The 60,948-nt window shown below is 44.3% G+C and overlaps 1 protein-coding gene and 1 long non-coding RNA gene across 4 annotated transcripts; one reads left to right on the top strand and one right to left on the bottom strand.

Annotated features, from left to right (window-relative positions):
• Positions 1-3,534: 3,534 nt before the first annotated feature.
• On the bottom strand, positions 3,535-36,235 carry eif2ak3 (eukaryotic translation initiation factor 2 alpha kinase 3). 3 transcript variants are annotated; one of them, XM_031895291.1, is made up of 18 exons: positions 35,596-36,234; positions 26,422-26,554; positions 21,929-22,123; positions 19,819-19,949; positions 18,563-18,797; positions 17,496-17,658; positions 17,239-17,379; positions 16,863-16,985; positions 15,098-15,205; positions 13,722-13,945; positions 13,419-13,528; positions 11,594-11,716; positions 10,754-10,903; positions 9,622-10,393; positions 8,151-8,318; positions 7,702-7,803; positions 5,991-6,053; positions 3,535-5,484 (listed from the first exon to the last, which is right to left on the bottom strand). In XM_031895291.1, exons 1-18 carry the CDS (start codon positions 35,877-35,879, stop codon positions 5,308-5,310), a joined length of 3,402 nt encoding a protein of 1,133 aa, XP_031751151.1. In that variant the 5' UTR covers positions 35,880-36,234; the 3' UTR covers positions 3,535-5,307. The 3 variants fall into 3 exon arrangements, with proteins under 3 accessions (XP_031751151.1, XP_031751152.1, XP_031751153.1); XM_031895292.1 differs by having other exon boundaries at positions 26,422-26,551; XM_031895293.1 differs by lacking the exon at positions 15,098-15,205 and having other exon boundaries at positions 35,596-36,235.
• Positions 36,236-36,283: 48 nt separating this feature from the next.
• Positions 36,284-53,480, top strand: LOC116408431. Its single transcript, XR_004220921.1, has 3 exons — positions 36,284-37,096; positions 41,930-42,027; positions 52,409-53,480. It is a non-coding gene; the product is annotated as an uncharacterized LOC116408431 (long non-coding RNA).
• The last annotated feature ends 7,468 nt before the right edge of the window (positions 53,481-60,948 follow it).

Here is a 60,948-nt window from a genome sequence, read left to right as displayed (position 1 = left end):
CCCTCACTTGTACTGAGAGCTATCTCCCATACCCCTGTATTCCCTCACTTGTACTGAGAGCTATCCCCCCTACCCCTGTATTCCCTCACTTGTACTGAGAGCTATCCCCCCTACCCCTGTATTCCCTCACTTGTACTGAGAGCTATCCCCCCTACCCCTGTATTCCCTCACTTGTACTGAGAGCTATCCCCCCTACCCCTGTATTCCCTCACTTGTACTGAGAGCTATCTCCCCTACCCCTGTATTCCCTCACTTGTACTGAGAGCTATCTCCCCTACCCCTGTATTCCCTCACTTGTACTGAGAGCTATCTCCCCTACCCCTGTATTCCCTCACTTGTACTGAGAGCTATCTCCCCTACCCCTGTATTCCCTCACTTGTACTGAGAGCTATCTCCCCTACCCCTGTATTCCCTCACTTGTACTGAGAGCTATCTCCCCTACCCCTGTATTCCCTCACTTGTACTGAGAGCTATCTCCCCTACCCCTGTATTCCCTCACTTGTACTGAGAGCTATCTCCCCTACCCCTGTATTCCCTCACTTGTACTGAGAGCTATCTCCCCTACCCCTGTATTCCCTCACTTGTACTGAGAGCTATCCCCCCTACCCCTGTATTCCCTCACTTGTACTGAGAGCTATCTCCCCTACCCCTGTATTCCCTCACTTGTACTGAGAGCTATCTCCCCTACCCCTGTATTCCCTCACTTGTACTGAGAGCTATCTCCCCTACCCCTGTATTCCCTCACTTGTACTGAGAGCTATCTCCCCTACCCCTGTATTCCCTGTGCTATCTCTCAGTACTGTACAGGTTGCGGTTCCCGCGGCAGAAGGAAGACGCAGCATTGTGGGCTCCTATATATGAGGCTAAAGTTTCCTGTTGCTACTAAAAAGCAGATCATACATAAAATTTCAGTCCATTTCTTGTATTTCTTGCTTGACTTGATATTTCAATTACCATTTTTTGCTCTGTAGCCGTCGCGCTCCTTCATTTAGTTAAAAGCATGAATAATTGAGAGACTCCTCATTAGAAAGTCCAGAGCGGTCCCTGACTAACAGTCTCTGCACTCCTTCCCCACATAATCCCAGGCCGGGGGCTTCTCCCTGCAGTTACAAGATGAGCAGTGAATAGAGAGAGGCCGGAGCGGCTCCTCACTAACAGTCTCCTTCCCCACATAATCCCAGGCCGGGGGCTTCTCCCTGCAGTTACAAGATGAGCAGTGAATAGAGAGAGGCCGGAGCGGCTCCTCACTAACAGTCTCCTTCCCCACATAATCCCAGGCCGGGGGCTTCTCCCTGCAGTTACAAGATGAGCAGTGAATAGAGAGGCCGGAGCGGCTCCTCACTAACAGTCTCCTTCCCCACATAATCCCAGGCCGGGGGCTTCTCCCTGCAGTTACAAGATGAGCAGTGAATAGAGAGGCCGGAGCGGCTCCTCACTAACAGTCTCCTTCCCCACATAATCCCAGGCCGGGGGCTTCTCCCTGCAGTTACAAGATGAGCAGTGAATAGAGAGAGGCCGGAGCGGCTCCTCACTAACAGTCTCCTTCCCCACATAATCCCAGGCCGGGGGCTTCTCCCTGCAGTTACAAGATGAGCAGTGAATAGAGAGGCCGGAGCGGCTCCTCACTAACAGTCTCCTTCCCCACATAATCCCAGGCCGGGGGCTTCTCCCTGCAGTTACAAGATGAGCAGTGAATAGAGAGAGGCCGGAGCGGCTCCTCACTAACAGTCTCCTTCCCCACATAATCCCAGGCCGGGGGCTTCTCCCTGCAGTTACAAGATGAGCAGTGAATAGAGAGGCCGGAGCGGCTCCTCACTAACAGTCTCCTTCCCCACATAATCCCAGGCCGGGGGCTTCTCCCTGCAGTTACAAGATGAGCAGTGAATAGAGAGAGGCCGGAGCGGCTCCTCACTAACAGTCTCCTTCCCCACATAATCCCAGGCCGGGGGCTTCTCCCTGCAGTTACAAGATGAGCAGTGAATAGAGAGGCCGGAGCGGCTCCTCACTAACAGTCTCCTTCCCCACATAATCCCAGGCCGGGGGCTTCTCCCTGCAGTTACAAGATGAGCAGTGAATAGAGAGGCCGGAGCGGCTCCTCACTAACAGTCTCCTTCCCCACATAATCCCAGGCCGGGGGCTTCTCCCTGCAGTTACAAGATGAGCAGTGAATAGAGAGAGGCCGGAGCGGCTCCTCACTAACAGTCTCCTTCCCCACATAATCCCAGGCCGGGGGCTTCTCCCTGCAGTTACAAGATGAGCAGTGAATAGAGAGGCCGGAGCGGCTCCTCACTAACAGTCTCCTTCCCCACATAATCCCAGGCCGGGGGCTTCTCCCTGCAGTTACAAGATGAGCAGTGAATAGAGAGAGGCCGGAGCGGCTCCTCACTAACAGTCTCCTTCCCCACATAATCCCAGGCCGGGGGCTTCTCCCTGCAGTTACAAGATGAGCAGTGAATAGAGAGGCCGGAGCGGCTCCTCACTAACAGTCTCCTTCCCCACATAATCCCAGGCCGGGGGCTTCTCCCTGCAGTTACAAGATGAGCAGTGAATAAAGGGAGTCCAGAGCCGGCGGAGCAGGACAAACACCCGCAAACCAGCATATGCCATTTATTCAAAGAACATAATAGAGCGCCGGGGGCAACAAGCGTTTTTTACAAGGTTAAATTGGAATCAAACAAGCAGAACTTAAACCAGTAACCAGGAGATAAACAGCTCAGCATTGGCCCCAATGGTACAGGGCTCATTAACTCTCTGCCCAGCATCCCCAATGTGAATAAGAGCTTATCTGGGAACTCTGGGGGCTCGGTCGGAATAGTTCTTGGTCAGACATCAAGGCTAACGCACACATGGCGTATTTAAACGTGAAATGTCCCATGGGGCTAGCCATATTCTTCATTTCCCAGGGTGCCACAGCCATCTGACCTGTGCTCTGATAAACTTCAGGCACACTTTACTGCTGCGCTGCAAGTTGGAGTGATATCCCCCCCCTCCCCCCCAGCAGCCGATCAGCAGAACAATGGGAAGGGAGAAAGATAGCAGCTCCCAGTAGGTATCAGAATAGCACTCAATAGTAAGAAATCCAAGTCCGGCTTGGGACTCCTCCAGTTACATGGGAGTAGGAGAAACAATAGGTTAGCTGAAAGCAGTTCTAATGTGTAGCGCTGGCTGAAAGTGCCCCGAGAAATGGCCCCTATGCTGGGCATTATGGCAGACATACAGATATATGCAATATATAAAATAATCTACGACACTAACTGGCCAACTATCCAATGTATACAACACTTTGGTTATCCTAGCGCCACACCCGGTTGACTGTCGGAATGCATAGAAACTCAGGCTGAGTGTCCGCTGGACACATGGAGCAGATTTTGGCACACGTAAATATGCATTTTTCGAGCCAAAATCTGCATCTGTGTGTCTGGGTGCAACACACCATAATACAGATCGGAGCAGAGCCCACCTACCTGCACAAACACCCCCCAAGTCACTGAGCCGTTGAACTGTTTGAAATAAAACAAAAATAAACACAAGCAGAAAAATAAATAAAAACCGTTTATTAAATCATTCAGACTTGAAAAAAGTCAACATTATCGAATGCACTTAAATGTTCTCATTTTGTAACAAGTGTTCTGTACAGCAACAACCCCAAACGGATTGACTTTACATAAATAAAAGAGGGAGGGGGGAAACGGACGCACAACGGAAAAAAAAACAAACATATTTACACGAGACGCGCAGTTAAACGCAGAAACCCAATAACTGATTTCCAAGCCGGGGGAGACGTGGAAGTCGGCGTCAACGCAAAGTCGACAAGAGACACAGCAGCAACAGACACAGATACACAGTAAAAAGAATGAATGTGGTACGGGTTGGCGAAACAATCCTCCTGCGAATAAGCCCCCTGAGGGGGGGGGAACTACTACATGGGAGTATTTAAAGAGACAGTGACGAGGGCAGAACCGTCAGCCCCCTGCAGGCTTTCATGAGTGCATATATAGAGATATATCAAACATGGAGATGGTTGCAGTGAAAAACCGCAAAAAAAAACGGCCGCAGTCTTAGCGTAACTATCGCCATGGAGACACGGCATTAACTGCATTGGATAGGAAATACTAGATTTTTTACATTTGACTTACTGTTTAATTATATTGCTTTAATAGATTATTCTTGCACAATGGACATACAGACGGTATGCACCAGCTTCCCCTTGATTGTGCGGCCTTACCAGAGGCTCCAATGGAGGAATCGTTTCTTTCCAGGTCACATGATTAAACCGGAAGTGCAAATGACAAGCCTTTTGGAAATAAAACTTCATGGTCATTTCTTTGAAAAGGGTTCGGAAATGCGTGATCAGCAGCAAACTGTGCCATAAGCCAAGTCTTTCCTTAAACGACACGGAAACACCATAAACGTTTTTCCCTTCAGGATGGGTGCAATGCTGGGAAGGAGTGTTACATCACCAGATTCAAGATGGCGGCTACAGAGGATGATGTAAAAATGTAGCTCTTGGGAAGGGGATACGTGTAGGTCTATTAAATGGGGATCTTCTGGCTCTTTCTGATGCAAGTTCATTCACTTGGCTCAGATGGTGTTTATGTACCTTTCCCCCTTTAAGACCAATTGCAATTCTGAATACCAGAAGCCCGTCCCTAACAGAAAGCAGACAAAAAACTTATGACGGAATGAGCAGCTGTGCGACTGCATGGGAGATCCGAGAAGGTCGGCAGTAATGCTCATACCGTCTAGCCCTCCATCTGCAAGTAAAACTACAACTCCCAGCAGCTAAGCAGGAATGATATCTGGGAAATGACATCAGCGGTACATTTTTTCGCTTTTGCTCCCTTAAAACAAGATGGCGGGTAACGCTAAAACACCACAAAAAGTAAGAAATTCCTTTTGCTGACTTAAAACAATAAAACTGGATAGCTAGGACGTATCATGTGATCCTTGGCTCACAGATCGGACATTCAATTACAGTCAAAGCACGACGCTTTCCTTACTTACCATTGGCTCTAGAAAAATATTTGTTCTATTTACAAATTCAACATTTTTTCTTTCCTTTTGCTTTGTACTTCGAAGGCTTGTGCTTTCCATCAAGTAAAAATATAAATATAAAAAAGGCAAGGAGCCGTTGCTAGTCAGTCTCCTGGGGAAACGTAACCGGGCCAAAGTGCGCACTACGCTAAGCCAATCATATTGGACATACAGTGATGCAGCACTATTCCCGCCTCATGTTCGTCATACGGTTTGCAGGTGAAATGTCAGCCCACTGAAGAAGGAGGAGCTAGAACGAGGGACATGTTGCAGTCACTTGCTGGACTGCCTGAAAGTCTTTATGCCAGAAGCGCTTAAGGTGCGAGACCTCTGCCTGAGGGCCAGTTTCCCATGAAGGTCGATGCTGTCGAACAAAGGGTTCTCTATGATCTCTTCAGCCTCCGGCCTTTCGTTTGGGTTGTGAGAGATCATGTGCAGGACCATGTTTTGCTGCAAATAAAGACAAAGAAATAGACTATTAAACCCACAGTTAAAGCCCAATAAAACCCCAACAAAAACACTATTTTAAACTGAAAGTCTAGGACTGGAGTGCCAGCAATATATAGTGAATTATGTACCCACTTTAAGATATAAGGATATTATAAGTCCCCGAAGAGTTCCATGACCATATAAAAGCACAAGGCCGAAGGTCATGGAACTCCGAGGTGACTTCTATTATCCTTATCCTTATATTTTACAACTGGGGGTACATTATTATAATACATAAGTTTCAGTGAGTCATTGGCAGAAATTACATCACTATATAATTTACAGGATATTTATGGCCTGTTTATTATAAAGTTATAATAAAATTATATTATATATAATAGGGCCCACATTGTGCCTCATGTTATGCCTGGCTTTCTGAAAAATACATTCTGAACCACATAGGAGTGTATTTCTAAATTCATTTTGCAGATATCACCATTTGGTTAAAATAAATAATAGGAACCAACCTCTGTGGAATATCGCTCTGTAAACAGTTGTGGGAACTTCAAGTCACGCAATTCTGTTAATACCTTGCAAAAAAAGAAGGAAAAAGCGTTAACAGGGAGTTGCCAATTAGAAAAAAAGCAAGAAAATGGAAGGCTTGTTAAGTGGTTAGCAACACCTTTCTACGTATTAGGTGAAGACACACTGAGCTACTAGTAGCAGCTACTTTTCATGGCTACTAAACACCAGAAAATTCCCTCCCATAGACAATATGGAGAATTGCCTCTTCTAAAACACACAGACAGTTATCAGTAAATGATCAGCATTGTCTATTTCTGTAGCCGTGACAAGTAGCTGCTACAAGTAGCTCTGTGCATCTTCACCCTTACTATCTGCCGCCCATGCATGGGGAGAGGCTAAAGGAAATCCCTTCTGAATCGGATAAGCCCCACTGAGTGAGTAGCAGAGCATCACAATACAATAGTTCTGCAATGCATCTTTTATAATGGTTCCTTTCAGCTGTCTGTGCTTTTACATTGCCCTTTTTGAGCAGTTCAATAATCCAATAGTAAGAGTAACAGAGTCAGCGTTATGCACAGCTCTTAATTTGCTTGGGTGAAACTGCTGCAAAATACGGCTCCAGCAAAAAACATCATATTATGAAGACTAAAGACTCATAACGGAAAAAGAAATCTAATAATGAAATAAAAACATCCATGTAGGCACTGTAAAAACCATCATCTTTCTTCTTTCCTATAGGTATAGGTTGGTTTAGCAGTAATCTTAGGCCCTCTAGTGGAAAGAAGCGTGTATTGCACATTGTTTTAACTTTATTGAGAACTATACCCCCAGAATGAATACTTCAACAAGTAAAAAACTAAAAAAAAAAAAGTAGAAAGACAGAACTCTGTCCATTCATTGGCTGATGGGGCATAGCATGTATGTGTGCCTTGGCTTGTTTGTGTGCACTGTGAATCCTATGATCCCAGGGGGTGGCCCTTAATTCTTAAAATGCCAATTTTCTATTTAGGATTACCCAATGGCACATACTACTAAAATAGTATATTTTTATCAAAATGGTTTATTTAGATGAAGCAGGGTTTCACATATGAGCTGTTTATGCAATATATTTATTACCCCAAACAATGTGGGTCAGTTTTCCTTTAAAGTGAAACTTACATCCCCAAAAAAATGATTTTATTTATTAACAGAAGAAAATATTGGGTAATGTTTATTGGTCAATTAAAAGTAGCTTAGGCCAAATTCAGTGAAAGCACAGATACATACATACATACATGCACACAATTAGACCGAGTACTAATTGTACTAAATGAAATAACTTTGCTATATCAGTGGTTAGTATTGATATTTCCTGTGTACATGCACTATACTATACTATACCTTAGTATACTATACTATAATGAAAGTGGCCCAAGCATTGCACATTACACTTACTGGTTCTCCATCCTATTACTAAAACACACCATGCTTAAAGGGCACCTATCACTATGAAATTGCTATTAAAAAAACCCTATTGTTTCCCCCAGAGTGTTGACGATTAGCCCAGCAATTTCAGGGTGATAGGTGCCTTTTAAAGGTTCTTCCCAACAGAGCACAGATGGAAGCTGATAAAATGATATAAAATCTCCTCCTCGGTAATCCACTATGGCAATGGTCTGGGTATTCTACCAAGTCCAAACCCAATGATAACTCCATGATAAGCCATGTACTTACTCTGACCCGCTCCATCTGTGTGCTAAATGGGTATAAAAGCTCAAACAAGATCAGCCCCAGGGAGAAGATATCCACTTTGTGGGAATAGCTTTGCCCAAAGATCTAGGAAACAAAAAACAGGTATCAATAAGGCAGCGCTTTTTTCTGAAACTCACACTAGTGAGCACAATAATAAACAGGGTGCAGTATGAATGAGAACAGATACAGCAGGTGTAAGTAAGGATACTAAGGGGCTAAGGATAGGTGCTGGAGAAGGGCAGCCTAGGGGACATAAGTGGGAAATAAGTGCTAAGTTGCACCGGTGCAATGGCCCATAGCAACCAATCACAGATTATGTTTGCTGATCCATTGCCACTAGTAACTAGACTGGGGCACTTTTGCAGGGGAACGAACAAATAAGGCTGAAGGGTAAGAGCTGGGTTCACATACTGTAAGATCAGTTTCTTTACCTGCTCGGGGCTCATATACAGTTTTGTTCCCACTTGGCCTGTATGACGGGCATATGCTGGCATTGGTGTTAGAACGGCTTCTTCATCTTCTTCTTGGTCCATTGCAGTAACCAGCCCAAAGTCTCCCACTTTAACTACATCATCTAGTGTAAAAAATATATTGGAAGGCTGGAGAGGGGAGGAACAAAAAGTAGAATATGTTATATATTGCACCATTAACTGACTGGCGTATTGAGTGCAGGAAATATGCCAAACATAAGGCGGCTGTATCTTACACAGGCCTTAGTTATAAATGATAGGTGTGAGGGTAAGTCCCATCATTGATTCAATAGGTAATGAATTGCAGGTCCCAGAATCCTTAACTTCAACATGAAAAAAAAAAATTGAGGGAGGGGTTGCATAAGAGCCAGTATGAACGAGAGAGGGGGTAAAGGGGTCATCCACATTAACATTTAGGGGTATATTTATCATGCTGTGTAGAAAGTGAAGTAAAACATTACTGGGGATGTGGCTCATAGCAGCCAATCAGATGCTTTGCTTTGGTTCTCGAACTGTTGAAATCTAATTGCTGATTGGTTGCCCTGGGCAACCTCACCGGTAGTGCTTTACTCCACTTTCTACACAGCATGATAAATATTTCCCATAGTGGGATGCAGACAGTGACACTGACCAGTTCCAATCAGTACAGACCCCCTTTTTGTATTTGTTCAGTGGTTTCAATGACAGTCTAGAATATGAACTGAAAGATCAGTAGAAATAAATCGGTCTTTGTCTGCCAGGGATCAGTGAGCCCTATTTGAGAGCGAGACAGAGGCTGCTTAGGAAGGCAAATTATAAAACTATTAAAAAAAAATTTAAAAAGTTGCTAAGAACAGGAAAATCTATAACACAGGGCAGATTTACCAAAACGCCATAAATTCTATTTTTATTTTTTAAATTTAACTAAGAGTTGTGTCTCTTTCAAGCTATCGAATGCTTTGTAAGGCTAAAATTTTATTGTTAATGTCATTTTTTTATTACTTATCTTGTTTTCTTTTAAAACCCCTCTTCTATTCATATAATTATTCAACCATTGCCTGGTTGCTAGGGTAATTTGGATCCTAGCAATCCGATAGCTGCTGAAATTCCAAACTGGAGAGCAGCTGAACAAAAATCTAAAATATTTTTTTTTAAAAACCACAAATAAAAAATTAAGACCAACTGCAAATTGCCTTAGAATATGACTATTACCACACCATACTAAACGTTAAAGGCAAACAACCCCTTTAATGCAACCAATGAAGGGCTGGTAATTCCCCTTGATAATGAGTGCGACTGTCCTCTTTTATAAGTGCTCTTTAATGCAAAATAAATCAGATGCTTGTAACTGCAAAATGAAAACAAACATGAAAGCAGAGCCTTGGGCTTACTGGCTGGACAAGGCAAGGCGCAAAGCACCAATTCTAAATAACAAACCCTTATATGTACAAACCTTGAGATCTCTGTGCATAAGCCCCTTGCTGTGTAAAAACTGAACGGCCTCTGCAATCTGCAAGAACACATGAAGGCTCTCAGTCTGCGGCCGCTCCTCAAGGGTGCACCGTGCGCTCATCCAGTCTTTAAGGTTCTCTTTGCGGCACAGCTGCATCTGGATGTAGAGGTACACTTTGGGCGAGGTGGGCTTTATACTTTCAGCAGTGTTTTTGGATAGGTCCAGGCATAAGGATTTGGGCCTGGGAGGTGATTCGGATAAAGTGCTTATGGAGGTGGGTTTGCTTTCATTAGAGTCTTTGGTTCCGCTCTCTCGTTCTGAAAACTCACTATTCATGACAAGGACGGAAACCTCGGCCTTGTCCACGTGGTTGGAAGAGTTGTCGCAACCGGAATCCTCAAAAACAATAGAAGATGATGTTCTTTCATGTACCCCTATGTCTGCCGCCGTACGGGGGCAATGTTCATACCAGATTCCATGGTTGTCATCATCATCTGAGCTGTGGTCTAACTCACAGTCTGACAGGCAGCTGTCCTGCAGGTTTACTAGAGCGTCTGAAGACTCGTTCAAAGTGTGTGAGGCTCTGGACTGCCTGCGAGAGGACGCCTGCTCACCAATTCCTGGCACAGCAACAAATGCTGCAGAAAGGGAGCTGTAGCTCTCCGATGGGGTGATTACTTCTACTTGCTCTTTCATAGAGTACGGATCAACGCTCCGGACCTTCACTGACAGACCATCCAGAGGGGTGGGAGAGCTTAGTGGCCAATCGGTGCTGAAAGAAAATACAAAAGAAGCAATACTTAAAGGAGGTAGGTGATTTTTGATAGCCCCCTACTGTACATGTGCACAGGGTTGGACTGAAGCATTAGGGGCCCACCACCCCAGTCGCAAACCTCCCACCCCACCGCCTGTTGCATCACTCTTATTTACGCCCACAATCGTGCGGAGCACCTGGGTCACAGAGCAAGTGGGGAGCAGGACTGGGTCAGCAGGGCCCACTGTTTTTTTTTTTTTTTTTTGCCACCCCAGTCTGACCCTGCCTGTGCAACTTTCGGCTATCAGCTTGTAACATAGAATTCTGTGCATTTTTCACTGCACATCTCACCAATTTGCTGGAGCTTTTATTTATTACCTTCCATCTTTTAACAAGAGTTCATCCATCTTTTCCTGCCACAATTCTGGGGGTGCTTCCAGCCATGCGTTGAAGTATCGCACGATGCCGGGGTGCTCCAGTTTAGCCAATGCCTTTACCTCACGCATCACCTTCTCTCGAGCAAGTTCCCTGAAAATACAAGTGTTCTGTTATTGAATATACATGTTAAATGATGCGTTCTAAAGGGACTTATGCACCCCCTATTATAAATAACGATATAATAAAAATCACTTTTTTTACCATATAAATAGCTCAAGGATGAAGGTTGAGGGCTTATTGAACTGCAAAATTACTTCTAAAATGCTGGAATTTTACAACAGGGGGTACATCCTTTGCTATAATACAGAAGTCATGTGACTATTTACTGTATGCAGGGAACATCCCTTCACTGTGTATTTGCATCTATACATTTCTATACATTAACCAAAACTCTAAATACTGAATCCAGTACAAAAGTACCCCCAGACGGTGCAGCTTTGTAGATATCCACTAAATGCAAATATAGCAGCTTCCACTAATTTATCCACCATAAATAGGGAGATGATGGATGCTTTGTGCACACAATTAGCTACTCCTTCATATCAAACTCCATGTTCTCAGAAATGAAACACTGAGCACCATCAATGTGAACGATGGACGAATGTAAATTAGTGTAGTAGCACTTTTGGTGGATATTTTAAATATTTTGTCTAAAAGTTATTGGAAATGGAATGGAACACACAAAAGGCAGTTAAGTGTCCCTTTACTGGACCCTATTAAAAAAATGAAGAACACAAAAATAAATAAAAAACAACTACATAACACACAAGGGCCATTTACCTATTGGGAAGGCGGATTCTCTTGATTGCGTAGTTACAGTCATCGACTTTGTTCCTGGCTTCAAATACTACTCCAAACCCTCCGCGGCCAAGGCACTGAATGGGCTCAAAATCTGTAAGGTACCTGATTATAATGGGATAGAAAAAGAAACCTGTTAACAGAAGGCATTCTGAAGAGATTCCTATAGGTAACTTTCATTGCATTTGACCAGGCAAAATGTTCCTTGTTCCTTCTCTTACCAGCTGAAAGGAGAAGGAAAGTCATTTTGGCATTTTACTGCCAATAGATTTGTCACATTAGTGCCACCAATAACAATATATTTAATTTGCAGAAACCATTAACATACATGAGTAACAGTTTTAGAAGCTTTCTCCCATTGATTAAGATTGCAGCTGCCATTTTAGGTAGCTTCCTGCCTGCAGTCTAGCCATTATAGCTCAGATCACACATTCCTAAGGGAGGGGGGAGGGAGTTCTAAGCATTCTGGTAGGAGGGTGGAGCAGGAGATGGGAGAGAACTGTGCAGATGCTGGCCATGGGAATTAAGGATGTTTCTGAGAGAGGAATTTAGACACTGGAACATCAGGTTTACAAAACAAGACACAAGAAATCCTGTGTTTCTTTTGATAAAGGACTCTGTGCAGCATTACTGTAAGTGCTTACAGCTGTATTTACATAGACCTTTCTTATAAAGCTTATTTAGTTTTTACCTTTCCTTCTCCTTTAATATTACTGAGCCTATAAAGTTCTACGCCGGATTTCCAGTAATATACAGTGGGTACAAATAACATTCATGTGTTTTATAAAGTGCCAACCCACTCCACTGTGCTTTACACTTCAAACATACAGATTACATACACACAATCTAAGGGCTCTGGCACACGGGGGAGATTAGTCGCCCGCGATTAACTCCCTGTTCGCGGGCGACTAATCTCCCCGAGTTGCCTACCCCTGCCATCCCACCGGCGAACATGTAAGTCGCCGGCGGGATGGCAGACGCGGCGGGGCAATTTCCGGAAATCGCCGAAAAAGACTTGCGAGTCTTTTTCGGCGATTTAAGCGAAATCGCGCCGCCGCGTCTGCCATCCCGCCGGCGACTTACATGTTCGCCGGTGGGATGGCAGGGGTAGGCAACTCGGGGAGATTAGTCGCCCGCGAACAGGGAGTTTTGCCGCGGGCGACTAATCTCCCCGTGTGCCAGAGCCCTAAGAGTCAGGACTGAGAACTTGCCCCAGGGTAGCAAACAAGATTAAAAACAAAATAAAATCAGGCATCTAAGGTGAGCTCAGCTAACACTGCAATGTGTCATGACCAAACATAAGGAGATAATGTGGCGGTTGTGTTAAGCTTCACACATCTAGGGAAAACCCTTCTGGACAAGGAGTTCTATCTTTGTGGCTCACCAGCATTTGGAATTAACTCTACTTTATGCTTTCTCTTGTTGTATCAGTTTGAAAATGAGCCCTTACTAAGCAGTGATGGATTGTGCTACCAAGGGCCCACCAGAGAACCAGAAATCCAGGGACCCAATTTCATAACCAATAAATACTAGATATTATTGGTGTCCTATAGGCACATGATTGAAAGGAAGAATTGATGGGAATTACCCTAGGCTGCGGCCTATTTAGGGCTTGGCCAGTTTAAAAAACTTCTGGTTTTCTGGCAAGCCAGTCCAACCCAGTTACCAAGGATCGATGAAGCAGACTTCACTTTATCAAAGATCAACAGATCTTTAAAAATCTGTTACAGGCTAGCATTTTAATCACAATAAGGAGGACAGTTATTTGCTACAGAGTTACATGCAGGCATAAAGAGTGCACCCATACCGTGACACGTAGCCAAAAGTCTGGTAGTCACTAAAGTTGTCTTTCAGATCTCCATTTATAGCGTCATATTTACTGTCAGTTTGACACTGCGTCTCAGACTCTTTCCTCTTCTGATTGAAAAAAAGAAATAAGAAGAACATTTTAGCTGCAATTAAATGTAACTAACAAGAATCTGTACAAGGAAGTCAGTAATAGCTACACTCAGGATTATGAAGCATTGAGGTCACATTGCACATGTGTTTTTCATAAGTAACGCCCCCCCTTTGTTGCTTTATTACCCTATAAATAAGTGCTATTACGTACCCTGGCATTGGTTAGATTTGGCTGGAACAGCTTGCGCACAATATAGGTGGTTGCAGTGATACAGAACAGGATTGTGCCCACAATCTCCTTCCACCAGTGCAGGAGGAGAACCGGATCCTTCTTCCGAATGTTCTTGTAGTTTGGATTCTCCAAGATGCCAACGGTGATCTGAGTGCCTCGCTTGTTGCGCTCTCTCTTGTAGTAGGGCAAATAATAACCGTTATCTGAAACACAAGTTGGACAATATTATTTACATATATACGCAAATTTACCACAAAAAGGTAAGGTTAACTGCATGTATTCTTTGTTCAGCATGCAAATGAGGCGAAATTGAATATTTTGCAACATTTGTTGCGCACAGCAAGGTTGGAAGGTAGAAAAATGTAGGAATTTAAATAAATGTTAGAATAATGAAGTGAACAGGGTGAGTGGAGTACATGCTAACCCAATGGCTCTCAACCCTCTAAGGTTAGCTAGGTGTACAGCTCGGATCAAATCTTTGCAAGCATTTTTTTTCTCAAATCAGGTGCAGAAATCATTTGTGGAAGGGGATGGGGGGGGGTGTAATCAGATCGTCACTCAAGAGTTTAAGAAATACTGACATGGGAAAACATGCTTTTTATCAAAACCCATCAGTTAATAGAGCTTCTTCAGCAATATCCTGCACTGTAATCTGTTTTTCCCATGGGGCTAGCCATATTCTTCATTTCCCAGGGTGCCACAGTCATGTGACCTGTGCTCTGATAAACTTCAGTCACACTTTACTGCTGTGCTGCAAGATGGACTAATATCCCCCCCTCCCAGCAGCCGATCAGCAGAACAATGGGAAGGGAGCAAGATAGCAGCTCCCAGTAGGTATCAGAATAGCACTCAATAGTAAGAAATCAAAGTCCGGCTTGGGACTCCTGCAGTTACATGGGGGTAGGAGAAACAATAGGTTAGCTGAAAGCAGTTCTAATGTGTAGTGCTGGCTCCTTCTGAAAGCTCAGACATTAAACAGCCAAGGTTCCAACTTGGTGAGAAGCGGTCAAGTTTCCAGGCAATATTGGCATGTGTATGGTCTGTTTAACCCTGCCGACATCATGGGGATAGAGGTAGGGATAGTAGGGGCAGACATTTATAACAGAAGCTGTTTGGCTCATATTGCAGGCGCAAGTTATCCCAATAATCTGATCACATCTGTAGGTATCTTGCTACTTTTAGAAAGCTGAGAGCTGTGTCAATGTTCTGCCCATTAATGTTGTGCCCAGCACAGGAACACACAGAACCATGTTTTCTGCAACAACAACGTGGAAGGAGTCAGCACAAAGATGGCGGCTTAGTGGTTAGTGACAGTGGGAAGGTGTTATATGAAAGGGCTGCACACAAGCTTGTACCAGTCGTTAGTGCTGGAGTATGGACAGATTGCCCAGCTGAGATCACAGGCACTACTATCTGTCTCGGAGTTCTTTGCTGTATGAGTCTTGGGTTTCCTTCAAGTTTTGCTAGAAATAAGGCAAATATTTTATTGAAGAGCAGTAGTCCCTTTAGCTGCTGTCAGTAAAGCATATAAACAAAAACCACAAAAAAAAAAAAATACATTTTGGAAAGTTGAAGGTAATACACAAACTAGGGCAGAGTTTTGGAGACCTAAGAAAAATAAAACTGGAAAAGTTCAGCAAAAAGCAACCAAAGTAAAGGAGCAGATGAGCCAACTTACAAGGAAAAGTTTGAAACTGTAGCTGTTCTCCTTTAATTAGTAGCACCTTATGGGGATATGGTCATTTATAGTTCAGTACAAAAACGTGCCTTATGGGCTGTTCCACTGGATACTTATGGGGATATGGTCATTTATAGAAGGTCAGTACAAGAACGTGCCATATAGGCTGTTCCACTGGATACTTACGGGGATATGGTTATTTATAGAAGGTCAGTACAAAAATGTGCCTTATGGGCTGTTCCACTGGATACTTATGGGGATATGGTCATTTATAGAAGGTTGGTATTGGGGGCAAGTTTTGGAAGCCCAGATACAAAGTTTTACCCAAGCAGAGCCCCCTGCAGGCTAGCAGTCACATGGGGCTACCAAATAGCCAATTACAGCCCTTACTTGGCTTCTCCAAAGAACTATTCTCATGCTTGTGTGGCTCATCAACACTTTTTACATCTGAGTGTGGCTCAGGAGTAAAAAACATTGGGGATTTCTGGATTAGGGAATGCCCAACCTAGAGTGGCATTTCATTAGCTGAGTTCACTGAAACGCTTTCAATTAAGAGATTACCTTGCTATGTTACTAATAAGAGCTAAGTAACTATGTTTGAATACACGATTTCAATAAAATTGTCCGGTTTAAAAAGTGCTGCATCAGTTATGGGCAAGAGTGTGTTCAAATGAGACAGATGCCAGTGCTACTTTCTGAAAGGGCATCATTCATATATGGGGGAACCATTAGGAAACAGATTAGTAGTCATGCAAGAGGGGAGGTAAGGGTCATGCCACGCAACCAAGAGATTCAAAACACAAGCAAAAGATATTATTAATGTCACAAAATGACATGGCATGCCACTAAAGAAGAGGGAGGCACCCCCTAATAACATTCTTCATTTGCCCAGGAATGACAGTTACCTCAAACTGTTAGCCACACCAAAGGGAGAACAGAATGAGTCCATTCCCACAAGATGTGTATGCGCAGAACCTATACAGGCCCAACAGATTTAAAAAATTTCCAACATGTAGCATACCATAAAGGCATATTTATCTGAAGACAGAAAAACAAAATTTCACTGGCACAAGCTTGTATTTATAGGGGAAATACAAGAAAATCAGCTGCAAATATATCTGGCTAAACCAATGCAATACTAAATAGATATATAGCATTAACTTATACTGGTGCTGACTGACAACAGAACTACCTGCAAAAGGACTTTACCAGTTTCCCATGGACATTTGTTTGCCCAAAAGTGGACTAGTGATGTACAGTTGTACAAGACACCTTAATAATACAGCTGCCCTAAGAGCGCTGCTGACTCTTTGGTTGCCAATGTGTACTCTGCCTAGCAACTGTTGTGTTATTACAACCTAACAATGCAGCATACACCTAAATAAGACTCTCAATATGAAAGACATTTCTCTAAAGGGAAAATAAAAAACTTTTAAGCTTACCATATGGATATTGCAGAACGGAAAGTGCGCCATTGCTGTATTCTTCATGAGAAAATTTATCATTGCTCAGGCACTTATCAAATTCGTCTGAGCCAACCAGCACAGGGGTACGAGAGGGAGAGTCTGAAATGAATAATGGGGCATCAGTGAAGTTATAGAAAGTATCGGCCTTTTCAGAAACAGGAGCAATATTTTTATAAATGCCAAATATGTAATCCCCAATATTATAAAGTCTATAGATTATATATAGGTTATCAGTATCACTTCCTTCTTCCCAACTTCTCAAAGCAGAATTCTATACTGGCATCTCAATAAATGCAATGAAATAGGAAGGGTGGGGAGACCCATTCCAGTACGGAAAGGAAGTGGCACTTACGAATTAAAGGTTTCCACTTAATCCTGGGTAAAGATATAATGGCATTGTCCTTAGTCCTAGTATCCAATGCAGTTGGATTTACAGGAAACTTCTCAGAAATTCTAACAGATGACTGGAGATAAAGCTGTCCACGGAACATCCCTAAACAGAATAAAAATAATTAAAAAAGAAAAAAAAGTTATGAAGAAATAATTGTAAATGCACTGGGTACTGTTCCTTTAAGGATTTAAGAGTATGATGCAATGCCAAGTACCTACCTAAGTAGAAGCTGGACTCCGTGGCACCTCTTGCTGCCTCTACAAGATCTTCTTCATCCTCAAAGATTTCATCATCTGACGTATAGCTTGTATCGTCGAAAAGGCTAATAGGAACAACCTTTCCATTTCGAACGAGCCAGGCTGAGGCGATTGGAGTGCAGAACTGGAAAGGATGGATCAGATTTATCAGAATTGAGAAAAGACAAGTGTAAACAGAGTCCGAGATGAAATGTACACTGCAAGGGGAAAAAATACCTACAATAAAGATCTACAAGCTGCATAGAGATGTAGCATCCGTTACAGCCCTCTATGAAAGGGCCAGTAACAGCAAGTAGTGAAAATGGTTTGTTTACGTTTAGAAGATCTGTTTGTCCACAAAAAGGACATTCAAAGTAGAAATAGACTTTTATACGATAAGGGTTTCATTCTGCAGCCATTAGGGCTCTGGCACACGGGGAGATTAGTTGCCCGCATTACATTTTCGCCGGTGGGATGGCATTTCGGGGAGATTAGTCGCCCGCGAACAGGGAGATTTGTCGCGGGCGACTAATCTCCCCGCGTGCCAGAGCCCTTACTGAACATCTGACCTCTTTTTATACATGGGGTCATTTTATTTTTATCTTATCTAAAGCATATGCTCTTTCCTATTACAATGGAGTGCTTGAAATTGGCATAAATCTCCAAATGTACAGGTTTCAAAAGGCCTGCTAAAAGGACCATGGGTTCCCAGAGTGGCCAAAAGCTAATTCTCCCTTTCTTACACTGCTCATAGAAAATAATTTAGTGTAAAAAGTCTTAAACCGGCTCTCTACAGACCCAAGCTTTGCCCATACATTTAAATGTGTGAATAGAGAAGCCAAGGAGCAGGTAGCACAGATTCCAGCTTTGTACTTGGGCAAAAAGGACAGACAGACTGCATTTTCATTGGATTTGTGGAGTTTAATTAGAGATGGTCCCAGTCGCACATCAGGCATTACTGTGTCCGACCAGGCGAAACTGAAAATATCTCTGTTGAAAGTTTTAAGGTGAGCAAATTCATAGACAAAAAAAAAAAAAAGTTTTTATACCTGGTGTTCCCACTCTAAATGGCCCAGCTTTCTGTTGAAAGCCATAACCTTCCAGTCAGCTACAGAAACCTTGATGGCCAAATCATTGGTTCCAACTTCTTGGTCATCTCCATCAGAAATAATCCTAGACTCGTCTGTGCTATAACTTGGCTCAAGCTGTCCTTCAATAAACCCCACTCCAGGCTCAATGTCCGGGATATATCTCAGCTCAAAATGTCCAACGCTGAAGTTCCACCTTAACAGAGATAAACAAAACAAATAGGGTTATTTATACTTAGAGGCAAGAGGCCCCGTAGAGCTTGCAATCCAACACTTATCTCTTAATCTTTAATGTAACTGTACTTTGTGTTTTATTAATGTATTATCCTGCTGTTCAGTGCAGCATACATAAGTAGCACTATATAATATTACTTTTACTATGTATTTATAAAGTGGCAATATATTCCACAACCTGGGTCGGACTGGTGGGTGCACCGCACCCCCCTAGGTGCCCCCAGCCAGCTGTGTACCCCGATGCATTCCGTCCCCCCGCCACACCCCCCTAACCCCCTGCAGGGGGCCCCCTCCCGATGTCCTCCCCTGAGCGCACATAAGCGAAACGCATCAGGGGAGGACACCTGGGGCCAGGGAGCGGCAACAGACATCGGGTCTGGGCTGCCGGGGCCCACCAGGTTTTTTCCCCGGCGGCCCAGTCTGACCCTGTCCACAGCGCTGTACAATAAGTGGGTCTATACATTGGACATACAGAATTACATACAAAAGCAACCAGTAACTGATACAAGAGGTGAAGAGGGCCCTGTCCAAAAGAGCTTACAATTTATAAATACAAACATTTCCCAACTCCTTGCTATACAAGTGTGAAATTCACAACGTTAAATATGTTTCTAAAGCAAAAAGCTAAAGTAAAAAAAAAAAAAAAATAAGAAATTGAGACAGGTCAAATAGTGATTTTACGTTGTCACACAGAGATAAAAGTGGTCAAGAAGATTGGTGTGTAAGTTAAGGACAGCCTATACAAAGCAAGTCTGCAGTGATAGACTGGCACTTTTGCCCATCTACATTTAAATTGCTGCTTAAAATAATTCTATAAGCCACAAGCCAAGCAAGCAAGGTTAGAAGCAAAAAAAAAAAAAAAAAAAAAAAAAAAATGCTCAGTATCCATAGGCACAGACTTAAACCCTTTATGAAAAGCTGATGCAAGAGCAGGACATTGGCTGCACAAAGAACCCCCCTATTACAGACAAACCGGCACTTACTTTTCACTGCCGCTGCGAGGACCCACTGCCCTCACGGTTTTCTGCTTCCTGTGCAACAGCAATATATCATCCTGCTCCGACTCGTCTTCATTCCACCGCCGACAGCCCATGGCTGAGCAGATATATTTTACCTTGAGCAATAAGAAAAGTGGTGCCAGATTTATATTCCTTACTACATATTATGTACTGGCACCCAGCCTCTTCCATATTTAAAGGAACACACCTCTATTTTATTTTTAGATTGAGTAGGATATATATCTATACATACTGTCTATCTATAGTTATAGGTTTAATGTGAAAAATTTGATTTTGCCAATTATTATGGGATACTTCATGGGGAAATTAGATCTTAGCTTTCCCTGCTGTATAATATATAGGCTCTGTGTAGAAGAAAATACATTCTTGACAAACCATATTTATTATTGGGCTCAGTTGCTCTTTAACACCCGCTGCACTCTAGCTGTTAAATGTTGCTATGGAACCAGTCTAACAGCTGCAAACACATAGAAGGCATAATCTTTGTAAACTTCCGTTATATCCCCTTAGGAATAGCAGCGGAGGCAGTGTAAATGAATCCTACTTGTACACACACACACACACACACACTAGCATTAGTGTCACCTCTCTGATGAAATGATCCCCTTCCAGCAATGTGTGCAGAATGGTTTCATCTGAGAATTACTGCTGCAGGAAAGGTCCCCCTATTTGAGTTAACTTTTGGTATGATGTAGAAAGTAATATTCTGGGACAATTTGCAGTTGGGCCTGATATTTGTCTTATACATCCTCACATTTCTCAAATTATAATTTTGTTAAAACAGTTAAAACAGTCTCTACATGTGTTTTAGCAGAGGCAATTCCCAGCATTGTCTATGGCAGGGGATTTTCTGGAGTTTAGTAGCCATGAAAAAGTAGCTGCTACTAGTAGCTCAGTGTGTCTTCACCCTAAGTGCTGCGACAGACAGGGAGATTAGCTGCGGGCAACTAAACCCCCCCCCCAAAATGCCATCCCAGTGGCTAGAATGTAAATCACCGGTGGGATGACATACGCAGCGCCGAAATCGGCAAAATCGCCGCACCGCGTACGATATCCCACCGGCGATTTACATTTCAGGGAGATTAGTCGCCCACAAAAAAAAAAAAAAAAAAGAGATTTGTCATGCGGCGACTAATTTCACTTAACAAAGCTTAAGGGCTCTGGTACACGGGGAGATTAGTCGCCCGCAGCAAAACTCCCTGCTCGCGGGCGACTAATCTCCCCGAGTTGCCTTCCCCCTGCCATCCCACCGGCGGGATGGCAGACGCGGCGGCGCGATTTCGCGCAAATCGCCGAAAAAGACTCACGAGGCTTTTTCGGCGATTTCCCGAAATCGCCCCGCCGCGTCTGCCATCCCGCCGGCGACTTACATGTTCGCCGGTGGGATGGCAGGGGGAAGGCAACTCGGGGAGATTAGTCGCCCGTGAGCAGGGAGTTTTGCCGCGGGCGACTAATCTCCCCGTGTACCAGAGCCCTTAAAATCAGAGAGTATGGGATTATGGCTTCAAATTGAGGGAAATAATACACTATAAACATTTTTTTTAAACTAAAACAGGCAAAAACGGATGTTCAGCACAAACCTTATTCATTGAACGAATGTTACTAATAGTATAAAAAAAAAAAAGGGGGGGGGGTAGGGAATACTTTCCCTTTAAAAGGCCTTGCCTGTGCCAACCCATACTTTCAAGAAAAAATAAATGTCATGTTTGTGTGCTGACTATGATACGGCCTTTGCAGAATTCTGGTGGTGTCATTTGCCCTTATTACTCGACCTGTGATGCGGTGTGGGTTTGTTTTCCAGAAAGGGTTCAGCTGACTATTTGCTTGGGAAACCGACTTTGCCATATTTATGTAAAAGGGATGCACATCAATACAGGATAGTCAATTTCCCTAAGCAAATAGTCAGTTGAACCCTTCTTTGAAATCAAACCCACACTACATCACAGGTAATAAGGCAATAAGTCTACCTGTACTCAGGAGTGGGATTATAATCAACATCATCTAAACCTGTGCCAACATTGTATGTTTGTACATAGGCATTGTGTATAAATCCCAACATGCCGACACACAGTACCTTGCCAGTGGTTGCACTCAGCCCGTATGTTGTTAGAGACTTCCCTCCTACTAGCACCACATCATCTCCGAACTTGTATGAGGATTCCAGCAGAGACTCTACAGTAAAAGGGACAGCTTCCATACTTTCTCTGTCTCGATCCCACTGAAATAGGTCGCCGTCCAGGGAGGGAATAATCATTTTATTGCCAAAAACCTAATGATAAAAAAAAAAATTTACAAATTTATTTAATACATAAAGTTCTGCACAAAATAAACAGGGAGCCATTTTCTCAGTGAGGAATGAATTGAAGGGGATACATTTTGTTTATGGAAAACAAATCCTGTGAACACTTAAAGGGAAACTTCGGCTTCAGAATCAAAATTTAAAGAGCCCCACACAACACAGAAACCCCTAATATCCTTATCACTGTAATCTGTTCCTTCAAAAAGTATGAATAAATACCATTTTTATATGCCGAAATCCAGTTGCAAAACAGTTCTTTTTCTGCATCATTTGAAATCCTGGCAGGGGAGGAGGGACTAAAACATTGATGGTACAAATTGTAACAACTTCTCCATAGCTTACAGACAGCATGCAGGAACTACATAACCCACAATGCATTGCACTGTGATGTTCCTTTCCTTACCAACATCACGTGTGCAGGGAATTGTGGGATCGGGAGAAGGCAGGCTGAAGGCAAGCTTACGTTGTGTTTGGGTGGAGTTACTCTTTAAACATTAATAGGATACTTTGATAAGATTTTGTTTTCTATGGGTTACCTATGGAAAATTTTGTAATAATAAACTATAAATATATGAATATGTATTTGTATGCCCTTTTGTAGTATTATGTTCATCTATAACTGTTAGATAATTGTTTATGCAATTTTGTAAAATATATAAGACTGGGTCATTTCAATTCAAAACATTTGCTATAGGAACAGAAAGGCTTAAATTAACATGTAAACATTATAAAAATAGAAGCCTGACTTGCATTAGTACAGGTATTGGATCCTTTATCTGGAAACCCACTATCCAGAAAGCTCATCTCCCATAGACTATTTTAATCCAATAATTCAAAATGAATTCTTATTGAAGGCAAAACAATCCCATTTGGCTAACTTAATGTTTAAATAATTTTTAGCAGATCAAGAGTATAGAGATCCAAATTATGGAAAGATCCCTTATCCAGAAAACACCAGGTCCCAAACATTCTTACCTGTAATAATACAGAGAGAGAGAGAGGGAAAAGAGAGACTCCCAGGAGAAAAGGCCAGAAGGACCATCAAAGCCTCAGAACCCTTTAACATTGGGCCTGGGCAAGAATATTTTCTTTATTTACCAAGTCAAGAAGCCTAAAGCAATTAAAAGTCTTGTGCATTTCAAGGATGAAGCCACAAAGAGCTACTAGTACAGGTTATCCTGTTATCCAGAATGCACAGGATCAAGGGTATTCCGGATAAGGGGTCTTCATACCTTAAGTCTACTAAGAAATCAATAAAACATTAATCAAACCCAATAGGATTATTTTGCATCCAGTAAGGATTAATTATATCTTAGTTGGGATCAAGTACAGGTACTGTTTTATTATTACAGAGAAAAGGGAATCATTTAACCATTAAATAAACCCAATAGGGCTGTTCTGCCCCCAATAAGGGGTAATTATATCTTAGTTGGGATCAAGTACAGGTACTGTTTTATTATTACAGAGAAAAGGGAATCATTTAACCATTTAATAAACCCAATAGGGCTGTTCTGCCCCAATAAGGGGTAATTATATCTTAGTTGGGATCAAGTACAGGTACTGTTTTATTATTACAGAGAAAAGGGAATCATTTAACCATTTAATAAACCCAATAGGGCTGTTCTGCCCCAATAAGGATTAATTATATCTTAGTTGGGATCAAGTACAGGTACTGTTTTATTATTACAGAGAAAAGGGAATCATTTAACCATGAAATAAACCCAATAGGGCTGTTCTGCCCCCAATAAGGGGTAATTATATCTTAGTTGGGATCAAGTACAGGTACTGTTTTATTTTTACAGAGAAAAAGGAAATCAATTTTAAAAATCTGAATTATTTGATTAAAATGGAGTCTATGGGAGACAGGCTTTCCGTAATTCGGAGCTTTCTGGATAACAGGTTTCTGGATAAGGGATCCCATACCTGTAACAGCTACTTGTCGTGGCTACAGAAATAGACAATGCTGATCATTTGTGTGTTTTAGCAGAGGCAATTCTCAGTATTGTCTATGGCAGGGGATTTTCTGGCATCTAGTAGTCATGACAAGTAGCTGCTACCAAGTAGCTCTGTGTCTCTTCACCCTAAATTTCAAGGGTTTTTAGAAAGTAGCCTTGTCTCACCTGGAAATCTTCCAGATAAGTAAAAAAATATCAACTGAACAATAATCATATTGGAGCTGGACATAAATGAGTTATATGAAAAGCGAGGTAAGTGCAAGTGCTTTCCATGTTATATTAGTGACCCACTTTGTAGACACGCCGTATCCTCTGTTAATAAGCAATGAGAGGCCGGAGGGGAATGAGCAGCGGTCAGGCACACACAGGGAATGGGAACACGCCATGAATATTGATAAGTAGGAAGCATGGGGGGGTCTGTAAGCCCGGGGGGGGGGGGGGGGTATGTGAGAAGGTGAAGGGCAGTGAATGTGGGCTGAGCAGGTAAGGGGATGACATCAGCTCCCAATGAGAAACATTACCTCACCCTGTAATCCAATGAGTCATTGGGGGGGGGGGGGGGGATTAGATAGCCGATAGAAGGCCATTCTGCAAACACTGTTCCGCTTCACTGCTCATAAAAGGGATATAGCAATTAAGCGGCTTGACACACAGGCATTAAGGGATCAGACAAATGCCCTGTTTACTGGAGGAAACAATTCACCCCAGGAGAATACAAACAAATAATCACAACCTGTCCATCATGTCAACTAGAGGCGGCAGCCATTTCCCCTCATACTTTCACAGGGGCAGAGAGATTCTGGGCACAGGAATGTCCCTCCATACCATAATCACATTCTGCCCATGGAACGTTATTCCTGCTCACATTCCATTATACAGCTCTGCTCCTATACCTGTTATCCAGAATGTTTGGGACCTGGGGCTTTCCAGATAAGGGATATTTCTGTAATTTGGATCTCCATGCCTTAAGTCTACTAAAAAATAAATTTAAACATCATTTAACCCCAATAGGTTTGTTTTGTCTCCAATAAGGATTTGTTATATCTTAGTTGGGATCAAGTACAGGTACTGTTTTATTATTACAGAGAAAAGGGAATCATTTAACCATGAAATAAACCCAATAGGGCTGTTCTGCCCCCAATAAGGGGTAATTATATCTTAGTTGGGATCAAGCACAAATACTGTTTTATTATTACAGAGAAAAGGGAATCATTTAACCATGAAATAAACCCAATAGGGCTGTTCTGCCCCCAATAAGGGGTAATTATATCTTAGTTGGGATCAAGTACAGGTACTGTTTTATTATTACAGAGAAAAGGGAATCATTTAACCATGAAATAAACCCAATAGGGCTGTTCTGCCCCCAATAAGGGGTAATTATATCTTAGTTGGGATCAAGTACAGGTACTGTTTTATTATTACAGAGAAAAGGGAATCATTTAACCATTAAATGAACCCATAATAAACCCAATAAACAATCCTATTGGGTTTATTTAATGGTTAAATGATTCCCTTTTCTCTGTAATAATAAAACAGTACCTGTACTTGATTCCAACTAAGACATAATTACCCCTTATTGGGGGCAGAACAATCCTATTGGGTTTATTTAATGGTTAAAGGATTCCCTTTTCTCTGTAATAATAAAACAGTACCTGTACTTGATCCCAACTAAGATATAATTACCCCTTATTGGGGGCAGAACAGCCCTATTGGGTTTATTCAATATTTAAATGATCTTTAGCAGACTTAAGTTATGGAAAAAGATCCCTTATACGGAAAACTCCAGTTCCCAAGCATTCTGGATAACATGTCCCATACCTGTACTAGCACTTAAAGTTGTGATCAATAAACATTGAACAAAACCGAAAAAGCAGTTTGAATAGCATAATATTTGATAACATGATATCAAAGTAGCGTCTGTCTCTTTCTACTCTCTGCCCTGGTGGCTCTGACCGTTAAAACAATGTAACTCAAGGCAGCTGCCTGACAGACCTGACTCGCTGGAGGAGACAGGCCTTTGCAATTTGTTTAAAAAGTAACAACCAGGAGTTCAGCAAATGCTGCTTTCAATAACAATTACATTTACACATAACTGTTAAAGCACTGAAAAATTTGAATAAATCCATATTGGAAAATTGCTTAGAATCCAATATCTACTATTTTATTCAATAACTATTTGCAGATATAGAGAGTGATAGAACCTTACAGACTAACTTCTCCTATACATTGTGACAAATGTGCCCTATATCAAGAAACGTGTAGTTGACCATCACTAGGATGAATATGCAATAACCAATAACAAGTCCCACGTACCTCTGGCTTACTGAGGCTGGATGACACAAGGGACCCAGAGCCAATATCCAAGTCCCACTGCTTCCTGCCATGATTTTCTGCATCCAGTGCTGCAATTCTTCCATCTAAAGTGCTGATAATAACCAAAGACCTGCTAAAAAAAAAACTCGTTATTAAAGAAATAAGAAAATAATAAAGTCAAATAAACTGAATTATTGTAATTAGAATATTCCCAACTGGGTTACAGCTCTATCCATCCTCCAGGGCAGAGTGTTCTAGTTCCACAGTATATTCTCTACATAAGAAACTGCTCGGGTACCTGTGAGGCCGGCACAACTGTAACAGTCCCATATCCCACTCTGCAGTGTCTGTGCCCTCATACTAACAATAAGAGCAAGGGGAGGGTACTTAGGGAGTGCCAAGTGCTATTGCAGGGGTATTAGTGGCATCTCTGAGCTTAGCTAGGTGAGGCAACAGATTGCATTAATCCCGGCATTGGCTTGGCTCTTCGGTAAAGTCACGAGACATAGGAAAGTTTCCCAGTGTATGGCCGATGCAGAGCTGCCTGTGTTCTACAAGCAGGAAAGAACTACTTTTCGTTGGAGACTAGGAGAAAACAAAATGCACGGTAGATTGGCGCCTTTGTTTAAAATGTGACGTGGCCCAACAGAACAATACAAATGCTGCCAAGAAAGGGGAGGGGGAGGAGAATGCATTTACACTTCTATAAATTTGAAAAACGTTAAACTTTCCATCTCTATATCGTCTATGGCTGACAAATATTCAGTTGGATTCACCCACGTTTTTTAAGGTGGGAAAAGAGGGAACCAAGCAGGGGCATAACTAAGCGCTCATTGTCTGTTTTTCATTGATCTTACTGGCTTAATGCAGGGATCATTGTCCATTTCTAGTGATTATACCGGCCCATCTGGAGTTAACATACAAATTATTTTTTTTCTGTAGTAATTACAACGACACGTCTGGGATTAACATGCCTGTTATCTATTGTATTTAGTGATTATACTGGCATGTCTGGGGTGAATATGCTTGTTATCTATTTTCTGTAGCAGTTATACAGGTATCGGATCCTTTATCCGGAAACCCATTATCCAGAAAGGCCATCTCCTATAGACTACATTTTAATCAAACAATTCACATTTTTAAAAATGATTTCCTTTTTCTCGGTTATAAAACAGTACCTGTACTTAATCCCAACTAAGATATAATTACCCCTTATTGGGGCAGAACAGCCCTATTGGGTTTATTTAATGGTTAAATGATTCCCTTTTCTCTGTAATAATAAAACAGTACCTGTACTTAATCCCAACTAAGATATAATTACCCCTTATTGGGGGCAGAACAGCCCTATTGGGTTTATTTCATGGTTAAATGATTCCCTTTTCTCTGTAATAATAAAACAGTACCTGTACTTGATCCCAACTAAGATATAATTACCCCTTATTGGGGGCAGAGCACTCCTCTCGGGTTTAATAACTGTTTAAATAATTTTTTTAGTAGTCTTAAGGTAGGAGATCCAAATTACAGAAAGACCCCTTATCCAGAAAACCCCAGGTCCCGCGCATTCTGGATAACAGGTCCCATACCTGTACTGGCATGTCTAGGGGTATGTTTTAGTAAAATGGGTGTGGCCACAAAGTGGGCATGGCGATTATGGTGTGTTGGGAGGTATGCAAATGGCACAATACTGTTTTGGCTATATTAAGGAAGCAAGTGCATATAAGCATGTAATAAAAGGGCAAAACATTAAGATGTATAATGAAGAATTTAGAGCCTGTTCAGCCTACTCAGCTGGTTCCAATTTGAAAAAAACACTAAGTTTTTCATCTTCCTCCATGCTGTTGGCCCATCACCTAATTGAGGCCACAAAAAATGCCTGAGAGAGCCACAGCCCTGACATAAGGGTTTGAAACAAAAATAAAGCAGCGATAAAAAATCTAAAAGAATCATTCACACTCGCAAACATGACCTAAGAACACCATAGTATAATATTCTCTCCAGCAGAGCTTACGACCTAAATCTGGTATGAAAAAAAATTAAAGGTTCAATATCACTGGACCCTTACGGCTCATGTTCTGTTACGGTATGGTACATTCCAAAGGGTTCATTAGTGTGGCTGAATGGAGCCAATTAGATCCGGCAGTGCCATTGAGCCCTTGTGTCTATTCCCTGGGGGCTAAGGGCTACACCAATGACTACAGCCAATTCTATGGGTTTGCCATCTGGAGAAGGACCCATAGCTAGCCAGCTACTCATGAAACATGGTCAGAGCTTCTACCAATACCCTACCAGCTGCTAAATTTGGGGGATATTATACCAGACAAATACCCTTTATAATTATATTATATATATAAAAATATATATATCCATAATATGCAGCACCCTGGCTGGTTCTATTACTTTCGATTAATTCTTTCCATGAAACAGGTTTCGCAGTAGCCTGGGCTGCGCAGAGCAGGGAAACCTATTTAGTAAGGATAGTGTATACGTTTCACATGAGGCAGAGCCGTTGCCAGGACTGCAGGAAAGGTAGAGCTGCGAATGCTTGATAATTCCCATTACAGACATCGGCAGCCAGAGGCACGGGTAATTGCTCCCATGTTGGGAGACAAAGTCAGAAATAGCCGGAATCTCACACAGAACTGGCACTGAGCAGAGATCACAGAGATTCAATGGCTGGCATGGCTAAAGGCCAATGAAACAGAACAAAACTACAGCTGGTAAAGCAACGCAATAGACCCTTTGGTTTTCCTATGACATTTCTATATTTACATTTGAATATATATTTTTTTTCATAAAGATGCAACTGCTTCTTTCAGCTTCTTGTTCAGACTCTTAAAACAATGCAAGCAAGCAAAAGCTCCCTGATAAACAGAAATAACGTTTGCTACACCGTGGCAGAATTCAAAACCAGAGCACAGAAATGGCCAAACCGGTTTTTGTATGTTCGTCCCCTTTATGGAACGGTTTGGTGTTGTGAACATACCGACAAGAACAGAAATGAGGCATAACATACAAATAAACAGTTTAATGCTCAGAAAAGTGAAGTGAGGGCTGAAGGCACCAGAAAACACATTGAAATGTACAAAAAATATACACCTTACTGCAGATGGATATATGCAACAGCCTTCCAGCTAGCATGCTGGGTAGTACAGGTATGGGATCCGTTATCCAGAGAGTTCCTAATTGGGGGCAGAACAGTCCCATTGGGTTTATTTCATGGTTAAATGATTCCCTTTTCTCTGTAATAATAAAACAGTACCTTGTACTTGATCCCAACTAAGATATAATAGCCCCTTACTGGAGGCAGAACAGCCCCTATTAGGTTTAAGTGTTTTTTTTTAGCAGACTTAAGGTATGGAAATCCAAATTAAGGAAAGACTCCTTATCCAGAAAAGCCCAGGTCCCGAGCATTCTGGATACTAAGTCCCATACCTGTACAGGTATAGGACCTGTTATCCAGAATAACCCAATAGGACTGTTCTGCCCCCAATAAGGGGTAATTATATCTTAGTTGGGATCAAGTACAGGTACTGTTTTATTATTACAGAGAAAAGGGAATCATTTAACCATGAAATAAACCCAATAGGGCTGTTCTGCCCTCAATAAGGGGTCATTTTATCTTAGTTGGGATCAAGTACAGGTACTGTTTTATTATTACAGGGGAAAGGGAAATTATTTTAAAAAATTAGAAATATTTGCTTATAATGGGAGATGGGCAATCCGTAATTCTGAACCTTCTGGATAACAGGTTTCCAGATAATGGATCCTATACCTGTAATACAAATGAGACATAAGAGGGTCTCTGGAGATTTAATGGGGTATATATACACACATACCCAATATATAGATCTCAACATTCAGCTCAGTATGGAAAACGGGTTCTGCTTAGTTTCTCTGTACTGTCCCTGCTTTGCTTTATTGTTAACAAGCTCGGAAGCCAAAACAAACACTGCATGAGTGACAAACAGTGACACAGTTTTAATGACTGCAGTTCTCTTATGTCACATTCTAACAGGCATGTGGCTAAAATCAATATTTGCCCTGTTTAAACAGGACGGGGAGCGCAGCATCCTGCAAACCAGTGCAGTGCCCCCTCAGCCACTGGAACTAGCACCATACCAACAGACTGATTTTAGCCATGCAACCGTGTTGCAGCACAAGTGATGTGAAGCAGAGGAAACCAGATTCTAATTTGCCTTTAAAGAGAGACCATAAAGGAAGAGTAAAACCAAAAAATGAAAAAGTGTTTTAACGTAATTTAAGTGGTTAAAGTGTGTTTGTTACAGTAACAATACTATAGTTCAGTGCTGTCCAACTGGCGGCCCGCGGGCCGCATGCGGCCTGCGACCCCCCTCTGTGTGGCCCCCCACCTGTCTGGCTGCTTTGATGGCTTACCTTTGAGTAAGCATTAAATGGTATCAGTACTGAGATTAACTGGCCCCCTGCATGGTTCTCACCTCAGATTCAGGCTGTAATCCTCCCTGTATTGTTTAAAAATGTAATCCCCTATGTTTTTCACACCTTTTAATACCTGCATTGTTCCCCCCCTGCAGTGTTCACGCCTCAGGCTCAGGCTGTAATCACCCCCATTGTTCACTTCTTCACACCTCAGACATAGGTACTGTAGGCAGAGTATGGTACATACAGGCAGCATAGGTCAGGTAGAGTATGGCACACACAGGAAGGGTAGGGCAGGCAGAGTATGGCACACACAGTCAGGGTAGGGCAGGCAGAGTATGGCACACACAGGCAGGGTAGGGCAGGCAGAGTATGGCACATACAGCCAACATAGGGCAGGTAGAGTATGGCACACACAGGAAGGGTAGGGCAGGCAGAGTATGGCACACACAGTCAGGGTAGGGCAGGCAGAGTATGGCACATACAGCCAGCATAGGGCAGGTAGAGTATGGCACACACAGGCAGCATAGGTCAGGGAGGGTATGGCACACACAGGAAGGGTAGGGCAGGAAGAGTATGGCACACACAGGCAGGGTAGGGCAGGCAGAGTATGGCACATACAGCCAGCATAGGGCAGGTAGAGTATGGCACACACAGGCAGCATAGGTCAGGGAGGGTATGGCACACACAGGAAGGGTAGGGCAGGCAGAGTATGGCACACATAGTCAGGGTAGGGCAGGCAGAGTATGGCACACAGAGGCAGCATAGAGAAAGCAGAGTATGGCACACACAGGCAGGGTAGGACAGGCAGAGTATGGCACACACAGACAGCATAGGACAGGCAGAGTGCTGCCTGTGTGTGCCATACTCTGCTTGCCCTATGCTGCTTGTGGGAGGTGAACCTGGCAGGGGTTTGTTGTGGGAGTTTGTTAGCGGTTGGAAATAGCCATTAAATGGTCCCTAAGGTGTGTAATTATGTACTGGGGGTTGCTGTGCTATCCACAGGGGAGGAGGAGGCATATGGAATTTAAGGGTATATCTTAATATGACATAATTCTTTCACATATGAATGATGGTTCATATCCCCACAGTGAGGACCAAGCATTTGGGATTTTGCTGTGCTACCACCATTGTGATAAAATAGGTGTGGTTTGAAGTGGGTGTGGTTTCAAAAAGGGGAGTGGTCAAAACTGGCTTCCATTAGCGGCCCTCCACCATGTATGCTAGAGAAATTCCGGCCCTCGGCACCGTAGAAGTTGGACAGCACTGCTATAGTTTATATAAAGACCCTGCTGTGTAGCCCTGGGGGCAGCCATTCCTGCACCGGTACAGCTGGGGTGTTTGCTACAGAAACCCTACTATAGTTTATATAAATACCCCGCTGTGTAGCCCCGGGGGCAGCCATTCCTGCACTGGTACAGCTGGGGTGTTTGCTACAGAAACCCTACTATAGTTTATATAAATACCCCGCTGTGTAGCCCCGGGGGCAGCCATTCCTGCACCGGTACAGCTGGGGTGTTTGCTACAGAAACCCTACTATAGTTTATATAAATACCCCGCTGTGTAGCCCCGGGGGCAGCCATTCCTGCACTGGTATAGCTGGGGTGTTTGCTACAGAAACCCTACTATAGTTTATATAAATACCCTGCTGTGTAGCCCCGGGGGCAGCCGTTCAAAAGGAGAAAAGGCACAGGTTACTTAGCAGACAACAGATTAGCTGTGTAGATTCCCATTGTATTCTGCAGAACTTCTGTTATCTGCTAAGTAACCTGTGCCTTTTCTCGTTTTGAATGCCTGCCGCCATGGCTACACAGCAGGGTATTTATATAAACTATAGTAGGGTTTCTGTAGCAAACACCCCAGCTGTACCGGTGCAGGAATGGCTGCCCCCGGGGCTACACAGCAGGGTATTTATATAAACTATAGTAGGGTTTCTGTAGCAAACACCCCAGCTGTACCGGTGCAGGAATGGCTGCCCCCGGGGCTACACAGCGGGGTATTTATATAAACTATAGTAGGGTTTCTGTAGCAAACACCCCAGCTGTACCAGAGCAGGAATGGCTGCCCCCGGGGCTACACAGCGGGGTATTTATATAAACTATAGTAGGGTTTCTGTAGCAAACACCCCAGCTGTACCAGTGCAGGAATGGCTGCCCCCGGGGCTACACAGCAGGGTATTTATATAAACTATAGTAGGGTTTCTGTTGCAAACACCCCAGCTGTACCAGTGCAGGAATGGCTGCCCCCGGGGCTACACAGCGGGGTATTTATATAAACTATAGTAGGGTTTCTGTAGCAAACCCCCCAGCTGTACCAGTGCAGGGCAACAGTAAATTATATTTTATTTACTTTGATACTTTATTTTCTGCCTTCTGTTAAAGGAACAGTAACACCAAAAAGTAAAAGATGCTGCCCCTAAACAATCACTGTTCAGTAAAAATCCCATCCAGAAAGGAGAGCATAATGCGATCTGATAGGGTGCAGAGTAAAATAAACAGAGGGGAATTAGAATCAGTTCATTTCTACATAAAATTATGGCATTTGTTTTCCCAGTATGTTCGAGTCTTGGGGATTTCCATATGACGTCACTTTAATGCTAGGCCTTAAAGTGACACAAAAAAAAAAACTACTCTTCAAAATACTTATGTAACTTGTATAACGTAGATTATTTTGATCATTTGTCTCTGACAGGCCCTTTGTGTGTCTCGATTAGGCCTGGGATACACATGGACATGTAGTTGTTGTTGTTTTGATATGTGCCCATATGGAAACATGTGATCCGGAGTTGTGGACTTGGCTGAAGACTGACTAGTGGACTGGGGAGAATTCCTAAATGCAAATTTATTCAGATCCAAAAGGAAAACAATGTCATCGGCTCCTACTTACTATTTATTATATAATGAAATTAAACCAGCGATCCCAGGCTGAGGGATGACCAACTGCAGGCACTCGGACAATGTTTGCCTTCTAAGAGCTTTTTAGGGACCCCAAACACCTTAAAGGAACAGTTAAGGTGCCCACACACTATAAGATCCGCTCGCTTGGCGATGTTGCCAAGCGAGCGGATCTTCACCCGATATCCCCACCTACGGGTGGGCGATATTGGGTAGGAAGTAACTTAAAAAAAAAAAAAAAATCCGATCGTTAAACGATCGGATTACATTTGTGGTTATGGGGCAGTCAGTTCGGGGACCGCATCAACGAGCCGATGCAGTCCCCGATCCAACCGGATTTTCTAACCTGGCCGATCGAGATCTGCCCAATTTCAGGCCAGATATCGGTCGGCCAGGCCGCTCTGTTCTGCCCATACACGGGCCGATTAGCTGCCGAATTGGTCCAAGGGACCGATATCGGCAGCTATAGTCAGCCCGTGTATGGGGACCTTAACACAAAAATATAAATAAGTCAAAAGTAATTAAAATGTACTGCCATTGGATTCTCTTTCAGTTGCAAACTACATTAGAGAGGAATGCTCATTAGATCACCACTGAGAGGTGTAGTTATAAAGGGACCACCACCCAAACACTTTGGTTTTGCCCATTAAATGCTAAGCCACTTTCCAATATGCAGTTAATATTTCAAATGGCTTTAAAGTTATTTATTACAGCAGATACATTAGATAGCTTCAAGAAGAGTTTGGGTGGATTTTTAGCAAGTGAAAAATTACAGGGTTAATGAAAATAGCGCTAGTACCAAGTTGATCCAGGGACTGGTCCAAATGTCATCTTGAAGTCTGGAAAGAATGTATTCCCCTCCCTTGGAGTTAAATTGGACAGATAAGCATCAACTAGCGGTTAGGCAGGATTTATATAGGCATAAAAGTTACACACTACTGACATGAGCCTTTCTTCAACCTAATTAACTATGTGTTAATGCAAATGTAACAGAAAGCTAATCACTTTCTGTTCTCTTTAGTATAATGTAGACAGTGATGTTCTGAGAGAATTTGCAAGTTTTGAAGCTTTTTATTCAGCAGCTCATCGGCTTTGTATTTCACCAGCAATCTGGTTGCTAGGGTCCAACATTCCATTGCAACCAGGCAGTGGTTTGAACGAGAGACAGGAATATGAATAGGAGGGTGACTGAATAGAATAATAAGTAATAAAAAATGAGCAAAGCAAAGGATTTTCAGCTGGCTGACCTCCATTTGAAAGCTGTAAAGAAATAGAGGAGGAAGACAACTAACTCAAAAACTATAAAAATATAATGAAGACCAATTGCAAAGTTGCAAGGAATAGTTCATTCTATAACATACTGACCAATAGTAACTTATATGTTATAGTTAGTAACTCACTAACTATAACATAGTGAAGCAGCGCTTTAATGTAAGTTGGAAAGTAGAATTACACATGAACACATAGGAATACCCTTTGGGTGAAGTTCCCCTTTAATGTAGGTTGGTATGAACACATAGGAATAGCCTTTGGGTGAAGCTCCCCTTTAATGTAGGTTGGTATGAACACATAGGAATAGCCTTTGGGTGAAGTTCCCCTTTAATGTAGGTTGGTATGAACACATAGGAATAGCCTTTGGGTGAAGTTCCCCTTTAATGTAGGTTGGTATGAACACATAGGAATAGCCTTTGGGTGAAGTTTAACCCCATGGTACAACAGGTGTAAGACACAGGGGCATGGGAGTGCCCACACCATACTATCCCCTGGGACATATGGGAGAAGAATGGGTGAGGATCAGAGGGCTCCCAGGGAAACAGTAGCCCCCCAGTAGCGGTTAACCCTTGCACTCCCGATGGCTAGCACTATACAGAATCCTCCTCACCTGGGTCTCAGCTCGTCCTTCCCTCCTTCCGGGTAATCCTGCTCGGTACCGGACTCCACATCCTCCACAGTCACCTCCCCGGCAGGGAAAGCCGCGGCAGCGGGGGATAAAGAGCTCAGACTGCTCCCCGCAGCGCTCTGCTCGTCCCGTTCCTCCCAGGGGTACCCAGCCGCATCACTCCCGGGAGCCTCCTGCTCCAGCAGCCCGGCCGAGGCCGCTTTCACTAGCAGCAGCGTCAGCACAGACAGCCCTAATCGCCATATCCATCCGCTCCTGCCCTCCATGGGCTCTTCAACCCGCGTAGCGCCAGGCAACACCTTCACCTCATAACACTTTCCCCCTCCGCGCTGCCATGACACCTTTATACAGCCAGGTTACTCCCCCTCCGTCTCATGACTATTCTCCGCCTCCTCAGTAATACTTACCCAATCATAAGCAAGGTAGAAACTTTATTATTACGGTGTCCAATGTAGGACATATGTTTAAAATATAAAGCGCGTCCTGCTGTCTCCCTATTGCTGTGAAATCCTTATCGTACCTTCCCCAGTGCAGGTTACAGTGCGAGCTGCCCTTACTTTGTGCTGGCAGGTCCCACCTGCCCATTCATCCTCCTCCCTCCGGTTTGAGTTGTGCTATCCCCACGTATTTTTCCCTGACAGGTCCCAGCTTCCCTATTCGTCCCCTTCCCAGCGACGTCATGCCTTGCTCCGCCTCCGAGTGACGTCATTCCCTGCCCTGTTCTCCATCATTATTGTGGGCTACAGAAAAGAACGTCTTATTAACAAGAGTGTGCGTTTAAAACCTGAAGGCCCTAATGGGTGACTTCTCAACAGGGAGGAAAGCAAGGCGGATGCAGGATAAAAGATTCTGCAGCCCTCAGACAGGATTAAGGAAAGGCATGACGTGGCATAGGGGAAGACCCAGGGATACTATCGCAGGGATGAGTGAGGAGGATGAATGGGAAGCAGGGACCTGTAAGGAAAATTTAATAGATCACATGACTGGAACGGCAAGCAGGGAGGTGCAATAAGAAATTCTTAGCAATAAGGAGTTTTAGTTTTCTTAGGCAGATAACGGACCGGGTACATCAGAATGTAGCGCTCGGCCCCATGGGACACCACGTGTGTGTAGGTGGGAAGACAGCTGTGTGGCGGCTCTCCGCCAATCACATCGTGCCATTCGTGTTTTCATTCACCAATTGGATTCTGACCTTCGTGGTTCCTGTTTACATCTGATGTAAGAGACCTAATAGGCCCGGCGCTGGGATTGCTGATTGGTTGATTATCCAGCTCGGAACACGTTTTGTATTGGATGGCGATAACGTCAGCCCGAGGGAAGGGCGGCGCTACAGTCCCTGAAATGATTGGCGGCAGTGTGGGCGGCGCTACAGTCCCTGAAATGATTGGCGGCAGTGTGGGCGGCGCTACAGTCCCAGAAATGATTGGCAGTAGTGTGGGCGGAGCTACAGTCCCTGAAATGATTGGCGGTAGTGTGGCAGTGGGTACGTGGCCGGTTTTGAGTGTTCAATCTGCCGCCATTGAGTGACAGAGAAGGGGCGGGCTGTGGGTTGGTGCGTTGGCCTGTGTCAGGAGGGGAAAATTCCCACAGAACTGAAATATGTGACCTCATGAAGTTATTAAATGCACAGCCTTGAATAGGTTTAGCAAAAAGGTTATGGGCGGTGCTGTGTTTGTATAAGTATATAAAATAAGTATGCATTCCATCTCTGCAGCGGCTCTGCCCGGGCTCAGAATGGTGTTCAAGCTAAGCCCTGGCATTTCAACTACAGAGATCCAAACAGCCCCCAGCCCAGTAAATAGTGACTGTGCACTCAGATATATAGAAACATTGGGGTAACAGTCACCCTGCTATAGTTCCAGGGGTACCCAGGGCACAAATAAGCACTCACCCCAAATCCCCCCCTAACTGGCCTTCAGGCTGGGCCCCCTTAGCCCATAACAAGGTTACAGATATATAGAAACATTGGGGTAACAGTCACCCCGCTATAGTTCCAGGGGTACCCAGGGCACAAATAAGCACTCACCCCAAATCCCCCCTAACTGGCCTTCAGGCTGGGCCCCCTTAGCCCATAACAAGGTTACAGATATATAGAAACATTGGGGTAACAGTCACCCCGCTATAGTTCCAGGGGTACCCAGGGCACAAATAAGCACTCACCCCAAATCCCCCCCTAACTGGCCTTCAGGCTGGGCCCCCTTAGCCCATAACAAGGTTACAGATATATAGAAACATTGGGGTAACAGTCACCCCGCTATAGTTCCAGGGGTACCCAGGGCACAAATAAGCACTCACCCCAAATCCCCCCCTAACTGGCCTTCAGGCTGGGCCCCCTTAGCCCATAACAAGGTTACAGATATATAGAAACATTGGGGTAACAGTCACCCCGCTATAGTTCCAGGGTTACCCAGGGCACAAATAAGCACTCACCCCAAATCCCCCCCTAACTGGCCTTCAGGCTGGGCCCCCTTAGCCCATAACAAGGTTACAGATATATAGAAACATTGGGGTAACAGTCACCCCGCTATAGTTCCAGGGGTACCCAGGGCACAAATAAGCACTCACCCCAAATCTCCCCCTAACTGGCCTTCAGGCTGGGCCCCCTTAGCCCATAACAAGGTTACAGATATATAGAAACATTGGGGTAACAGTCCCCCTGCTATAGTTCCAGGGGTACCCAGGGCACAAATAAGCACTCACCCCAAATCCCCCCCTAACTGGCCTTCAGGCTGGGCCCCCTTAGCCCATAACAAGGTTACAGATATATAGAAACATTGGGGTAACAGTCACCCTGCTATAGTTCCAGGGGTACCCAGGGCACAAATAAGCACTCACCCCAAATCTCCCCCTAACTGGCCTTCAGGCTGGGCCCCCTTAGCCCATAACAAGGTTACAGATATATAGAAACATTGGGGTAACAGTCACCCTGCTATAGTTCCAGGGGTACCCAGGGCACAAATAAGCACTCACCCCAAATCTCCCCCTAACTGGCCTTCAGGCTGGGCCCCCGTAGCCCATAACAAGGTTACAGCTATATAGAAACATTGGGGTAACAGTCACCCTGCTATAGTTCCAGGGGTACCCAGGGCACAAATAAGCACTCACCCCAAATCTCCCCCTAACTGGCCTTCAGGCTGGGCCCCCTTAGCCCATAACAAGGTTACAGATATATAGAAACATTGGGGTAACAGTCACCCTGCTATAGTTCCTGGGGTACCCAGGGCACAAATAAGCACTCACCCCAAATCCCCCTAACTGGCCTTCAGGCTGGGCCCCCTTAGCCCATAACAAGGTTACAGATATATAGAAACATTGGGGTAACAGTCACCCTGCTATAGTTCCAGGGGTACCCAGGGCACAAATAAGCACTCACCCCAAATCTCCCCCTAACTGGCCTTCAGGCTGGGCCCCCGTAGCCCATAACAAGGTTACAGCTATATAGAAACATTGGGGTAACAGTCACCCTGCTATAGTTCCAGGGGTACCCAGGGCACAAATAAGCACTCACCCCAAATCCCCCCCTAACTGGCCTTCAGGCTGGGCCCCCTTAGCCCATAACAAGGTTACAGATATATAGAAACATTGGGGTAACAGTCACCCTGCTATAGTTCCAGGGGTACCCAGGGCACAAATAAGCACTCACCCCAAATCCCCCCCTAACTGGCCTTCAGGCTGGGCCCCCTTAGCCCATAACAAGGTTACAGATATATAGAAACATTGGGGTAACAGTCACCCTGCTATAGTTCCAGGGGTACCCAGGGCACAAATAAGCACTCACCCCAAATCTCCCCCTAACTGGCCTTCAGGCTGGGCCCCCTTAGCCCATAACAAGGTTACAGATATATAGAAACATTGGGGTAACAGTCACCCTGCTATAGTTCCAGGGGTACCCAGGGCACAAATAAGCACTCACCCCAAATCTCCCCCTAACTGGCCTTCAGGCTGGGCCCCCGTAGCCCATAACAAGGTTACAACTATATAGAAACATTGGGGTAACAGTCACCCTGCTATAGTTCCAGGGGTACCCAGGGCACAAATAAGCACTCACCCCAAATCTCCCCCTAACTGGCCTTCAGGCTGGGCCCCCTTAGCCCATAACAAGGTTACAGATATATAGAAACATTGGGGGTAACAGTCACCCTGCTATAGTTCCTGGGGTACCCAGGGCACAAATAAGCACTCACCCCAAATCCCCCTAACTGGCCTTCAGGCTGGGCCCCCTTAGCCATAACAAGGTTACAGATATATAGAAACATTGGGGTAACAGTCACCCTGCTATAGTTCCAGGGGTACCCAGGGCACAAATAAGCACTCACCCCAAATCTCCCCCTAACTGGCCTTCAGGCTGGGCCCCCGTAGCCCATAACAAGGTTACAGCTATATAGAAACATTGGGGTAACAGTCACCCTGCTATAGTTCCAGGGGTACCCAGGGCACAAATAAGCACTCACCCCAAATCTCCCCCTAACTGGCCTTCAGGCTGGGCCCCCTTAGCCCATAACAAGGTTACAGATATATAGAAACATTGGGGTAACAGTCACCCTGCTATAGTTCCTGGGTACCCAGGGCACAAATAAGCACTCACCCCAAATCCCCCTAACTGGCCTTCAGGCTGGGCCCCCTTAGCCCATAACAAGGTTACAGATATATAGAAACATTGGGGTAACAGTCACCCTGCTATAGTTCCAGGGGTACCCAGGGCACAAATAAGCACTCACCCCAAATCCCCCCCTAACTGGCCTTCAGGCTGGGCCCCTTTAGCCCATAACAAGGTTACAGATATATAGAAACATTGGGGTAACAGTCACCCTGCTATAGTTCCAGGGGTACCCAGGGCACAAATAAGCACTCACCCCAAATCCCCCCCTAACTGGCCTTCAGGCTGGGCCCCCTTAGCCCATAACAAGGTTACAGATATATAGAAACATTGGGGTAACAGTCACCCTGCTATAGTTCCAGGGGTACCCAGGGCACAAATAAACACTCATCCTAATTGATCTTTAGGCTTTTCCATTTCTAACAAAGATATGAGCTAAGCTGTTCTAACCGCACAGTATAAAATAAAATCAGTCTTTATTTGGTCACATTAAAATGGCACGTATACATCAAATGGACTTACGCTTAACGCGTTTCGTGACATCACGTCACTTCATCAGAAGCATGTGACGTGATGTCACGAAACGCGTTAAGCGTAAGTCCATTTGATGTATACGTGCCGTTTTAATGTGACCAAATAAAGACTGATTTTATTTTTTACCCCGTGGTGCTCCGCTTTTTCTGGACTTTTCTGCCTTTTGGGACCCTTGGTAGTTGGTCTGCGAGTAGCACACGTGGGTCTATGGCGGTAAGTGCTCCTGTGTTCATCTAACTTTTTTTGTGCTAACCGCACAGTATGGAAACCTTTGCCAGAACTGCATCACTGGTTAAGCAAAAGTTGTGGTACTAAAACATCCCACATCCCCTACCAAGCTAATAATGCTAGGGATGCTGGGAGTTGCCACTAAAAAACAACTGAAGGCAGCACATCTATTTATGCTCTGTATACATAGGGGCGGCTACAGGTTTCTGTGCTCCGAAACAGAGTGTAGTACAGGCATTGTCTGTCCTTAAATTGCAATATATTCAAGCTGACCAACTGCATTAAAGTCATCCCCAGTCTGGACAGTTCCCACACTCACTTTTATTGATTTATTAGGGAGTCTAGTGTTTAACATATTGATATGAATTAGCGCAGAGGATCTTTGTCTTTGTTTAGTTTAGTGGTCACAGATAGATTAGTTCAAGAAGGATTTGGATGCATATTTGGTAAGTGAGGAAATACAAGGTTATTCATATGAATACTCTTAATAGAATGTTTTTATTGGTTCAAATTCAGTTGTGGGGTGTTTTTATTCTTCTGTGGGAAACTGGAAATCAGCTAGAATTGGGATGGGAATTACTTGGGCAAAAGGTTGAACTTGGTGGAATTTTTTTAAACACAGAAACTGGCACATATTATATGCTCCCTATAACCTACAGTCTAAATTGGGGGGTAACTGAGCCTTAGGGTGGCCAGTGAAGACTCGGGTAGGAGTGCAGGTAAATTTTGAAGAGTTCCTTAGGTGAAATTTCTATTGAGAGTTTCATTCAGTTCACCTAAAAATAAAGTGTTGAAGATTGAAGTTATTTAAGAAAGGTTCCAAATCTTCTTTTTTTAATTTACTATGCTTTTTGTAATTATTTGTTTTTGTCTTCTAAAGCAGTAATTGCATTGACCAGTTGTAATTTGCATTGGGTATTATTACTGATCAGTTTCGTTGCTTTTACTTCTGTGCAGAACATTCCCATTCAAAGACATGCCTGGTAGGCATGGTCCGTGTTCCTAGCAACAAGACAGCAGTTTAAGTTCCAGACTGGAGACTCAAGGGAAAAAAGGTAAAAGAACAAGTGAAGGGGAAAATCAGAAGCAAAACAAACACAAATGTCCAGCAGTGAGAGCCCCAGCTTCAGGCATCTCAAAACAGCTGCAGAGATGTCCAAACTGTGTCCTTTCAGGTACCTTCAGCTGTTGGGGGGTTGCTGGGAATTGTAGTCTTATAACATCAGGGGGGACCTTGCCATGCAAATGGTTACCCTACAGAGAGACCACCAATGTATGCTTCCCTCTTGTGTGTGTGTAGTGAACTGGGCAATGATATGTGCATAGTAAGGATTGCTTTGATCCTCCCGAGGGGGCAAAGAGGCTGAATGGCTGGGGGTGATGTCATTCCTTAACTGAATGAAACTGAAGAGAGAGACGGGTTCTCATGTCTCTGCGGTGTCTCGATTCCTTTGTATAAAATGTATTGAAACCATCCGGTCACGTGCCGGCATTTCCTATTATCTCATTCCACACCATCTCTGGGGATGATTTATACTGAAGCATCTTTATGGCCTTCGCTTATCAATGATGTAATTTCAGCAGAGGATCTTCATTCAAGAAATGCCTGGAGGCAATAATGATTGGCGCCTACGAGCCAATGATCCTCTGCCGCTGGCTTCCTGCTGTTCGATCGGTGGCTTTGCTGAGATATTGCTGAGGTTTGTGCCGGGGAAGCGTCCTCAGCTGTTAAACACTGTGCGCTGCTGGCTGAGGAGTAACCTGATGCTAACCAGATTGTACTCCTTGTAAGTTCCTGTTTTAAGAGGACATATACCTTCATTTGATACATTGGTACTATTGATAGTATATAGTGAATCTGTCCCATTTCACTTTGCAAAAAAATTTGTGAATCTTTCCAAAGATCTGCAAAATAGCAAAAAATCTTGCGAAACAACGAAAATGATGCACGGCAAAACAATTCCACGCACAACAATTTCTTTTACCACACATCATTTTTTTTTTTTTTTAAATGGGCAACAATTTTTCGTCGTGCAGCGAATTTTTTCACTGCAAATTTTGACGCCTGATTTTTTAAACAATCTGCCAATGCCGAAACACGGAAGTTTTCAGTGAATCCATGCCTGCCGTATAATTTTGCCCATCGCTAAAGGTCCCCATACCCGGCCCGATAGTAGCTGCCGATATCGGTCCCTTGTACTGATTCGGCACTACCGTGTATGGGCACTACCGACGGGCCTGGCCAACCGATATCTGACCTGAAATCGGCCAGATCTCGATGGGGCAGATTAGAAAATCTAGTTGGATCTTTCTGTTCTACTTTAGTTTAGAAAAGCAGATAGAGCCGAGGTAATGAACCACACTAGGAACATTCTGCTTCATCTTCACTCAAAACCAGAAGTGGAGTCGCGGAGCTTCAGGGGGCTAGAGCAGCAGCATGAAGACTCTAACACTGCGGGCATCGGAAAATCAGAAGAACCAGGGGCAGACAGGAACATGGGGCAGAGCAGGTGGCCAACCGGACCAATGAGCTGGTACTCGATGTACTGGGAAGGCAGCTATAGAATAAAATCACTACCCAGATGGAGGCAGGTACTCTAAACAACCCACTGAAATTTCCAGTTAGCCTTCTGTTCCCATAGGGGGGAGCAAGCAATGATAGGTCCATGCCAAAAGGTAGCTTATAGCCCTGGAAGTAAGGTATACCCAGAGTTTCTGTGTCCCCCAAGGAGATTTCAAAGTAATGCTAAAACATGCACTTTGCTCCTTTCAGCCTGGACACTGACGGGAACTCTTGACTAGGGATGGCCGAAAAAATTCACAGCGCGACAATAAACTTGGGTGTGTGGTTGTGTGTGTGGTTGTGACACACACGTTGCTTTCTCTGACACACAAGTTTTACATGCTCGCTGTTTTTCTTATGCACTCATCAAAGGAATGAAAAAAAAATAAATTTCGCCCAGCCCTACTCCTGACTTCTAAAAGCATTTTATTTGCCAAGAACACCTTCACTGTGGAATTTAGCTCGGGAAATGTATTTTTTTAATCAAACTATATTTATTTTCAAACAGAGAAATAAAAATACAAACATTTGAAATGACGATATGCCGTGGAGCAAAGGATTTGTCCAGGTTGTGTCAGTTTCTTACAGGAAATTTAATTCTCTTTGGAAGTTGAATATGTTAATTGGAGGGCAGTTTTTGACTAGAAATCTCCTTTAAATAGTATGTTATCTGAGAGTTTGACCTGTGCTCTATACAAACCTTTGATGCACCTAGGGTTGCCACCTTTTTTGTCACTGTTATACCAGCCTTTGGGTCAAGGAAGCAGGTGGGGGCATTGCAGAGGGTGGGAAAATGGGTGGAGTATAGGCGGGCCTGGCCTTAAAGGAGAATGCAAGTCAAAATGTAAAAAGCATACTGCCCAATAGTCCTCCTATTGTTTAGTAAAAATGCCACACTTTTGGCTCACCTAATCATATATTTACTCACTCACACTTACTGCACATTTTCTAGAACAGGCAGCCATCTCTAAAAAGGTATTCTCTCTTCCTTTCCCTCCTTGCTTCATACTGCACATGTGTTTCATTCCCTCCCCCCCCTCCCCTCTGCCAGATCTGCTTCTGATTGGCTGGTGGGCATGTGTAGCTCAGAACAGCAGACAGGATCAAGTTACACACATGCTCAGAGAATAGGAAGGCTGCCGCTGGCACCTACAGGAAGGGGAGAGAGATTTCAGTGATGTCACTGTAGGCTTCACACTGCTGTAGGCTGCCAGCACCATATCTCAGAGAAGCAAGCAGGGATCTGGGAATTTAGATATGCAGTAAGTACTTAAAAAGAATGCCTTTAGACTTACTTTTAATTTATATTAACCTTTCATTGTCCTTTAAAGGGAAGGAATCGTAAAAACTAAGTAAGCTTTATCAGAAAGGTCTATGTAAATACAGCCATAAGCACTCACAGAACTGCTCAGTGAAAATAAACTCCTTCTATTCTGTATACATGATCTTCTGTGTCACAATTCCTACTCTCAGAAAAATCCCTCAGGGCATGGCATAAGCCTGCTCAGTTTGCTCCTAACTCCCCCTCCCATCTCCTCCTCCCCCTCCCAACTCACCTCTCTCCCTCTCCCCTCTTTGCTGTGTAATCTGAACTTAGAGCTGTTCCAGGAGCCGTGTGCAGGCAGGGAAGTGAAGTCAGACCAAGCTAAAATGGCAGCTGCTATCTTAAACAAACAGAGTATCGTAAAGCTTTCTGCAGAATAATTATAGTGTTCTAATGGTGCCCATACACGTAAAGATCCGCAAGCCTGGTGAGGTCGCCAAGCGAGTGGATCTTCTCCCGATATCCCCACCCACGGGTGGGCGATATCGGGGGAATTTAGTCTAATTCGGTTGTTTGACCCTGGGGCCAAAAGATCAAATTATAACGAGTGCAGTGGACGCAGTCAGTTTGGGGACTGCATCAACGAGCCGATGCGGTCCCCGATCTGACTGAATTTTTTAACCTGCCCGATCGATATCTGGCCAATTTCAGTCCAGATATCAGTCGGGCAGGCCAGTCGTTTGTTCCCTTACATGGGCCGATAAACTGCCGAATCTGTCTAAGGGACCGATATCGGCAGCTACAATCGGCCTGTGTATGGCCACTGTAACTTGCACTATTGTGGCTAATCTATTGGCAATAAAATGCCCAAATGCTTTTCCTTCTCCTTTAAAAGGAGTAATCCATCAGCGGAGAGGGTCAGGGAGGGGAGAGATTCATAGGGTATTAAAAATTACTACATTGCAAGTAAATAAGTACTGGCCGGTTGGTAACCCTAGATGCACCATGCACACCTACCTGACTGATAAACTAACCATTATTCAAAGTACATATATACTGGTTGGGAGCACTGACAGCCATTTTTTCCAAATTGAATGCTTTATAGGCCCCAAATGAAAAAAAGCTGTGATTTCTCTGAAAATATTTTAATTTTATTAACATTATTGATCTCTTCTATCAATGGCAGCAGCAGGAAGCATTCAGTGTCTCATAAAGATGTGATTCATCCACTGCCGTCAGGGAACCCCCCCCCCCTGTGGGACTCGGACTTGCAGCTTCTCTCTATAATAAATGCACAAGTTGGACACAGTCCATAGTTTCTTCAAAGCATATAGGCAACCTGTATGGAGGAATGTGTTGGCCATAGTATGGCATAGTGTTTGCCAGGTAGCTGACTCGTGGCCTTGTATCTGTTAGGCAGGTTATCATTTTGGCTCCATATGGCTGATTCAAGCAGGAGTGACCAAGCTGGCAGTCAGTGTTACTGTCTGTAGGCAATGTACAGTACGACAGTGCCCACCATCCCTGCACAGAATGCTACTAAATCTGTCAAATCTGTTTTTCTAAAGAAGTATTTGGCTGCGTGGAATTCCTGGCCTTGCCCTGCGCTGCCTCTTGCAGCTGAATAAACAGCTTTATCAGACCGGCAATACTACCATTTATTTTGCACTTTGTTAATAATTAACTGTTATCAGTAAGTAGGTGTTGGTAATTGCTGCTGTGTCAGTTCAGTGAGGAGAGGAACATTCTAGAAGCACAATATCAGATATACATACAGGAATTCCTGTACAACGAGTCAGACACAACATAATACTCCTAATGGAGCTGATGCAAAAACAGACCCATTTGATCCACCTTGTCAGCACACCTAAGGGCGAAGACACACGGAGCTACTAGTAGCAGCTACAAATATAGACAATGCTGATCATTTACTGATAACTGTTTCTACATGTGTTATAGCAGAGGCAATTGTCAATATTATCTATGGCAGGGGATTTTCTGGCATTTAAGGGCTCTGGCACACGGGGGAGATTAGTCGCCCGCGAACAGGGAGTTTTATCGCGGGCGACTAATCTCCCCCATGTGCCAGAGCCCTAAGAGCTGTAACAAGTAGCTCCGTGTGTCTTCGACCTAATGCTTTGAGGGCAAACTCACCCTAGGACCCACCAACCACTAGTGAGTCCTTGCTCCCCAATTTACACCATGCAGATTCTTCTACAAAATCTAGCCAGCCCAGATCCTTCTGCTTATCTGTGGTGATAAATTTGGCATCTGTCTATGCCTGACCCCATCATTAATGAACTCTTTCCTCTTTCTTGTGTGGTTTTCTTCTTCCAGAACCTGAAAAATATCATCCACTTCAACCTGGATCCACCAGAGAATTTCTCTGTGTCCTGCCAGGCAGGTCCGTCTAAACAGTCCCTATGTGCATAGCACTTTATCTTTGTAAATGCAATAACCTAACTAATAGTGCTCAGATGGGTATTAGTACAGCTGATGAGCGTGATATCACTGGCCGAAAGCAGGTAGGTGCCTGATTGAAGACTATCGATCCCCTGTAGGGTATGACCCGTGTGTGTCAGTAGAAGGGGGGCGACATGCTGTGATATTGCCGTCACATCCATTTTAATTGCTCATTTATCATAGCGAGACCCCAGTGAATCATCAGGCTGAGCTCATACCCCAGCTGGGCTCACACACACAGTGGCAGCTCTATGTTTATAATTATAAAGCCGTTATAAGGCCTTGGCGTAATTAATGCCATACCTGCAACACATCATTTCCAGATCAATTGCTGAAATGTTCTGAATGATTATGTGTGCAGTCTGTGTGTTCAGTGTATACACTCAATAATTGCACAGGGCAATGGAATATGTAGGCACTTTATAATCACATACCTCCCAACATTTGAAAATGAGAAAGCAGGACAAAATACTTTGGTGCACGCAGCACAGTGAAATTTTTTGTGCCCACACCCCCAGATGTCCCGCTGTCCCAGATACTTACTCAAATGTCCTGCTGTGCCTTTAATTGTACCGCTCATCTTTGGATCTTCTCAGCTTCCTTTAGGTTTTCCCATGTCTTCTCATGGATCTTCCTGGCTTCTTCCTGCATGTGTGTATTCAGCTCTTTCCAACACCTTTAGGCGCTTCGGGTCATCTTAGTTTTTTGGGGGGGGTTTTTGTCGTGAGTGCTGGTTCTGCTCAGGTTGTGGGTCACAAAAGTTGCGCTGGTGCTGCTGTGCCTTTATCTGCTACTCTACAAGCTCTACTTACTGCTACATTTTTTAAAAAAAAACAAGCTTGGTGATTCCTTGACTGTAAAAAGATTGATTATTATTATTATTATTATTATTAATAAACACTCTTGTTGCAGTCAGGGACTCACCAAGCTTGGTTTTTTTTAAAAATGGAGCAGCAAGTAGAGATTGTAGAGTAGCAGATAAAGGCACAGCAGCACCTGCGCAACTTTGCTATTAGCTATTGGCTCTAGAGTGTGGTATTAGCTTTAACATGAATACTATCGTCAGTACACGGAGCAATAAAAGTATGTTTAATATTATAGATTTACTCCTAATAAATGTGCAACTATAGACTACGAAGTCTGGGATCAAACGTGTTAACGAACTCAGACTTTATTGTATAACGTACTGTGATTATATAGTGCAGGTAATTATTAGCTTAGTTATAATAACAAAGTAAAAGAAGTATTTAAGAGAAACATCATTCAACTAATGGTGCCCCCCTAGGTGCCACCCAATCCGCTCTTCCCATGTATAAATATAATAAGTTCCGGTCTGGTTATATGATATTATAGGATTGTCCTAGGTGTCTAATAAGGTGCCTCCTTTTTTGAAGAGTCAACTTGGCCTTCGAATGTCCCCGCAGACCTCATTTATTTCCATCTTTAGAGTAATCAAGCTTTTGCTTTTTATTAATTAGTCAATTTAGTGTTTTCGGTGGAGCGGAGGGTTTGGCCCATTCCTAGCGGGGCAATGTACTGGGCCAAGGGAGCCCATATTGTTTGGAACTGTTTTTATCTGTCGGTCAATATACTAATAAGCTTTTAATTTATTACAATCCAGTTCTTTTTTATTCTTGAGTTGTGGATTGATAGAATTGGGGACTTCCAGGATTTTGCTATAGTAAGTTTGGCTGCTAGTATAACGTGGGCAATAAGAGATTAAATATATTTATTTATGTTCGAGATTGGGAGTCCCAACACTGCTTGCTACGGATATTAAGGCCTGTGATTGAGTACATCATGTCGTAAAACTAAGGACCAGTGTTGTCTAACTCTAGGGCATTGCCAGTGTGGTATTCGCTTATAAGCATTATTCTTTGATATTTTTGGTAAGGTTAAGTAAGTTTTTGCGTGACGCAACCGGCCCCCTTTCATGGGTCCCGGCACAATTGTACCCCCCCCCCCAATGGCGGCCCTGGCACTGGGATTCAGAATAATGAAGAGAGACGGAAAATATTTATATTCTTTTCTTCTGTGTATACAATAGAGGATCCAGAGTTCCAAGGCACACCAAATAGCTGCCCGTCCTATTTTTTTGGTATTTGCTTTACACCTGTGGCGGTGGTGTTGGGTGTTAGGCATTACATTGTGCCTCGTATGAGCAATCATAATCCTATTATTGTTGTCATTTTTTCTCCTTTGCACCATATGGGAGTGCCTAGGGGCGGATATTTTCGGCAAGCAGAAAAACGCCGAAAATTCCACCCTACGCCTCCTACTTGTGCCTGCACCCGAATGAATGGAATACGCTCGGGTGCAGGCATATGTAGCCGAAATATGCATAAAAGTAAAGTCTTGCATTTTTATGCATATATCGGCTACATGTGCCTGCACCCGAGCGTATTCCATTCATTCGGGTGCAGGCACATGTAGGAGGCGTAGGGTGGAATTTTCAGCAAGCTTGCCGAAAATATCTGCCCTACGCCTCATCTGGCATTAGCCTAACATGATGGAGGAGCTTTCCCTACCTAAGATTGATACAGGTGCATCTGACCGATACCATCGATAGAATCCTACAAGCTACATTAGAAGAATGGAATCTTCTACAACGGACGATAAGGTGAGAAAACTGTCTCTTTTACAGAGGAAAGAAGATCATATTAGTTGATATATTAGCACTCTTGGTGAATATGTTAAAACAAAAAGAATCTCTTGTTGATAGGGATGGGCAATAAATTCCCCGGCAAAAAAATGTTGCCATGTGACAATAAAATTCGCCATGCGTCAATTTGTTTGAAGTTCAACCACAGAGCAGTTCTCAAGTTAGACGCCTGACACAAGACAGCACCTTGAGGAGATCACCATCTACATCAACCGGGCAAAAAGCTACCGGCATTTTCCAGCAGCGATGAGACAGTTCCTCTACCCAAACTTCCTCCACATTGACATTTTTAGACAGGACTGCAAGGAGGGGAAACACAAGATGGAACCCCCACTCCAAGGGACCAATAACCAACATGGACACTCACAAACAGTAAATAACCTTGTAGTGAACCTTTCCTCCTATGAATTAACACATAAAGAGCTGTCATTGTTAAATAAGGGTCTTGGTTCTATCCCATAATGCTGATTTTGTATCCCTGGAAATCTCGTTTCAGAAAGTTCTTAAGTTGAAGTTTCATGGGTAGGTCTGTGTATCCGAGGGAAGCACCCAGGCAATTAAATACACCTGGTCACTATGAATTAATCTCAGCAGATCCCACACAGGAGATTGAGAGTCTCAGGTATAGGGTCAGTTTTGGAACCCCTATATAAATTTGTTGATGGCTTTTTTGCAACCTTTGGTCCTTAAGATCAACACATTCCTTAAAGACACATCAGATCTATAATGTAGAATGGAAACCTTTACCAACTTGTGTGTCCACAGCCAGAGCCTCTATACTTCAATTGCACAAGATGAAGGTATTTAATATGTGGAAGAGGCTTTGCTGGATATGGATATACCGCACCAACTTGTTTAGTTTTAGGTTGATTGCCTCCCTACTCCATAAAAATTAATTCCGTTTCTTGGGACAGTTTTATTGGCAACGCCAAGGTACGTCGATGGACGCGGCCGTTGCCCATGTTTTGCAAATCATTTTCTAAATGTACTGGAGAAGAAGTTCTTCTTGGATAGTCCATAAAGGAAGTATTTGACAAGGTACTTTGGATATGTGGATGACAATTTGGTTTTATGGGAAGGACGACTTAATCTGTTTCATGAGATACCTGAACTTACATACTGTGTATGGAAAATGAATGGGAAAACACATAACAGTGTCTCTGCTGCCATCTTGTGGTTGCTTTTCAGTATGATATAATATCTATAGTTAAGAGCTTTTATGATATACTGTAGATTCAAAGGATTGGCAAGTTGGTGGGGCTATACCAACACTAAATACAACCTTGTGCACTTTAAGTTTAAGTTTAAGGCCCCCAGAGCCTGTAGTAGGAATCCCTACACTTCAGCAGAGAGAAGATCTATAGGAAGAAATACTGCGCTGTAAACATTAACTGGCATCATTTTCTACTAAGATTGTGAGAATATATTTAGTATACTATGACCTGAATGAATGAAAACCTTTCTATATTAGGCAGGGTCTGTCTGATTTGGAAGCTATAAAAGACTCTGCCATACTTTGAAGGATAAAATCTCAAGCTGATACAGCTTTGGCATTGACCCCGTATGGATCATTACGTAGCAATTCAGACAGCAGTCAGTACAGTAGAACTGGGGACATTATAACTCCCTGCACAGACCCATACAAACCAAACAGGCTGACACTCCTCTCAATGAGACTGGCATCCATGCCTTGTGTCTTACTGCCCACCGCATACAGAAATGCCCAGCAGAGAGGCCTCCTAGCAAGTACAACTATAGGCAATATATTTAGCGCCCTATTTGTACCAAAGCTCAGGGTTAGCAGCCAGCTCTGTGGGGGGGTGGGGGTCTTATACTAAGCAATTCACTACGTAACTTTTTTCACATATAGGGAGATAGAACCCCAGAGCTTACAATTTATGGTTGGTCCCTGAGGAGCTGAGTGGTTTAAGGGGATACAACTAATAACTAAATGCAATTTAATGGGCTGTACTGATTGCTAAGTGACTGCTATGATATTAAATGCAATCAGTGCAGCCCCCTCGGGCTACATTTTGTAGTTGTGTGCCAAACTGCTGCATGATCTGTGATAAAGTCAGAAAAGAAATAAAATATATACAGTGAGCTCTTTCAGAATTCAAATGAATGTCCTATTTTTTAGTCATTTATATTAAAGTAGCGGCTAAATGGGGCGTTAGGCTCATTGGCCTAATGAGTGAACTCAACATACAGGAATTGTTTCCAAAGCAATGGCCCTCTGTATATGGCTCTTTCTCTGCCCTGGGGGTCTGACGGCCAGACAGAAGGAAGTGCAGTCAGGGAGGGGCCATACAGGAGCTCTAAAGGGGCAATTCAGCATCTTAAATCTACCAGTGTATGGCCATCTTAAGTACAGCAATGAGATTGGGAGCCATGGGTCGCCATGCTGGGTTAGGGGGGAAGGCATCAATCCCAGTATAAGTGCAAATCTACACTGTAACCTCTCATAATGTGTTTTCCTTATAGGTCTCTTCTGAGGGAGAATAAGACAAAAGAGAAAACCTGAAAATGAAAAAAACAGAAAATACTGGAGCTCTTCTTGTGACTGTTCCATCTACAATGAGGAGCAATGTGACCCCAGTTGGCTGCACTAGCAGCTAGGGCCATACCCAGAAATGCTGCCCAGTGCTGCTCTATACCAGCTGCCAACTACATCCCATTCCTCCAACCTCCAGCTGCCAACTACATCCCATTCCTCCAACCTCCAGCTACCACCTACATTCCATTCTTCCAACCTCCAGCTGCCACCCACGTCCCATTGCTTCAACCTTCAGTTGCCATCTAGGTCCCATTCCTCCAACCTCTAGCTGCCACCTACGTCCAATTCCTCCAAACTCTAGCTGGCACCTAGGTCCCATCCCTCTTGCTTTCTCTTGGTACTGATGCCTCCCTCACTCAAGAGGCTTCCTGGGTATAAACTCTGTATTATTAGTGATCATATAATCCAGGGGGGGAGACTCTATACTGTAGAATATGTTGTGCCCGTACCAGTTGAATGGGTGTAGTTGAAAAACAGCTGAGGGACTGTTGACTGGATGGGCCTTTGTAAATTACGGTGCACCCCTAAAGTCTGTTTTGCCCTGGGTTTATTTTCTAATAAATACAGCCCTGATTATGAATGAGTTAGAAGTACCCTGGCTCAGAAGCCACTACAGTAACCCCAGCGCTGTTATGCTACAGCCACTAGGTGTCAGTGTGGCACTGGGCAGAGAAAGTCACCTCTGCCATGTAAGCAATGGGTACAAACAGATTTGTGGGGCTCATTCTGTGAATCCCAGTTCCAATGGGAACCCGTAGCTACTTGGCCTGTCCCATTTGTATTACTGTGACAGTTTCTCCCACTTTCCCTGCACAGAGTTGCCAAATGTCCCCTAGAGAGATTTCTCTGAATATCCCTCCCTCGTCTGCACAACTAAGGGCCAACACTGCTGTCCTGTGAGTGTTGTGGCTTCTACACTGCCATTTAACTTTTTACTTTTCTTTCTCTCTGTATAACTAATTTTGTATTTAAGGGGAAGTAAAGTTAAATAACACAAAATCTTGCCTAACATTACATCTCCCCGTGCCCCCTAAAAGGCTACTTTCTCAGCACTAAAAAAAAAAAAGCTTTTAGAAGCTATGCTATGGCAGTCTTGGACAGTAGAGTTACCTTTGCCTTAGTGCCTACATTTCCCAGGGTGCCACAGCCATGTGACCTGTGCTCTGATAAACTTCAGTCACACTTTACTGCTGCGCTGCAAGTTGGAGTGATATCCCCCCCCCCCAGCAGCCGATCAGCAGAACAATGGGAAGGGAGCAAGATAGCAGCTCCCAGTAGGTATCAGAATAGCACTCAATAGTAAGAAATCCAAGTCCGGCTTGGGACTCTTCCAGTTACATGGGAGTAGGAGAAACAATAGGTTAGCTGAAAGCAGTTCTAATGTGTAGCGCTGGCTGAAAGCTCAGACTCAGGCACAAGGCACTGAGATGGCGCCTACACACCAATATTACAGCTACAAATACATTTGTTGGTTCAAGGATAACATTTTTAATGGCAGAGGGAATTATTTGCTATGTAAACAGTGTAATTTAGAAATAAAATGTATCCCCAAGCACACTGGGCACCTTTGCAAAAGTTAAAATTCAGCCCCTTTAAAGACTGGACCACAAGGGGGCAGCAACATGGCAGCTCCCACTCAGCCACACATGATGTGTATTAATAACCAATGTCAATAAGTTTTACTAAACATTATTATGAAAATGAAGTGACCCTGACTTCCTGTGTTTCAGGGATATTTATATACCCTATGTTGCTCTTAAAAAAACACTTACACCAAGCAGGCAGAAGTGCAGGGAAAGGAAGGGATGTTTCATCATTTTGTGCCTTTTCTAAGGAACACAGATAAAAATAAGCAAATTATTTTGCCCCTGTGCATTTAATAACCCCACCGGTAGGACCCTGGGATCCTGCACTCATGGGTCAGGCAGCGGGTGTGTAGAAATACAGTGGATATTGCTGCTGAAGCCACTAAACATAGAAGGACTAATCCCTTTCACGTGAATGGGAAATACCCCAATAGCGGTGCTCTAGGGTGTTCCCCATCCAACTGAATGGTACGGCCTTTGTGCATTGCTCTACTTGTGGAAATATAGTATTGCCAACCCCCTGTGCGCCCCCAGCCTAAGCATTATAGCGAGTGGGGTAAAAACAGAGAACTTTACTGCACTTTTTAGGTTTGTGTAAAAAACTAAAAATCAGGTTAGCTGTGAGATGCAGGGGGATACGGATTAGCAAACCCTCAGTTAAATAGAAATAAATGATATAATGGATGGATCCCCTTGCCGACTGTCACTATAATGAGCAGGGTGGCACGAGAGGGCAATAGGTTTGCAGCTGCACCGCTGTGGGTACTGTATGTGTCACCCTGTGTGCCTCTTTATATCCCCCCTGCTCTCCCTATTATTACTGTATAGTTGGAAACAGGTAGGTGCTACTTTCTACTAAATATATAACAATGTTATTCCTCTCTGTTACGTCTATTTGTAGCATGGAAGCAAAATGCACTTACACCAAAGCAAAGTCTGCCCAAAACTAATGGTCTGTAGTACAGGTATCGGACCCCTTATCTAGAAACCCATTATCCAGAAAGTTCCGAATTACGGAAAGGCCATCTCCTATAGACTCCTTTAAAAGCAAATAATTCAAATTTTTTTCCCGAACGATCGTAATCGGCGGGAAAACCTTTCTGGCTTTGAACCTTCAGTGCATGATTTAGGAAGTCTCCCATAGGGCTCAATGGCACTCTGCAGCTCCAACCCGGCCCAAGGAAAGTCTCCCATAGGGCTCAATGGCACTCTGCAGCTCCAACCTGGCACAAGGAAAGTCTCCCATAGGGCTCAATGGCACTCTGCAGCTCCAACCCGGCCCAAGGAAAGTCTCCCATAGGGCTCAATGGCACTCTGCAGCTCCAACCCGGCCCAAGGAAAGCCTCCCATAGGGCTCAATGGCACTCTGCAGCTCCAACCCGGCCCGAGGAAAGTCTCCCATAGGGCTCAATGGCACTCTGCAGCTCCAACCCGGCCCAAGGAAAGTCTCCCATAGGGCTCAATGGCACTCTGCAGCTCCAACCCGGCCCAAGGAAAGTCTCCCATAGGGCTCAATGGCACTCTGCAGCTCCAACCCAGCCCAAGGAAAGCCTCCCATAGGGCTCAATGGCACTCTGCAGCTCCAACCCGGCCCAAGGAAAGTCTCCCATAGGGCTCAATGGCACTCTGCAGCTCCAACCCGGCCCAAGGAAAGCCTCCCATAGGGCTCAATGGCACTCTGCAGCTCCAACCCGGCCCAAGGAAAGTCTCCCATAGGGCTCAATGGCACTCTGCAGCTCCAACCCGGCCCAAGGAAAGTCTCCCATAGGGCTCAATGGCACTCTGCAGCTCCAACCTGGCCCAAGGAAAGTCTCCCATAGGGCTCAATGGCACTCTGCAGCCCCAACCCGGCCCAAGGAAAGTCTGTCATAGGGCTCAATGGCACTCTGCAGCTCCAACCCGGCCCAAGGAAAGTCTCCCATAGGGCTCAATGGCACCCTGCAGCTCCAACCCGGCCCAAGGAAAGTCTCCCATAGGGCTCAATGGCACTCTGCAGCTCCAACCCGGCCCAAGGAAAGTCTCCCATAGGGCTCAATGGCACTCTGCAGCTCCAACCCGGCCCAAGGAAAGTCTCCCATAGGGCTCAATGGCACTCTGCAGCTCCAACCTGTCCCAAGGAAAGTCTCCCATAGGGTTCAATGGCACTCTGCAGCTCCAACCCGGCCCAAGGAAAGTCTCCCATAGGGCTCAATGGCACTCTGCAGCTCCAACCTGTCCCAAGGAAAGTCTCCCATAGGGTTCAATGGCACTCTGCAGCTCCAACCTGGCCCAAGGAAAGTCTCCCATAGGGCTCAATGGCACTCTGCAGCTCCAACCCGGCCCAAGGAAAGCCTCCCATAGGGCTCAATGGCACTCTGCAGCTCCAACCCGGCCCAAGGAAAGCCTCCCGTAGGGCTCAATGGCACTCTGCAGCTCCAACCCGGCCCAAGGAAAGTCTCCCGTAGGGCTCAATGGCACTCTGCAGCTCCAACCCGGCCCAAGGAAAGTCTCCCGTAGGGCTCAATGGCACTCTGCAGCTCCAACCCGGCCCAAGGAAAGTCTCCCATAGGGCTCAATGGCACTCTGCAGCTCCAACCCGGCCCAAGGAAAGTCTCCCGTAGGGCTCAATGGCACTCTGCAGCTCCAACCCGGCCCAAGGAAAGTCTCCCATAGGGCTCAATGGCACTCTGCAGCTCCAACCTGGCCCAAGGAAAGTCTCCCATAGGGCTCAATGGCACTCTGCAGCTCCAACCTGGCCCAAGGAAAGTCTCCCATAGGGCTCAATGGCACTCTGCAGCTCCAACCCGGCCCAAGGAAAGTCTCCCGTAGGGCTCAATGGCACTCTGCAGCTCCAACCCGGCCCAAGGAAAGTCTCCCGTAGGGCTCAATGGCACTCTGCAGCTCCAACCCGGCCCAAGGAAAGTCTCCCATAGGGCTCAATGGCACTCTGCAGCTCCAACCCGGCCCAAGGAAAGCCTCCCGTAGGGCTCAATGGCACTCTGCAGCTCCAACCCGGCCCAAGGAAAGCCTCCCGTAGGGCTCAATGGCACTCTGCAGCTCCAACCTGTCCCAAGGAAAGTCTCCCATAGGGCTCAATGGCACTCTGCAGCTCCAACCCGGCCCAAGGAAAGTCTCCCATAGGGCTCAATGGCACTCTGCAGCTCCAACCCGGCCCAAGGAAAGTCTCCCATAGGGCTCAATGGCACTCTGCAGCTCCAACCCGGCCCAAGGAAAGCCTCCCATAGGGCTCAATGGCACTCTGCAGCTCCAACCCGGCCCAAGGAAAGCCTCCCATAGGGCTCAATGGCACTCTGCAGCTCCAACCCGGCCCAAGGAAAGTCTCCCATAGGGCTCAATGGCACTCTGCAGCTCCAACCTGGCCCAAGGAAAGTCTCCCATAGGGCTCAATGGCACTCTGCAGCTCCAACCCGGCCCAAGGAAAGTCTCCCATATGACAAATATGATTTTGTTGCACAAATTGTCGTGCTTTATGTATGAAAAAGTTGCACAAATTAACGAAAAAGACACAAAAAATATGCACAGTTCGAAAGTATAGAAGATCGTACTTTGATAAATGGGCCCCAAAGTGTACAATGTAGCAAGTGTCCTCCTCCAGCTCAGTTTGGTAGGTGAACACTCACCAGACCTAAATTTCAGCACGCCAAAGTGAAGATAAATATTGATAGAAGTAATGGGCGAGTTGTAAACAAGAGAAAGGAAAAATAGCGTAATAATGTTTATTAGGATTAAACCCTGCGCAATACAGGCTACTTACAAGATTGTGGAATAAAACACACTTATGGAGCTCAACGCGTTTCGCATGATTGCCGTCACACTTCCTCAGGAGCCAAATAAGAAGAACCCAAATCCCACTATACACTAAAATGCTAAGTGGCTAACGATTTAACAAATTTCAAATTGTTAGCCAAGCAGACAGAGGAGGCAGAAGAGCATGCCAGGGTGGAAGGGGTTTATAGCTTGAACATGAACTGGTTTATTTTCAGTGTAGGGATCTCCAAAATTGGGCTCCCTAGGATAGTTCCCCTAGCACAGGCTCCCAAGGGTGGTTTGGGAGGTAATTAGTTAACAGGGAGTTTCCCTGCAGTTTCAGTTAGCAGCCACTGGTGGTGCAGTAGACTATAAAAAGGGATGCAGCCATGTGCTGTTAGGTTTTCCAGTCCGGGACCTCCCTCTGGACAGAGGCTTATAACGGGCCTGTGATAGATAGTAGATCTGGGAAGTGGTAGACCACTCTAGGAGTGGAAGACAGGATAATTAGTGGGCAGTCATCGCCCCTTCAGGAGCCAGTGGTATTAAGATCCCCCAACTAGAGATGTAGCGAACCTCACAAAAAAAGTTTGCGAACCCGTTCGCGAACTACCGCCAAAAAGTGCGAACTTTTGCGAACTTTGCGAACCCCATAGACTTCAATGGGAAGGCGAACTTTAAAACCTAGAAAAGCCATTTCTGGCCAGAAAACTGATTTTAAAGTTGTTTAAAGGGTGCCACGACCTGGACAGTGACATGCAGGAGGGGGATCAAGGGCAAAAATTTCTCTGAAAAATAGGTTGTTGACACAGCGTTGCGTTTCGTGCTGTAAAGGGCAGAAATCACACTACATTTCTAAACTTGTGTAATAAACTGCTTTAAAACGTCCAGCGTCTACATGCCAATCAAGTTGTGTAACGGTTACAGGCGGTTCACACACAAAGACAAAACGCCGCAGTAGTGGATACGGAATATATTATTGCTGGTGGAAAAACATCGCTCAGGTGATTTTATTGCAATGCAATGTCACTACTATGTGTAACATGTTTGGTGCACTACTATGAATAACAGCAAACAGCAGTGGACATGTTAAAGAACAGTAAGTTAAATAAAAAAAAAAATTAATAATAAAAAAAAGTGATCTCTGGTTGGTGCTGGGGGTGAACTACTAGGAGCAGCACACCAGTCCCCCACAGCTAGACTAATAGCACTCGGCTCTATAAATTACAGTAGCAAAGTAAAAAAACACAAATAAAAAAAAATGATGTGAATGTGTGGTTGGTGCTTAGTGCACTATGAGCAGCACACCTGTCTCCAACACACACAGACGGAGCTGCAGTACACAATGAAAAGAAGAGTAACAGTAATCAGAAAATAAAAGCAGTCCTTACAAGGACTATTGGGTTACAGCAGATGAGATCAGCAGGACAGCTGTCCCCAGCAGCTACATACAGAGCAGTAGAAAGTAGATTACTAGTCAGCAAAGCTACCTAAACTCTCCCTCAAATCCCTGCACAGCTCTCTCCCTATGCTAACTCATCAAGCACACACAGGCAGAATGTAAAATGGCTGCTGGGCTTCGGTTTAAATATGGAAGGGAGTGGTCCGGGGTGGTCCAGGAGGGAGAGCTGCCTGATTGGCTGCTATGTATCTGCTGGCTCTGGGGTGAGAGGTCAAAATTTGGCTCCAGCTAAGGCGAACCCAAAATTGCGAACTTCGCTAAAAGTTCGCGAACTTGCGAACTTGCGAACACCCGATTTTCGTGCGAATTAGTTCTCCGGCGAACAGTTCGCTACATCCCAACCCCCAACACTACATCGCTGGAGTCAGGGTGTATAGTGTGCAGTTTAGGAGATTCCTAATCCAGTGGGTGCTCGGGCGTGAGTACCGGGGTGAGGTCTCAAGGGGGTATCCGCTTGGCTGGAGTACCGGGGAAAGCCCAAGAGAGGGTCTTCTGGTGTGAGTACCAGAGGGAACCCCAAAGGAGGATCACTTGGCGGGAGTACCGGAGGGAACCCCAAAGGAGGATCACTTGGCGGGAGTACCGGAGGGAACCCCAAAGGAGGATCACTTGGTGGGAGTACCGGAGGGAACCCCAAAGGAGGATCACTTGGCGGGAGTACCGCGAGTAGCCCCAGGGAGAGAGGGACTCCAAGGACGAGAGTGTAACCTGACATACAACAGTGCTCCTGTATAACCTGCCTGTCTGTTCTATCTGCAATAAACAAGTTCTACTGGTTAAGCATCACTCCAGTGTCCTGGTCTCTTCATCCAAAAAAGAATCCTCACTGCCCAGTAAGCAGCTACCCCAAAGGGAAGGGGCAAGGTACCGGGAGTGCTGGGAGTCCCTGACCAAGGAAAACAGTACAGCATCAAGTTCTCAGGGAGGGGAGTTGTAGTTTCACCTATACCTACCCTGGGTGGAGGCACGCCATTAGGTAAAGTAACACCTGTTCCCCCAAGTAAGCGGGGGCTCAGGGCTCCTGTTAGCGCCATAAGTATCAGCAGTAGCAGCACTGTCACTAAAGTGGGCTACATCCGCTTTCCCTTTAGCCAAGAATGAAAAAACTTCATGAATTGAGGAAAGAAAAAGTGAATTTTGTTTGAACCTCCTGTATTACTCCTGTATTACTCCTGTATTACTCCAGTTATTGCACATGTTCAGTTTGTAGGTTTTAAATGTACACGGTAAATATAAATGAATGTACAAACAAGAATTTAAAAGTGTAAAGAATACAGTAATAGTAGAAAATGATTTGAAATGAAAGTGAATTGGAAGCACAAGTTTGTCTCTGACTCCTGCCCATGGAGCAGTCACACAAATAAAGAAAGGCATTTCTACACTGACGTAGGCTTACTGCTCATGGCTGGGCCATAGGACTGGGCCATAGGACTGGGCCATAGGACTGGGCCGGCAGGACACCAGGAAAAAAGCCAGTGGGCCCCATCGACTCTGACACAATCCCTGTTGGCTCTCCATAGCTGACCTCCCTCCCCTGATCGCATTTAGTTAAAGGAAAACTATACCCCAAATAATGTATAAAACTATATTGCATAAACAAGCTCATATAGCCCTGTTTTATCTAAATAAACCATTTTCATAAAAATATACTTTTTAGTACAAAATGCAGTTT

This window comes from Xenopus tropicalis, chromosome 1 (assembly GCF_000004195.4).
Source record: "Xenopus tropicalis strain Nigerian chromosome 1, UCB_Xtro_10.0, whole genome shotgun sequence".
NCBI classification, from domain to species: domain Eukaryota; kingdom Metazoa; phylum Chordata; class Amphibia; order Anura; family Pipidae; genus Xenopus; species Xenopus tropicalis.
This window is presented reverse-complemented; position numbering and strand designations above follow the sequence as displayed.

What these genes read in the sequence shown, in the direction of transcription:
- eif2ak3 (XM_031895291.1), bottom strand. Translation starts at nt 35,879, where the DNA reads ATGGAGGGCAGGAGCGGATGGATATGGCGATTAGGGCTGTCTGTGCTG. An exon ending in ATTTAGAGTGGGAACACCAG is followed by an intron (nt 17,659 to 18,562) that starts GTATAAAAACTT and finishes CATCCTTTCCAG; the next exon opens with TTCTGCACTCCAATCGCCTC. An exon ending in GGAGTCCAGCTTCTACTTAG is followed by an intron (nt 17,380 to 17,495) that starts GTAGGTACTTGG and finishes TATTCTGTTTAG; the next exon opens with GGATGTTCCGTGGACAGCTT.